Raw genomic sequence first — 72,089 nt, 5'->3', positions numbered from 1 at the left:
GAATGCTATAACACATCCCTCCGCATGGCCACAAAGCCATCGATGCCTATGGCAATGGTTGTGCATGAAGGTGCGAACCCGCACGAGTTAGACTCATGAGTCGCAGAAGAACCCAGAGTTGAACCAGTAGAGGAGTTAGAGGAAGTCACGGTCATGAACGAGCCATTAAGAAATTTGAAGGTAGGAAAAAACCTTATGGGTGACGTGAAGGAGAAGCTAGTAGAATTCATGAAAGCCAACCTCGACGTATTCACCTGGGGTCACGAGGACATGGTAGGGATAGACCCAGCGGTCATGTGCCACCACCTGAACATCGACCCAAAAGCAAGGCTTGTGAGGCAGAAAAGGAAAGTGCTAGACCCAGAGAGATACGCAGCCCTAAAAGAGGAGGTTTACAAGTTGAAGGCAAATGGGTTTATCCGAGAGGCATTTTACCCACTATGGGTATCAAACCTAGTGCTAGTCCCGAAGCCCAACGGAAAGTGGAGGACTTGTGTGGACTTTACTAACCTCAATAAGGCCTGCCCTAAGGACAACTTCCCACTTCCTAGGATAGACCAGTTAGTAGACGCCACAGCAGGGCACGAACTACTTAGCTTCATGGGCGCATATTCTGGGTACAACCAAATACCCATGAACCCGGCTGATGAAGAGCACACTTCGTTCATAACAGAAAAAAGGCTGTATTGCTACAAAGTGATGCCCTTTGGTTTAAAAACGCAGGTGCTATTTATCAAAGGCTGGTGAACAAAATGTTTACAAATCAAATAGGAAGGAATATGGAAGTATACATGGACGATATGCTGGTAAAGACAAAGAAGGCAAGAGAGCTCACCAACGATCTCATGGAAATGTTCGACACCCTTAGAAAGTTTAGAATGAAGCTAAACCCACTCAAATGCACCTTCGAAGTTTCGTTAGGAAAGTTCCTGGGTTTTATGGTGAATTCCTGAGGTATCGAGGCTAACCCTGAAAAACTCAAGGCCTTGCAGGAAATGAGCCCACCGCGGAGCAAGATGGAGGTGCAGTGCTTAACGGGGAGAGTAGCAGCCCTCAATAGGTTCATCTCGAGGTCTAATGACAAATGCCTCCCTTTCTTCAACTTCCTAAAAGGGAACAAAAAGTTTGCTTAGGATAATGAATGCTAGGATGCCTTCACCAAGCTAAAGGAACACCTTGGAAAACCACCCTTTTTGGCCAAGCCAGAAAAAGGGGAGAAGTTGTATTTGTATTAGGCTGTATCAGAGCATGCTATAAGCGCTGCCTTGGTCAAAGGGGAAAAGAAGAACTAGCAACCCGTATATTATGCGAGCAAACGGTTAATAGACGCAGAAGCCCGGTACCAAGAAATAGAGAAGTTAGCATATGCCTTGATAGTGGCTTCTCGAAAGTTGAGGCCCTATTTTCATGCACATGCTATCGAGGTGCTCACAAACATCCCTATGCGTCAAGTCTTGCACAAGCCGGAGACTTCGGGACGGTTTTTAAAATGGTCGATTGAATTAAGTCAATTTGACATCACTTACACCCCAAGGACCTCAATCAACGGGCAAATACTTGCAGACTTTATAGTCGAGTTTGCACACCGACCCCATGAGAAGGAAGAAATAGAAGAGAATGAACTGACGCATGAAGAGGAAAGCACCCTGAAGAATGGAGTCTCCATGTAGATGGAGCATCTAACGAAGGAGGAGCCGGCGCTGGCATAGTAGTGACGGGACCTGAGGGGCACAAGATGTATTGTGCCTTGAGATTTGGATACGAAGCTTCCAACAATGAGGCAGAATATGAGGTGATGTTGGCTGGCCTACGGCTAGCTAAGGAGTTAAAGGTAACCCATTTGCATGTCTTTAGTGACTCACAGCTAGTAGTGTTTCAGGTGAAGGGTGAATACCAAGCTAGAGGTCCAAAAATGGCTGCATATCTCGCGAAGGTGAAGGGATATTTGGATCAGTTCGAAAAATACACCATAGAACAGATCCCTAGGGAGCAGAACACAAATGCCGATGCACTCACGAAACTCGCCTCCCCACGAGATGAAGACACGCTTGAGTCCATCCCGGTCGAATACCTCCCCAAGCCAAGCATAGCAGAAGAAAGGGTCAGCATGGTCAATAGCACTGAGGAGTCATGGTTGGCACCCATTGTGAGGTACTTAAATGACAGGACCCTGCCTTTGGACAAAAAAGATGCCCGTAAACTGACTTACAAAGCCGCTCAGTACACCCTAGTAGATGGAGCCTTATATAAGAGAGGTTTCTCTACCCCGCTCATGCGGTGCGTAGATAAGGGAGAGGCTTTAAATTTTTTACAAGAGATACATGAAAGGGAGTGTGGAAATCATGCTGGGGGGCAGTCCACGGCAAAAAAGGCCCTCCACTAGGGGTATTATTGGCCTTCCATGGAGAAGGACACGAGTGACTTTGCGAGAAGGTGTGACAAGTGCCAGAGACATGCAAATTACCCCCGATAGTCACCAAATGAGCTGGTGAACACGACCAGCCCGTGGCCCTTCGCTGTGTGGGGAATTGACTTGTTTGGAGCGTTGCCAACAGGAAGAGGAGGAGCTAAATACATGGTGGTAGCAGTCGACTATTTCACTAAGTGGGTGGAAGCAAAGCCTTTAGTCAACATAACGGCTAAGCAAATCACCACCTTTGTCAACAAGTATATCGTCTGCAGATTTGGAGTACCCTACAAGATTATCTCTGACAATGGAACGCAGTTTGAAGGAGGAATATTTGAGGAATACTACAAGGAAAAAGGAATCAAGAGGAGTTTCTCCGCAGTAGTACACCCACAAGCCAATGGACAAGTAGAGGCCATCAATAAGATCCTGAAAAGGAACTTGAAAACAAAGTTTGAAAAGTTGAAAGGGGCCTGGGTCGAGGAACTCCCCAATGTACTATGGGCCTATAGGACCACCCCTCGTTCCACCACTGGGGAGAAGCCTTTCGCCTTGGCCTATGGCTGCGAGGCTGTCCTTCCGATGGAAATGAAGATTAACTCCATCCGCACTCAAGCATATGATGACCAGGCTAATATCACAACATTGGTCGGGAATTTGGATCTGCTGGAAGCCAAGAGAGAAAGGGCACAACTGAGGTTAGCCATATATCATCAACGAGTAGCTAGGTACTACAACTCAAGGGTGCGAGAGAGAATGTTCAAGGTAGGATACTTGGTACTGAGAAAAGTACTCCCCAACACGCGAGACCCGGGGGCGGAGGTACTAGGGGTGAACTGGGAAGGACCCTACCAGGTCGCTCAATGCATACCACCAAACACCTACAAACTGGTCCGCATGGATAACACTGTTATACCTCGAGCATGGAATGCTGAACACCTCAAGAAATACTACCAGTGAGACTTCTGCACCCGATGCAAAGAAGACATATGTTTAGTTTGTTCCTTGTTATGTTAACTTAGTAGGTAGGAATCAAAGAGGCTACCTAGGTAACCTCACAATTAGATGTAACACTTTCATATATGTCATTGTAACCCGCACGCTATGAATGAAATTGTTCGCAACTTCACATGTTATTCTTCTTCTCTATAGCATCCACCAAAGTGCCTGCTGAAATAAATTTCACCAAGCACTTGGGGGGGTAGGACAGGAGGCAAAATATACAGCAAAGAAGAGGATCCTAAAAGGACCCCTATATCAGAGGGATCCTAAAAGGACCCCCTTATCAGGAGGACCCTAAAAGGGCCCCTTATCTCGAGATCCTAAACAAGACCATCATATATATATGTATATAAAAAAGGGACCCTTATACCAAAAGGATCCTAAAAGGACCCCTAATATCAAAAGGATCCTAAAAGGACTCCTTATATCAGAGGGGTCCTAAAAAGGATCCCCTATCAGGAGGATCCTAAAAGGACCCCCTTATAAGGAGGACCCTAAAAGGACCCTTTATCTAAGGATCCTAAACGAGACCCTCATATATATATATATATGTATATATACAAAAAAAAGAGAGAGAAAAGGGATAAGGCCAACGTAAGATGCATAAACTCACCCAAGCGGCAGAACGCGCAAGAGTCACCCCGAGCTCTAACATGGAAAAATTCCCAAGACCACTCCAATTAGCCTCAGGAAGATTCGTAGCGACCTAGACATATCATCCCCCATAAGAGGCTGCCATGGGGCCCACCCAGGGCGCCCCTTCCGAGCCAAGGGCGCTTGGCTGGGTAAGGGCTGATGACCCGCTCGCCAAAGGAGGAGAGGTCGCAGGGAGATCGGAAAAATGAACCCCCGATGGACCAGGATCAAGGGAAGCCTGAGGGAAAGCATCGAAGTCCTCAGAATAAGGAGAGACGAAACCCATCGGCATGGCTTACTGATCCTGGGAGTGGAGGCCATGTCATGGTCTGTAGGGGCTAAAGGAGGGCACCCCCTGGGAGACATAGACAGTCGGTGGGGTTGCCCATGTCTAGGGGAGACCCCCTCTGACACACGCTCAGCCTCACCCCCGTCCGAGTGATGTTCAGCCAAAGCAGCCGGGCTCCGAAACTGGGGACAGCTTGTGAAAGTTGAGTTTGTCCACGGTGAAGAGGTGTACAGCCATTTTCTCGGTAGGGTTAGCCTTGAGAAATTTATCCACTCCATTCGCCTCCGACCCAAAAACTTCAGGCGTGGCGAAATGCTCTACACAATCAACACAGTTGTCGACACAAACATAAGTTCCAAAACAGTAAGTTTCAAAACAAAAGGGCTTGAAGTACTTACTAGGGGCTGAGCAAAAGTGCTCACGAACAAAGAGGGGACCCTTCTCAAAGAAAAAAGTCCTGCTTCCAAGACCCTGGGTTGGATACAGAGCCCTATATCAAGGAGACCGAAGTATTGGCTTTTTGCAGGAAATAAAATCCCTTGGATTTAGGAGAGGGCATGGCCGTAGGAGCATGCTCAAAACGATCTATATACGAGATGAAGAGGCAACTCAAGGTCAACCAGCTGTTGGGTGCTAGCTGGAGTGGAGCAAGGTCAAAATAATTGAGAACCATGATGAAAAATGGGTGTAATGGGATTGTGCCACCCGCTTTCAAGATATGCTCGCTCATGGCCACGTAACCCGGATTCGGGCAATCAACCCGACACTTGTTCGAAGGAACGTATAATGTGTATTCTGGGCCAACACGGTAGTTCTCCATTATCTCCAACAATTTATTTTCGGACACATGGGACACTAGAGCGTATGCCAACAGGGGGCCAGTGTCTTGATCATCAGCAATCACCTGTCGTAGCCCTCTCTTCGACATATCTGTAAAACCAAAAGAAAAAGGTGAGGTGGAAACAGGGCACTTTACCCTCCATTTTTTCTTCCTAGCAAGGGTCTTCCATCGAGGCACTCGGTGTGAAAGTGCTAAGCAAGGATAGATCGAGAATAAGGGTTGAGGAGAAGATGGGACGGCCCCATGACAGTCATTAGCGGAAAACGGGGTAGGAGGCTCAGGTGGGAGATTTCCCTCCATAAACTCCAACTCCATCTGAAAATCTAAAAGGGTCACCCTAAGGTTCGCTACATGGTCGTTAAGGTCAAGGGGGAAAGGTACTCCGTCTCCCCTCAAAACCGAGTCTATTTCGCCCTCCACCACCCAAATTTTACGCCTAAGTTCAACCATATGCTCAAGATGACGAATGTGGTCCTACCTTAAGGTGTCGTAGTCATGGTGAGGATTGTCCTCAGGGGACTCCAAGTCTGAAGACAAGTCAACAAACTCGACCCCCGGAGGAGCGTCGAATGGACCTTCACATGCCATGAGACCTCGTCCCGAAAGCAAAAAGGGTTCACGTATAAATGAGAGGATTGCTACAAAACACAAAGGAATGGGCTCAAAACCTCTAGGTAAAAGCGCTCTAAATAACCCACTACGGGGTATGAATAAGGGCATGCAATTAGGTTAACTTATGACAAGCTCAGGCCAAAATACCCCCTCCCGAGTGGTGCTAATTTAGACCCAATAAACATAAGGGAGAAAGAAAGTATACCTCAAGAAAGTAAAATTGGGTGTTGTCGTGGTCAAAAGGAGGTCGGGGGCCGGAAGCACCATCACGTTCAAATAGAGGCAAGTGGTCAAAAGTACGCGTGTGCAAAAACAAAGGGAAAGGGTGTTTTAGTCCTCAAATGCCTGCATGGATATAGACATACAAGAAATAATCTCAAATATATATAAAAAAAAAAGAAAAAGAAAGGAAAAGATAACAAAAGTGAGGTTGTGGGGGATTGAACCCCTCACCTCTTGAAAGGAGCAAGGATCCCAAAACCACTAAGCTGAAGAGGTAAGGTATAAATAATAGGCTAGGCATGAAGGCCTATTTATAAGAATCAAAGAGAAGAGTCTACTAGAGCACGTAAAGGTCCTCTCCTAGACTGGGGGGCAAGTGTGGATGCTCAAAATTCCACGCTTGTGACAGGTCCAAAACACGTGCTAAGGTCCCAAAAATTCTTAAGTATATACCTGTGCCTACGCCCCTAGGTGTGTATTTATAAACCTTGCCGAATGATGCCCCAACAAGTGTGCCACATGGGACCCCCGTCCTGTGTCTTGCGAGCCCAGTAGGTGCGCCACGCGAGGTCCTCATGCACCTCCGCGGGATCGACACCTCCACGCCTTCGCGAGACCAATATGCCCTCACACGCCTCACGTATCCAGCCACCCCGAAGGTCACACGACCCCCTTTGCACATTTGGGTCTTTGCCATGGAAAGGGCCTCGCACAGCTAGGCACATCTTGCCCAGGCCAGCGCCTCGCGCGCCCGTGGCATCCCATATGGCCTCACCTCGGCCGTGCCACCAGGGCCTTGCGAGGGATCACTTCGCCTCGCCTCGGCCGCGCCACCAGGACCTCACGAGGGATGGCATCGGATGCCCATGAACGTCTCGTGCGCCATCGCTCTGCCTCGCCTTGGGCATGCCACCAGGGCCTCGCGAGGGATGGTCCCACCTCGCCTCGGCCGTGCCACCAGGGCCTCGCGAGGGATCACTTTGCCTCTCCTCAGCCGTGCCACCAGGGCCTCGCGAGGGATCACTTCACCTCGCCTCGGCTGTGCCACCAGGGCCTCGCGAGGGATCACTTCACCTCGCCTTGGCTGTGCCACCAGGGGCTTGCGAGGGATCACTTCACCTCGGCCATGCCACCAGGGCCTCACGAGGGATGGCCTCGCCTCGCCTCGGCCGTGCCACCTAGGCCTCACGAGGGATCACTTCGCCTCGCCTCGCCTCGGCCGCACCACCAGGACCTCACGAGGGATGGCCTCGGACGCCCACGAACGTCTAATGTGCCAATAGGCACCTCGCTAGGAGTGGCATCTCGCACGTCTATCAACCACATCTCATGGGTGGCCTTAAGGTGTTTTGGGGCATCTCACAATGAGGGGCCCATCTTGCGCCAAGGGCCCAAGAACCCCGTCTCGCGCTGCGACCCATACATGCATTAGGTATCTTGCGCCCCGCACCTCAAGATGGTGTCTCCTATGAGGACCTACGGAAACTCCAACGTTTACAGTTAAAAGAACAAGTATAATTCGAAAAGATCGTACAAGTACGGAGCTCATATGGGGTACGATCTGTAAGACCCCGTATGTCTGATCCAAATACTCATGCTTGACAAGTACTGGGAGTACTAGGACAGGGCACATGGCATGTATGCTTCTAACCAGATGTCAGAGTCGACACCACCACCAGCACCACTACGCCTGGTGCCACTCCTCTGACATTTGTACAAAATAAGTAGAGGAGACATCCTCACGATATCTGACCACGTACTGGAGCCAACACCGCTACCCCTGAGACCACTCTCCTGATAGTGTACTTGCATACCATCTGGTCCCCTGGACCACAATGTATCAGGGGCCATTAGAGCCCATTATAAAAGGAACCCAACTTCCACATGGAAGGGGGTTGGAAAAAACACTGTAGCTGGACACCAAAGAGAAATACAAGTTCTTTCCTCCATTTTTCTTCTGCAATTATTTTCTAAGTTTCTGTTTAGATTTTTGAAGTTCTTCATTTATAAGCACTATACTTTGATTTTTCTAACTTAACTTCGTTGACGAGTTCTCACCATCAACACATTACAACTTAATTGCTCAAAATACAAGTAAATAGAAAGATGTAGAAGAAGATTATTACAAACTCAAAACAATTTTAATACAAGTAAATAAGATCAACAAGATCAAAAGAATGAAAATAAAACCAATAAAAAGAACAAACTCTCACACAACCAAAGTGTAGAGTAGTGGGGATCACCAACTTGAACAAGGTTCAAAACCTTTGTCCAAAAGTTTATTTCCTCCTATTCTCTAAGCACTAAGGGATCTCTCTAGGGAATAGCTCTCTGGAATTATCAATCCTCTATGGTGTATTTTCCAGCCAAGTTCTTTGTGGATGGAAAATGGTGTGACTTACAAGTGAGCATTAGGCTCCTATTTATAGAGTTTTGAGACACCCTTTGAATTTCAAATTCCACCAACCCCCATGGTCGTTACCAATGATTAATTGGATGTTTGTGGAATTAAAATAGAGATTTGGGAGTTACTTGGCTGTTGGAAACGTTCAAAATTGGATAAAACTGAAGTTTGGAAAATGCTGTCAGTCGCTCAGGCCGCGACCTGAAAAACATGGGCCGCGGCCCACGATGTTTTTATGCCTCTTGGGCCGCAGCCTAAAAACATAGGCAGCAGCCCAAGTCATTTTTTCAGCAACCAATTTTCCAAATTTGCCAAAACGTTCCAAATTCATTCCCACTTGATTTTGTAACTTCCATACACATTATGGGAGTTAAAATCACATCTCTAACAGCCATATCTCTTATGGATTTTGAGAAATTCAAATCAAAATGTGTAATATAAAATCTACACATTATTGGGTAATATTTGAGAGTTACAAGTTTGTTTTTTTGTAACTCCAAAATATGTCACATTTGCCACACACATGTGTCCAATATTTATGACTCTCAATAATATGTTACAAGGTGTGACAAATCACATTATGTCACTTTATTTAATCTAACATTATATTATTTAAAATAATATAGCAGGAAGTGTAGTAATGGTGGAAGGAACAACAAGATAATGGAATGATGAAGGAGATTAGGATTGAGGGAGAATGGTCGATGGAGATACAGTAGATGGTGGTGGAAGTGTGGTAGAATGAGTAATAGTAGACGAAGAGGGGACTACTGAAAGAGTGGGAAGTGAAGTTGAAATAGGTGGAATGGAATGTAAAATTGGTGAAGGATATACAGTAGGAAGGGACACGAAGTGGAGGCTGAAGTAGAGACATAAAAAGGAATGGATGAAGACGATGGAGAAACTGTAGGATACTTGGAAGGATTTGATTATGGAAAAGAAATGCAAGTAGAGTGAGAGGGAGGCATATTATTATCAACACATATTTGAGAAGACGAAGAACATGTAGAGTTACTAGCAAAAGGAAAATAATGCTCATTAAAGATAACATCTCTTGAAATGTAAATGCGATCATTAGATGACAAACATTTGTAACCTTTAGGCTTCATGACATACCCTAAAAAGGTACACTCAATAGAACGAAACTCAAGTTTATGCTTGTTATAAGGCCTAGTATTTGGGTAACATAAGCAACCAAAAACTTTGAGGAAAGTGTAATCAGGTGGTTTAGGAAACAGTAACTGTATAGGGGTGTTATTAGCAATAACAGAATAGGGAAGACAGTTAATGAGGTAAGCCGAAGCTCGAATGGCTTCATCCCATTATTGCAAGGGCATAGAAGCATGGGCAAGTAAGTCAAGGGTAGACTCTACAAGGTGTCGGTAACATCCCAATTTCCATAATAAGGCTTAGTGCCTTGATTAGGGGGTCAGGAGGGCAATAATTGAATATTATGTGCATATTTGTGATTATATGAATTATGTGTGTTATATTATAATATGACTATATTGGCATGTATAGGTGTATTAAGCATGCATGTGGCCCGATTTCTTATTAGAAAGACATTTTTGTAATTTTGGCCCGTTGAGGGCATATTTGATTATATATATATGTGTGTGTGTGTGTGTGTGTGTGTGTGTGTGTGTGTGTGTGTGTGTGTGTGTGTGAATATTGATTGAGACCACATTATTATATGGATATAATTGGATGCTCACTTCTCAGAGTAAATGGAAAAGTGTTATTGAATTGAAAAGCAGGAACATGGAGTTCCAGGTAGGAAGTTGTGTCTTCCTAAGTGAATCACCATGGAAAGGGGGTGATGAGTTAAGGGCAAGTTGAGCCTAGATTAGTATGAAAGTTTGAGTCCTGAATAGGACTGGTCAGATTACCTTTTGTTGGGCCATAGTTTTGGCTCTGACGGCTGTACATTGTGTTATGTATTTCCATGCAGTGGACATGGGTTAAAAGAACTCATGAATTGAGTTATGAGAATCTGGGAACTAATGCTAAGTTTTCCTATAAGGAATAGCCAGTTCAGATTGTAACAGAAGAATAAGGATCTGAGGAACAAAGTATACCTTGATTCAAGGTATGTTGCAGAAATAGTGAGGTCGAGAGAACGACCTGGGAAACTGGAATCAGTTGTGCGGAATTCATATTCCGGGCGGTTCAGATAAATTTCGAGGACGAAATTTCTATAAGGAGGGGATAGTTGTAATGCCCCATATTTCCTAATAAGGTTTAGGACCTTGATTAGGAGGCCGGGAGGGCCATAATTGATTTATTATGCTATTTAATGATAATATGCATGTTTAGGTGTATTAAATATGCATGTGAACCCATTTGTGATTAATTGGGTGATTTTCATATTTTGGCCATTTCGGGCATTTTTGGCATATATGTGAAATGGGTGTGGTGCTTTGTTATTATTTGGTTATGCCAGGGTTACCCAGCATAAGACGATCCTAGGAGGTAAGCTAGTGGGAAAGTCACAATGGGATTTAAGCTTGACTTGGAGTAAGTCAAGGGGTATTTAGAGCATTACCGGGTTATTGGGTAATGAGAATTAATATTTGGTGATAAATTGGGAGTTAGTAAGATCAGGGGGAAATTATGGAAGTTTTGACTATAATATCCCCGGGGGTGTTTTCGGGACCCCGAGCACTAGGTTTTATTGGAAGCTACTTAAGCTTAAAGTAACCTTTTAAGAAAATAAAAAGAACGTTCTGTACGTTCTCTCTCTCCCAAAAAGTTCCCTTTTCGTCTCCCAATCGCGTTTTCGAAGGTATCTGGAGTTTTAGGACTCAGATTCAAGCGAGGATCGAGGCATAGCAATCCTAAGGAGAATTAGAAGCTTATTAGCCGGAGGATTTAGTTGAAAATAACTCAATCAGAGGTAATTCAAGTTTAAGTTTTTAAAAGTTTTTAAGCTTGAATTGGATTTTGTGAATCGTTGAGTTCTTGGTTCGTTTGAGCTTCATGTTTTGGACCATTGGGAAGTTTGGGAACTTTGATTTGATGATTTGGGAAGTTGAAAATCGTGTTTGGGGATGGCCCAAGGTTGGGGGCCGCGGCCCTAGCTCGATGAAGCAGGTGCCCCAGTTTTGTTCTTGCTGGGCGTCGCGGCCCTTGGTGTTGGGTGCCGCGGCGCTTGCTTCAGGTTGTGCTGGGGGCCGCGGCTCAAGGTTCCAGGGCCGTGGCTCAGGCAGGCTTTTGAACCCGTTTGCGTGTTTTGACCCCGGGAACATGGTTTTAAGCCTCGGGATCATTCCTACTACCCGGATTAGTGAGGATTGATGTCTTGGAGGCTAAGTTTTGGTTCAAGGATTGGTTTTAGAACTTGAACTCATTGAATCACCATTTGTGGTTGTGACTAGGTTATCACTAGAGGCTTGGAATCAGGATCGTTCTTATGGCTCGTTTGTTGGTAACCTGTGCTTGGACCCAAGGTAAGAAAACTGCACCCCATATGTGACATGCATGGTTATTCTTGATGCATGTTGGATGTTTAAATGTAAACATTGAAAGCATATTGAATGCTTAGCAATCTTGCTCATTTGCATATGGTTATTATTGAGGCATGTTGGATGATTAAGTGTGATGCATGAGATGCACGAGAAACATGTGATTAGGGCATGCCATGGATATTGACTGTGAGATTAATCAGAGCTTGAGTCTCTGTGTTTGTGCATGATCATAATTATGCTAGCAACTGTTAAGTAAGCATGATGAATGCCCTACGTTTGAGTATTCGACATACATGCATTTGGTGGCAATGCTTACTTGTGCATGGTACTGACTCATTAGTCAGAATTGGCAAAGGTGTTAGTATCAACTGTGAAGTTGTGACTCATTAGTCAGGTTCGGCAGTGGTACTGGGCACTAGTCACACAGTGTGCTGACTCATAAGTCAGGACGGCCTTAGCGTGTTCAACGCAAGCCAACAAAGATTAGATCTAATCGACAATCTGCATTAGATGACTCAAAGAGCATTAATGCCGGACCGACCTCAAGTTCGATGAATATTATAAGCGCTTGTGTGACTTACCCATTAGTCACTCATCTGTTAAGTTAGGGACTTACCCATCAGTCTCTCATCTGTTTAAGGCTGGTGGCTTACCCAGTAGCCACTCTTTTGTTTAAGTTAGTGACTTGCTTGTCAGTCACTCAGTATGGTTTTCTAGAACCTCAAAGTGATAATCACTCATCTGTTCAGAGCTATAAGCTCTGTATGATCATTTTGATCATCATATGCATGGCTTTGGGTGCTGAGCCCCGTGGTGACTTGCTTGTTGGTCACTCAGCATGGTTTACTAGAACCTCAAGTGTTGAAACACTCATCTGATTAGGATTGACTTGATAGTCATCCATTCGAATGGGCAGGATTTCTTATCCTGGATACCCAGCATTGTTTGAACTTATTTGCATGCTTGAATAAAGTTATGTTTGCTAGGCATGCCAGATATGATTTGATTTCATGATATAACTGTTCATGAGCATATGAGTTTTTTTGCTGGGCTTCGGCTCACAGGTGCTATGTGGTGCAGGTAAAGGCAAAAGAAAGCTTGACCATCCTTGAGTTGGAGAGCTTAGGTGACGATGTGTGCATATGCAGCTGCTCGACCGCCACGGCCGAGGTTTGAAGGAAAGGAACTAGGGCTAAACCCTGTTTTGCCGCTTAGATCGGCTGGTTGTAAATATTTTGTTGTAATAGACCTTTAAATTATATTTTTGGGATCCCAATATATACAGTAAATGTTCTAGTGAAACGTTATATCTTAACCAAAAAATTTAATCCCTAAATCGCTAATCATACTTAGTTACACGTTTATGGCCAAATGACTCGATTAGCGAGTTTAGCACTGTTTGCAATGTGCACCGTAACGGTCCCTGGAGTTGGGGCGTTACAATTTTGGTATCATAGCCTATCAAGGTTTATGGGTTCCTGAAGACAAGTTGGGCTTGTATACTCATCACTGAAGATAGCTTCACTCAAGGAATGGTAACTATTTCTGTAATTATGTGTTTAACTGCTTAAATAAATGGTAAATGCTTTACCTGCACATTGTATTAGGGAGCATGAGATTCTAATAGAGCTTGGCTCTTGACTATATGATTATATGCTCCGTGAATATATCTATGAACATGATCATTTGATTACCTGCTCCATGATTACATAATTGTGATATTTGCATGCTGGAGTTGCGGCATGGTGTGAATGTTTGAAGAGCAGGGATTTTTATTGATGTATGAATACCATGGGAATGTTTATAGCACTGCAGTGATTTGTGAATGTGGTGTGGTAAGAATGATCCCGTGGGGGAAAGCTCTTGATATGCTCATCATATTTAATGGGTCAAGTTATTGACTGCAGAGCAGGTTTATAGCCAAGGCAGATATGAGGCCTGGTGGTGGTTATGCAGAGGCTGGTAGTTTTAGCCAAGGGTTGAGTTCTTCATCTGCTCCTATGAATTTTCAACAGATAGTCACAGATTTGCAATCAAGATTGCAGAGGCATGAGGAAGAGATCATGTGTCTGAAGCAACAACGGAGTCTGTTGGGGAGCACTTCTTCCTTGGTTATGCCAAGAGTGGCATCAGTTTTGGCTCAGCCTAGGGTTGAGAGCATATGGGAATTTCTCTGTGGAAGATTCCAGGAATATTACCCTCCAGTCTTCGAGGGAGGCTTAGATCCATTCGGAGCTGAGCAATGGATGGGCATGATCAGTTCCATTCTTGACAGTATGGGGCTGGTAGGTCACGATAGCTTCACCTGAATCCAGATAACAAGAGGAGTCATTAACACAGTCAGTCGTGGCCACACTAGCAATCATCTTGTCAATATTGGCAGCACCAACATCAGGATAATCAGGGTTAAAATGATTATAGCATCTTGAATCAAGGTGACCTGGTTTGGAACATAGCTAGCATGTAGGTCAAGCAGTGGAAGAACTGTCAGAAGAAGAGGAAATAGTAGAAGGAGAACCACGACCAAGGAATGGTGAAGAGTTAGGGGAGCTGCTGCGATTGTTAATAGCATACGGATTCCAAAAGTTGTGAACGATACCAAGAGATGATGAAGGATTACCACCACGACCACCAAAATTAGCAGCAGACGAAAAAGAAGGTATGTTTAGTGTGGATGAAGTTGAAGAAAAAGTCTTTGAGCCACGATTATAAGCAACATTTACAAAAGCTGAATCAAGATCCTTGTTGTCACTACCAGAAATGTAATTATTAGGGGAGGACGCCTTAGAGGCGGACCTGAATCCGCCTCTAATAAGAGAGATATTAGCGACGAACCCGCTAATAAAGTTTTTTATTAGTTTAACAAAAGCATTAACAGCAGACTAGAAACTATCAGCGGCGGAGGGTCCGCCTTTCTTAAAGATGAGGGAAAGTGCGGGAATTTTCCCAGGCTTTTATTTGAATGGGTATTAGCGGCAGATTCACACATTATTAGTGGTGGACTGCCTGCCGCTAATACATAATAGCGGCGGGTCCCACACATTATTAGCGGCGGACTGCCCGCCGCTAATATAAATGTAATTATGACCATTTTTTAATACCGCCGGGCACCCATAATTAGCGGCTGGGGTCCGCTGCTAATAATGGGTAATGTCTGCCACTAAAAATCTCCTATATATAAGACCACCACGTGCCTTTCATCAATTTTCCCATTTCTCCATTTCTACTCTCTTTCTCTCTGTCTTCTCCATCTGAGCCACCATCCTCCGCCCCAGCCACCATTCCCCGCCTACCCTTTTGAACAGCCCCTCCACATCAACGACCCCCTCCCCCCACTGAAGCCCCTCCACACCCACAACGCCCTTCCACCCGAGCCCCTCCACTCCTGGGCCCTCCACGAGTCTACAAATTGTGTATGTGTATTAAATTTTTCATTATATTATTTAATGTTTCTTATTTTTGTATAAATTTCTAACACATTCTATTTTTGTGTCCAAGGTCCATTATCGCTGCTCCGCTACCACTGCCACCACTCCGCTGCCACTGCCACACCTCCGCTTCCATTTTGGTGTCCAAAGTATGTTTTTATGTATATATTATTTTGTGTATTTGTTAGAAAAATTTAATTATGTGTTAGTAATTTTAAATATGTTTGAGTTTTTAAAATTTAAAATAGGAAACAAATTAGAATAATAGAAATTGGTTAATTATAAATATATTATGTTTTATAATAAATGTTCTAGGATTTTCTGAGTGCAGAATTTTAAAAATTTTGAAATGGTCTTATTAAACTGTTATGCTGTCAGATTTTTTGTGAAATTTAATTAAGTAAAGTAGTTTTAATTTTTTTTTGTTATATGTTATGTCAACAAAATGAGAATTGTAATGAATATTATATAATTTAATTAATTAATATTATTATAATTAATTGAAAATTATTAAATAAATAAATTAGTAGTTAATTAGAAATTAATTTATTGTCTCTATCCCGGTATGCTTATGATTGATGGTTGTTGACCACAACCATCAATTATAGGGATATCGGCACAGAAATGATAAGTTTAAAATATTATTAATAAAATAATGAATGAAAAAGATTAATAAAATTTATGTAATTATTTAAAAATAAATAAATTAGTCTAAAGTTAAATAATAATTGATTTGTAAAATTATTATTATTATTATTACAAATTAAAAAATTATGAATAAATAATTAAATAAATAATAGATTATTTTAAGAAAAATTATTTTTTGTTTATTAAATAATATTATCTACTATTAAATAGTTATAAATTAGTTGAATATAGAAATTGATAATTATATTTAATAAAGAATTTTAAAATTAATATTAAATAAATAATAAATTAGTTTAAGAAAAATTATTAATTTGTTTATTAAATAACATTATCTAATGTTAAATAGTAATAAATTATTTGAATATAGAAATTGATAATTTTATTTAATAAAAGTTTTAAAAATTAATAATAATTAAATAAATAATAAATTATTGTAAGAAAAAATGGTAATTTGTTTATTAAATAATATTATCTAATATTAAATAGTTATAAATTAGTTGAATATAGAAATTGATAATTATATTTAATAAAAGTTCACAAACTGAGTCGCGGTTTGACAACCTTTTGCAACGATATTTACCATCACAACCTGAAGGTGGTATATCTTCTCAAAGTCTACCTCCTTGGTCGATGCCACAACAACAACAATATTTTCATCCACCTCAACAGAATTCTCCTAACATGTATGGAAGTACATCACAACAATTTCAGTACATGCATGGACGCTCCTCCTAGTCCCCTCCTCTTTATTACTCCGACGTCCCTGTAGGATCTCAAACGTCACATCCTAGGCATCGTGACTTTGTGGATTCATCGCAACAACAGTAGCAACCACAGCAACATAGACAAGGTCAATTTGTGAGTTCGTCGCAACAGCAGCAGAGGTATGAGAGTTTATTGCATCAATCTCCCTCGGCATGGCCACATACTCGACAATTTGTAGACTCGTTTGGATCATCTTCACAGCAGTCTCCACAAGCTTATTACCCTTCACCACCAGCATCACAGTTTGCTTCACCACCATTGTCGCGCCCTAACATTGGTGAAGATATTGACCTGAATGTTAATGAATATTTCTCGCCTAGTTGGCCCGATCCAAACAATAATAATTAGTTTATGTTTTTTAATTAAATTAAGACAATTGATATTTTATTATGTTTATTTTATGATTAGTTTATATGTAATTAAATTAAGACAATAGATATTTTTATTATGTTTATTTTATGATTAGTTTATATGTAATTTTGTTTGATGAATATTAATTGTGTTATTAATGATTAATTTTAATTTATGTTAAATTTTATTATCTTTAAATAAGTATTATATATTTATTAATTATTAAACACTACAAGAAAAAATGCTTTTAATAACACCAAAAATGTGTTATCAAAACATACCATAACACTTTTTGATGTGTTAAGACCGACTATGTTATCGTAGGTCAGGGTACTTTACATAATATTTTATCATTGTTATACTGATGTGTTATTATACTGTCAACGATAACACACTTTCTGTGTTATTTTAATAAATAGATAAGTGTTTAATTATATTATTTATAGTCGATTATATAACACATTTCAATCCTTATAAATTTGTGTTATACTACACTTTAGTATAACACATTATTTGTGTTATATAATGAAGTTTTCATAACAAAATTCTTTGCATAAAAAGTGTTATTGTAATAGATATTATAACACAATTTTCGTATTATTTTAATATTTAGATAAGTTTAAATTCTCATTATATATTCATTTATATTTTAATTTTTTTTATATAATTAAAATTAGCTTTCTAATATATACTAGCATCATCAAATGAACTTGATTTTCAAATAACAAAAAGTAAAAACATTCAACATTGTATTAACAATCCACAAATTAGTTTAAAACATTCAACACTGTCATCAACAACAAAATGTTCTTTAAGTATTCAAGTAGTCTTAAATATTCAATATTTTGATAGTTACTACTTTCAACACAAAATATTCTATAGCTGCCCAACACAAAGCCTTCAAAATTAAGTATCTTTTTCTATTTTGCTTGTCACATCTGCAAAATAAACAAATAAATATTTTATTGTTATTATCTAGCATCACAAATTACTTCAAGAAAAATGCTATGGAAATTATAGCCAAGAGAGGACACCACATACAAAATAATGAATTCACAACTACACCAAAGCAAACAAGGAAACCAAACACTAAATTATAAGACATTGGTTCTTTTTTGAGTATGAAAATGTACCTCTTGGAATAACTTTTTTAGAAGGTCATGCAACTGTGGAACCAACTGCTTCTTGTATTGTAAGCATCGCATTATTAGGATGAAATAAGTAAGATTCTGGTACAATATCAACATCAACCCATACTCGCATAAAGTCTGGTCCAAGAGGCTTTCCATGTACAATTATCTTTGGATCACTAGAATCCCAATGACCTTCAACAACAATTACATCTGCCCAGTCAAGCAAGTAGCAAGCATTCTTCCCTTCTGTAAAGTTATGTCTTTTTTCTAGTGCAATACTCTACCAAATTGATTTTAAAGACAATATATTAGTTTCTGTATTTGTTCTTCTAAAATGAAAATTTAAAACAATAACAACTTTGATAATTTACCTTAGGGGACTGAATATTGTTTGACTGCGGTACATTGCGAGACTGTCCTTTGCTTGGTGTAACTTTACCACAAACCTAAATATAAAACCAAGATAAGTTTCATTGGAAGAAAATAAAACTAAGGTTTATAAGTGCAAGATAGAATTACCACCAAGTGTTCTTTAAGTATATTCATCATTTCAGTCATTTTGAGCTTCATATTCTATTGCTCTTCTTCTAACTTGGAGATCTTGCTATTACACATATTAACAACAGTTACCTTCGACCTTGTTACGCCTCTTCCGTGTCCGATTAAACGACCAGATTTTGGGTTACCAAACAATTTTGTCAAGGCATCCTCATCAGCGTTGTCTGTAGTTCCAGATTTTGGGTCTTCATGGAGAATCTCATTCAATGAACCCTGCATATAAATTCGTATAACTAATGTATGCATTATGGAAAATAAATATAAATTCACAAAAATTAAATGACTAATACTCACAAAAATATCATATGTCATTGGGTTACAGGTTCACCATTCTTCTTGGTATGGGCTCTCCGAAAAGCATCGATTCTAGATATTTTAACATCTTCATTTTCTTTTTTCTACACAATACAACAATAGAGATTATAAAATAGAGACTACAATAATGGAAGCAAAAATACAAACAGTATAAAACTTAATTATTACCATATCGTCGATTGTTCGAGCATATCCTCTTCGACTTAAGGTGTGTGGAACAGCTTTCTTTCTTCTCTCTTGGTATTTGGCCCTTATATCCTATTTAATAAATAAGTAAAAGAGGCATAACTATATTTAATTTAACACCAACAGAGATAAAAGAGGCTGCAACATCACTTCTTACATCATATTTCTTACCAAATGTTCTTTACTAATTTTTTTGGCAACAAATGCTCTCCATTCTACATCACTTTTTATGCAATCCGGCTTTAAGGCTAGTCGTTCACTCTCATTTTTTGCATTGATAATATCCTTTACAAGTCTAGATTTCCCAGCTCTCCATAGTTCTTCCATCATTTCAAAGCACATCTTTTTTTGCCAATCATCATGTAAGTCATATTGTGCCTACAAGAGAATATAGAATAATATGTTATATGTTTAAGTGTAGAGCTGGATATATAAATAAAAAATACAATCATAAAACTAGTAATTCTACCTGAATAGATGCCCAAAGAACATCTCTCATAATTGGTGAAACTTTCCTCCAATCTGAAATAGTGTAAGGAACAACCTCTCGCACAAGAGCGCCCACAAAAGAAGAAAATTGCACTGAGTTAGTACCAACTGGTTGCCCTTTTTCATTCCAGCTTATTATCCTTAAGTCATAGTTCCTCTTGGTAAGATTTGCCAATAGAGTTTTTCCCCTTGTCTTCTTGGCTAAGTTCATTACATTCGCATCTACATCTTGAGGTATTTCTTCAATCTCAGTTTGATTTGCCTCATCAGTTGTTTTTTGTAATCTAACAGATTTTCTAAGAGGTTGTCAAGTTCTATCTCAGCCACTTCTTCACATTGTGCAGCAGCCCCTTCTTCAAATTCTGCACCAACCCTTTCCTCATCAGCTATCTCTTCATGTTCCTCCCTTACTCCCTTTTCACAAACACTATCAACTACCATATCTACTTCATAATTAAGAGATCTTCTAGTTTTTGAACTTCCAAGTGACATCTCCATGTCTTCTACATCATCATTTGGATCTGGCTCTATATTATAGACCATTTGACGAGTTGCTGCTCTAGTACTAAGAGCAGGTGGTGAGTCAATTACAACTCTAACAGGTGCAGAAAACCTACGAAGAGCACTCTTTTTCTTTAAAACAGGGCTTCCAAGCAACATATCGTCATAATCAGCTTGAGTCTTCAATGATGCTTTTCGCTTTTGGCACAAAATTGCATAAAGCACCTGGGCGAAGGTGTTTTTTTGGAGATCTTCGTAATGTACTCATTTTTCAAGTTGAAATTGCTGCAATATATAAAGAAAGATAACATAAGAATATAAATCAGAAATGCGGATCACCAAAGAGTAATAAACATACACCAAAACCATAAAACCAGAATTATTTCATTCAAATTAAAATAAAATCATAAAGTACACCATAGAGAGTAATAAAACTAGATTTGTTTCATTCAACAAAAGAGTAATAATACACCAAAATTACATACAGAAAGTGTAAGCAGATTTGTTTCATTCAAAGTACATAAGAAACAGCAGGAAACTCAATTTTCTTCATTGGATTCAAGTCCAAAACACCCTCTATTTGAATCCTTTAAAGCTATATACCAATTACTTGACTCATTCTCCCTTGCATAAAAAGCTTTTTTCACTTGTGAAGCTGATACAAATGGATCCCTAATGGATTGGGCTTGTCCTATATTGAAATTTACAAGTGTATAGAACTCCGACTTCTTAACACCCATTCGAATATTTGCCCAATCGCACCAAAACAATCGAGCATAATTATATCCTTGATAACACCAAAATACTCTTCTTTATGATTCAATTGCCCACTGTCATGTGCTTCCAAGTATACACCGCTGTTTTGAGTTGTTTTTTCATCTCCTTTTTTATGGAATTGAATTCCATTAATCATGTACCCTTTATAGGAAGTGACACCGCGACTTGGACCTTCAGCCAATTGAGCTAACATGTCATCTACTTTGTTCAAGTTAGAAATCTGAAAATAAAAATATACTTGTAAGAAATTTGTACACTAAAACAAAACATAAACTTTTATCTTGGCAATAGAATACAACCTTTTCATAAAACCATAGCGGGAACCCTTCAGAATGTCGATTCCACAACAAAGTTTGATTGTTATTCAGATTTGAGTGCCTTTCTTTCAGCTCATCCATATGGACATTGAGAAATGGTTCTGCAATATCTGAGTTAAACAACACATACTGATGCGCTACTGCCAAGTTCAATCGGTTAAGTTCAAAGCACTCTGCTGCTGATAGTGGATTTTCTTCTAGTAATGTACTATCTTGATCATCATTTTTCTTTAAAAATGTTTCACAAAACCGTACACATTCAACAGCAAGATAGCGATTTGCAATACATCCTTATGGTCGTGCATAATTTGCTACAAATCCTTTCAATACTTTCATATATCTCTCAAAATGGTACATCCATAGAAATTGCACCAGACCACAAAGTTTAACTTCTCATGCTAAATGAACAACCAAGTGAATCATTGGATCAAAGAAAGAAGGAGGGAAATATTCTTCTAGTTCATAAAGAATTTCAAAGGCTTCTAGTTCCAATTTCATAATTTCCTCCTTATCAACCACACACTGACACAATCCATGGAAAAACTTAGAGAGCCGAAGAATTGTCTCTCTACAGCCTTCTTCCATTAAACCCCTTATAGAAATAGGCAATAGTTGTTGCATAATCACATGACAATCATGAGACTTAAGTCCTGTCAGCTTCTGTTTCTCCACATCTACACAGTTTCTAATGTTAGAGCTATATCCATAAGGCAATTTCAAGTCAAATAGCCTCTCACAAAGCAACTTCTTATCAGATTTTGATAGAGTGTAAGCTGCAACAGGAAGACAAGTAACACCATTTTCTTCATACGGATGGAGATGATGCATAATGCCCATCTCTGTCAAATCTAATCTCGAGTTGTAGTGATCTTTAGATTTTCCTTTGCAATCGAGCAATGTGTTAAGTATGCTTTCACAAACATTCTTTTCAACATGCATAACATCAAGGTTATGACGAACAACTAATATTTCCCAATAAGGCAACCTAAAAATAATAAACTGCTTCTTCCAGGTTTTTTCTGTGTCTATACCACGACTCCTCTTTTTTCCCTTTCCAAAGTCATTAGTCACTTTGCTTAACTGCTCAGCTACTTCAACACCTGTCAATATAATTGGACATTGTGGTGCTTTTTCCCTTGCCCTAGCTGTTGTATATTTCTTCTTTCTATAACGGTGTTCTTGTGGTAGAAATCGAATATGATTGCAAAAGGACATCTTTTTGCTATGCTTCAACCAAACAACATTTGAGTGCTCGCCAAAAACAGGACAACCATACTTCCCTTTAGTCGTGCATCCAGCTAAGTTTCCATAAGCTGGAAAATCATTTATGGTCCATAGCAACATGGCCCTTAAATTAAAAAACTTCTTTGTAGAAATATCATATGTATAAACACCATTCCATAATTCAAGTAACTCATCTATTAAGGGCTCTAAGTAAACATCTATGTCATTCCCAGGTTATTTAGGTCCAGGAATCAACATAGATAGAAAGGTAAATTCATCCTTCATGCACAACGCAGGTGGAAAATTATATACAACGAGCATTATAGGCCAAAAACTAATGTGGAACTCATATTTTTGTAAGGATTGATCCCATCAGCAGCAAGTCCTAATCGAAGGTTGTTAGGTTCAAGTTGAAAATCTGGCCATCTCTCATAAACTGCATCCCAAGCCTCTGAATCTACCGGGTGCTGCATTTTCCCGTCTCTTCTTTTATTGGTTGAATTCCATATTAAGCTTAAAGTCGTCTCTTCTTTTCTAAACATCCTTTGAAACCTTGGTATAATAGGAAAATATCTCAACAATTTGGCAGGTTGCCCTTGTAGAATCTCTTTTGTTTGTTCATTTTGCTTCCATCTTGGATATTGACAAGTTGGACATACTTGGGCATCAGCATTCTCTTTTGTATACAAACAACAATCGTTGACACAAGCATGGATATGCTTATAGCTCAGATCAAACATCTTTAGAAAATTTTTAACTGCATACATTGATGTCAGTAGGAGATTATCTTTCGGCAACATTTCTTTGATCATCTCCAACATCTCACTAAAGCCAACATCTGAGATTCCATGCTTTGTTTTTAGATTATACAGCCCAACGATAGACGAAATTTTGTATACTTTGAACAACCTTCATAAAATGGAGATTCAACATCTGCTAATAGACTCTGAAAATCAGCATCATTGTTATCGTCACCAAAATCATTGGCGTTACTTGAAAATACTCCCGCTGCCCGAAATAAATCATATTCAAGACTTGTGTTTGTCGTGCTGCTTTGAACTGGATCTTCCCCGTGATGAAACCATGTTTTGTAAGATTGGTCCATGCCCCACAAAACTAAGTGTTCGACAACTTCGTCTGAAAGTTGATGTCTTAGATTGTGACATTTGTTGCATGGACAAAGAATCTTGGCTGGAAATCTGAGATTCGTCATGGCTGTCTTAACAAACTCCCTAGCTTTTTGCTCATATTCCACTGTTTCTCTACAATTTTAGAGCATACTTCAATAATCAAGCACTGACACTTAAACTTATAACCAAAATAAACTATATGATTTTGTTTACTAACCTGTTAAGATGGATCCAACTTTTATCCATCTTCAAGGAATTTGAATTTGATGTTGTTCTCTTGATAAAATCTTGTTTTTCATCTGGGTTTAACAACTGTTAGACAAGACAATCACATTATTTGCGGTTGTAATTTCAGGGTCATGACAAGGTCATTAACACACATGCTTTTAAAAGAAAACATGCCTTGGTTGAATTTCAGGTCATCTTAAAAGAGAATTTCAGGTCTCTCCATTCCATGCCTTGGTGGAATTGAATAAAACAAAGTGAATCGGTCATTGTTTCAAGTGGGCATGTTTGCTCTAAAGTTGGTTTTTATTTTTAACATTGTAAAACTCTATTATATTTATTGAATTTTATGGAATTTGCAGCTTATGCTTTGGATTCAATGATTTTTATGTCTTCATGTTTCATTTTATGTATCTACTATATGTCTTCAAGTGGGCAATGATTGTTTATATGGCATCTTAATTTGTACATTTTGTTCTTTGCTGAAGAATTGATTACTGAATTATTTTGCTTAGTACTCAGTGAGCATCACCCCACCGTAGTTTTAGGATTGGACAGATCTTTTGGTTATCTATATGCATATTATGCTTTTCAAGCTGAAACTCAATTTAGAACACTCATCTAAACATGACTCAGACTATATTATAATTGGCATTGCGAAGAAAATGGTAAGCGGCACCCACAAATAGGTGTAACGTTTTATTTTTTTTATGCTAAACTATATTCTTGTTGGTTAGTGTCTGTGTTCATTGAGGAAAAAGAATTCGAATTTGGGATTTTTTTTAAAAGGTATTATTCTTTTGTGATCACTGGTCTTCTAATTAAGACATTGGTGTGATCCTTAGCAACTTCTAAGTTATTAGTTTGAAAGAAAAATTGTTAGCATTGGTTTATGTTCTATTCACTTATCCCATACCTTAAGCTATAGTGTGTATAATACTAGTTATGGAGTTGGGATTTTTTGTTTTTTCTTTCAAGTGAATCTGTACTGATCATGGGAGTGACTAAATGCTTGGGGTACTCTTAGGCACTGGTAGTGATCGAGATTGGTGAGAATTTTGGGAGACCATTATATATTTTGTCTAGCCTTCCTTTTTATTTTTTTTGTTGCAATTTTATGAATGTACGCCCTGATTTCCCACGGGCTATTAGCGAGCTGAGATATGGCCTAATTATATAAACCATGTGGATACCACATGACCGGAGCTGCTGTCGTCAAGTCCTACCTCTTTAGCTCGAGGTAACCAAAGGTTCACCAAGATTATTTAAGGGTCGAGTCAAGAAGGCGTCCAGCTCGGGGCACGAGCTGGAGGTGGAAGCCGTGACTCCTTATAAAGTCAACCACGCAATGTAAACGTGCATATATCAGACATCACGTGTCTGATATATCCCTGAATTCTCGGACACGCAGCATGAACGTGCGTATTCAGGCACCCACGACTGGGTTGGGCCGTGCGGCCCATTATCCCCCTTACCTGTTGATTAGACCACACTTCATTTATCAGGTTTTAGGAATTAATCATGAATGTCACAGAAGTGACATGATGGGTAAGAAGGTCACGGGATGACCCCCCTTACCAACTCCCAGGTGCCCTCTTCTATAAATATGGAGACCCTGGGAGTTGCAAAGGGTTGGATTCTATTACATAACAAAATACCTTGTAAAAAATACCAGAAATATAGCAATAATAATGGCTAGTGGAGTAGAAGGATTTTAACCTTTGAACCACCTAAAAACGTAGTTGTGTCATCAGTCCATTTTAAGATCATTTATCTGTTTCGGTTCATTATTAAGCACTAATCTCTTTCTCTTATTTTCTTAATTACCTGTTGGCGAAGAACCGCGTCAACAGTTTGGTGATTTCATTGAGAGCTAGTCAGACTGGTGCTATCACAAACATCTAACTATGGTGACCACTCGATCAAGACACGATAACGAGGCGGAACAACATGATGGGCCAGAGGCTCATCATGCCGCCATCTCCGGTGAGCGAAACCTTGAAGTTCAGCAGCGCCCGGGCAAGCAGCCAATAGGCCAGGATGACACTGGAAGTTCGGCACCCCGGCCTCCTAATCCAAACCCGGACTTTTACACGGTGGTAGAGATGGAGAATGCTCAGCTGAGGAGTCAACTGGCGAAAGCTAATCAATAGATTAAGGAGGTGTTGGCCCGACTAGCCTATCTTACAACCGACGCTAATGTCGGAAAGAGGCAAGGCGAGACTCGTAAGTCTCGCCGGGGTAATCGGTCAAGGCCTAGCCGCTCGGTCAGACCTCCGACGTCCAACTCTACTCCCTCATCGCACCGCCGAGAAGCAAACTTCGAAGAAATACCCAGAGCCGAACTATAGTATAGCCGCTTAGTTCGAACTTCAACTCCCAGCTCACTGCAAGCCTCGAGCGTGCCCAGGAGGGCTCAAGGGGATTCTAGAAGGAGATCCGGGGAGGGCTCATAGCACCAGCCCATCCCGGCCAGTCGTCCTGCGCCTCGTCCAGATCGCCAGGCGCAAGGCCCACAAGTTGGCAGGGCCGAAAGGCCCCCACCTAACCTGATCCGCCCTGATGGAACCAGGATTGCATCCCCAGTCAGACATCCTCCATCACCAATAAGATATCCGTCTCCTCCTCAGCCTATCCGAGATATTCCAGCTTATGGAAGCAGCAGGAGAAAACCGCCATCCGCAGGACCTTCCCATCGTAGCAGGGCGCCCAGAGGAAGCCCGGATCCTCACCCCCAGAGGCGGGCTCCGAGCTTCTCTAACGGGAGCTACTGGACCGGAAGTCGCCGGAGTGACCTTTCTGGCGGAGACCTGCGTCAATGCCTAAGCTCAGCGCAAAGTCCTCAAGCCACCCCGAGGGGCGACCTACGAGATCGCCTTACATCTCACAGGGGGGACCTGGTAGGAGGTGGCAGCCATGCTCGCTCAGGGGGAGACCTGTCCGAGGTACATAACGGCGGGAATGTCCCAAATAACCTATCTCAAGATAGGAGGGGCAATAACCCAATAAACGTATACAACGGATCTGGAGCTGTTGAACAGCCCCGGAATAACCAAGGAAATCAGGACAAAACCCTTGAGCGCCTGGCTCAGATGGAGGAGCTGATGAGGAAGCTCCTGTCAGAGAAAGAAAAAAACGAATATGATTCGGGGGACGAGATTGAGCTCTTCGCCCCCAACATAGCAGCAACAGCATACTCGCCCGGTTTCCGTATGCCGCACTTGTCCAAATTCAACGAAGACGGAGATCCGTCGGATCATCTGGGTATGTTCAATACCCTAATGATGGCCCACAACATTGGCCCTGAGCTGAGGTGTCTAATATTTCCCTCCACACTGATTGGGCCAGCCAGACAGTGGTTCAAACAAAGCAAGAAGCAATCAATCAACTCCTGGAAAACTTTCTCTGCTGACTTCAAAAGGGCATTCCGAGCCTCCCAGGATGCCCGCGTCAAGGCCGACTCCCTGGCTAACGTGAGGCAACAACCTGATGAGCCTCTGAAGGCTTACCTGAGCAGGTTCGCGAACATCACTGCTCTGGCCAAGGATGCAGATGACAGCTCCAAGCTCATGGCTTTGAGGACTGGAATCCTCGTCGGAGGGGGACTCTGGAATGAAATACAAAGGAAGGGATTCAGCTCAGTAAACGAACTCCTAAATAGGGCCCAAGGGTGGATCAACTTGGAGGAGGCCCAAGCCTCAGCTGCAGGGACCAGCCAGGTCCCTGAGCAGCCCGCTAGAGTGGGAACGGAGGTTGGGACAGCGACCCAGAACGTTACACAGAATAACCAGTTCAGTGGAGGCAAGAGAAAGGGGAACGACGAAGGCAACCAGCATAGCCCAAAGAAGAATAAATCCGTAGAAAAATTTAAGCCGGTCTACGCGACTTATACAGAGCTCACCCACTCTAGGGAGAACATCTTCCTATCAAACTCTGCTCGCCTCCCCTGAAAGAAGCCGGAGCCGTTAAAGCACCAGAAGGGGAAGAGAGACACCTCCAAGTTTTGCCGTTTCCACAACGACGTTGGCCACAATAACGATGATTGTAGACACTTGAAAGATGAGATCGAGACTCTCATCAGAGCTGGCCCCTTGGCTCAGTATTCGCGGAACAGGGTTCCAACAAGCCGACCTGCTCCGGAAGTCCCGGTCAGTCAGCCCGGATCTCGGGTAGATCAAGACATCCCTCCTCCAGTGATAGGAGGAGAGATATCCACAATCTCAGGAGGTCCGTATTTGGCTGGCACGAGCAGGGGTGCCCAAAAGAGGTACATAAACGAACTCAAGGCTCATAATGGAGTAGAATTTGTCCCCGAGCAGCCTCTGCCAAAGCAGCAGCAATTGAAAAGGCAACCAATCATTTTTACTGAAGAAGATGCTAGCAAATCCAGTTCCCTCATAACGACCCTCTGGTCGTAGCAGTGCAACTCGCTAATCGGAGGGTTAGGAGAGTGCTGATCGATAATGGGAGCTTGGTAAACCTTCTATTCCGATCCACGTTGGAGAAGATGGGTTTGACTGTCACCGAGCTAAAGGCGACCTCCATGATGCTGTATGGTTTTTCGGGAGAAGGATCGGCGGCTATAGGGACGATCGAGCTGGTGATCACCTTAGGAGAGGGACCTCGGACAGTCTCAAAACTCCTCGAGTTCGTGGTCATTGACTGCCCCGCTGCATACAATGCCATTTTGGGCCGACCTACACTTATAGTTTTTGAAGCCATCACCTCCGTTCGCCACCTCGCGCTGAAATTCCCTTCTTCCACGGGGATATGCACGGTCTGTGGCGATTATCTTGCTGCCAGGGAATGCTACAACATTTCCATGAAGGGAAAATCGAAACCCGGGCAGCTAACGATGGCCGTCCAAGGTGGAGGAGAGGAATCTCAGGAGCCTTTGACTAATCCTGAGATTGAAAAACCTCAGAGCGCCGAGGGGGAAAGTATCGTCCTAAGTGAGGATATTGACCCCCGAATAGGCGAGGACAAGTCCGAGCTCCAAGCTATTAAAGAGCTCGAGGAAGTAAACATCGATCCACAAAATCCTTCACGGATGGTCAAGCACGGGAAAAATCTCTGTGGCAAGAGGAAGGCAGAGCTGATCAAATTTCTGCAGGATAACCTAGATGTGTTTGCATGGTCACACGAGGACATGGTGGGAATCAGTCCAAATGTCATCATGCACACCCTTCATTTGGATAAGAGTGTTCCTACAAAGTCCCAGAAGCAGAGGCGCCTGGGAACAACTCGGGCTGAGGCCTTAGAAGAAGAAGTAGCCCGGCTCAAGAAATGCGGCTTTATCCGTGAAGCCAAGTTTTCGGTAACCCCGTGCTGGTCCCGAAGCCCAACGGGAAACGATGGACCTGCATCGACTTCTCCGACCTGAATAAACCCTGCCCCAAAGATTGTTTTCCCTTGCCAAGGATCGACCAATTGGTGGATGCCACGGCGGGGCACGAGCTCATGTCCTTTATGGACGCGTACTCAGGCTATAATCAGATCGCCATGAACCCGGTGGACCAGGAGCACACTAGCTTCTTGACCCTAACTAACGTCTATTGTTACAAGGTCATGCCGTTCGGACTGAAAAACGCCGGTGCTACATACCAGAGACTAATGAATAGAATGTTTGCCAACCAGATTGGGAAGAGCATGGAAGTGTATGTTGATGACATGATGGTCAAATCAAGGACTGCCGATAACCATGTCGCCGACCTGGAAGAATACTTCAAGGTACTAAGAGAATACGGCATGAGGCTTAGCCCTCAGAAGTGCACTTTCGGGGTCGCATCTGGAAAATTCCTAGGTTTCATTGTAAACACTAGAGGAATCGAGGCGAATCCCGATAAGATCAGATCATTGCTCGAGCTTCCCTCACCCAGGTCGCGTAAAGACGTCCAAGGCCTGACAGGAAGGGTGGCATCCCTCAATCGGTTTATTTCAAAATCCACCGACAAGTGCCTGCCATTCTACAACCTGCTCCGAGGAAATAAGAAGTTCGAGTGGACCAAGGAGTGCGAGGGTGCTTTCCTTGACCTGAAGGCACATCTGGCCGAGCCGCCCGTACTGCCCAAACCAAAGGCAGAAGAGCCCTTTTTTCCTCTACCTAGCTGTCATAGAGGGTGCAGCTAGTGCCGTATTGGTCCGTGAAGAAGACCGGGTTCAGAAACCGGTCTACTACATCAGCCAGAGACTTCTCGGGGCCGAATCCCGAAACCCGTTGATGGAAAACTTGGCGCTCTGTATTATCACGGCCTCCCGAAAGATCAGGTCGTATTTCCAGTCCCACTCAATACACGTCATGACCAATCAGCCTTTAAGGCAGGTTTTGCAAAAACCTGAAGCATCGGGACGCCTGTTAAAGTGGGCTTTCGAACTCAGTCAGTTCGAAATTTTGTACACCCCCCGAACTGCCATAAAGAGTCAGGCCTTGGCCGATTTTGTGGCAGAGTGCACAGGATTCAGGGAGGATCCTGTGGAGGAGTCACCCCAAGTCACCTCGCCCCAGGCGTCATGGAAGATCTTTGTGGATTGCTCATCTAATGAGAACGGGTCCGGGGCATAGATTCCACTCGGCGTTGAGATTCGGATTCAAGGCCTCCAACAATGAGGCCGAATACGAAGCTTTGCTTGCTAGACTGAGGGTAGCCCAAGTGCTGAAGGCCAGTTTCGTTCAGTGCTTCAGCGATTCCCAGCTCATGGTAAACCAGGTGCTAGGTGAATATCAAGCACGAGGAGCCAGGATGGCTGCTTACCTAGCCAAGGTAAAAGTCGAGCTGTCTGCATTTGAACGAGGCTCAATCGAGCAGATACCTCGAGAGTAGAACGCTAACGCAGACGCCCTCGCCAAGCTCGCTACCTCTGGGGAGACGGAGATGCTAGGGTTAGTACCGGTGGAATTCCTGGAGAAACCAAGTATAGAAGAGGTCGGGGCAGAGGTCAAAATGATTGACACCAGATCGACCTGGATGACCCCAACCTCGAGTACCTTACCGAAGGAAAGTTACCCGAGGGGCGTAATGACGCACGGCGCGTACTGTACCAGGCCCCAAGGTATACGGTGATAGATGGGATGTTGTACTGACGTGGGCATTCCCTACCCCTCTTGCGATGTGTTTTTCTAGGCGAGGCGAAGGCCATCTTGCAGGAAGTGCACGAGGGTTTTTGCGGGGATCACACTGGGGGGGCAAAGCTTGGCCCTAAAATTCTTAAGGCAAGGGTATTACTGGCCCACTCTATCAAAGGACTCGATCTCGTATGTCAAGAAATGCGACAAGTGCCAGCGATTCGCCATAGTTGCCCGAGCTCCCCCAGTCGAGCTGAAGATGATCTCCTCCCCATGGCCATTTGCAGTCTGGGGAATCGACTTGGTCGGCGCCCTCCCTATTGGAAAGGGCGGGGTCCGCTACGCTGTGGTGGCTATCGACTACTTCACAAAGTGGGCTGAGGCAGAGCCTTTGGCAATGATCACCTCCAAGAAAGTCCTCGACTTTGTAGTCAAGAGCATTATCTGCCAGTTCGGTTGCCGAAAAAAATCGTATCCGATAATGGGACTCAGTTCGACAGTGACCTCTTCACTGAATTTTGTGAAAGGTACGGCATCATGAAAAGCTTCTCCTCTGTGTCCTATCCTCAGGCGAACGGCCAGGTCGAGGCTGTCAATAAGACGCTAAAGGTGAGCCTTAAGAAAAGGCTGGATGAAGCCAAAGGGGTCTGGCCAGAACAGCTCCCTCAGGTACTGTGGGCATACCGGACCTCGCATCGAACCTCTACGGGGCATACTCCTTTTCCCTGGCTTTTGGGAGCGAGGCGGTCCTTCCTGTTGAGTTAAAGGTATATTCTCATAGAGTCCAGGCATATGACTAGGATCGTAATCATGAACTACTTTGCTCATCCCTCGACCTGATTGATGAAAGGCAAGAAAATTCACAACTCCAGCTCGCACATTACCAACAAAAAATTACGCGTTACTTCAACTCAAAGGTTCAAAAACGCTCTTTCGGCATTGGCGACCTGGTCCTCAGGAGAGTCTTCTTAGCCGGCAAGGATCCCAAAGATGGATTACTAGGACCGAACTGGGAAGGGCCTTATCAAATAGTCGAGGTCATAAAGGAAGGAACCTACAAGTTAGCCCGGCTTAATGGAGAAGCGGTCCCATGAGCTTGGAACGCCATCCACTTGAAGAAGTATTATCAACGACACCCTTGTAAGGCTTACTCAGAAAGGCCATTTCTTATGTATTAAGCAATGAGAATTAAATCTTCTTTCATTATTGTGTATATTTGCGAATGTAATCTCAAGTAACCACGAAAGACCCTTTCCTAATTACTTGGGGGGGGGGGGGGGCATATGGTACCTGGCTAATATAACCAGGTCGCCTTAAAGACTTAGAAGTTAATTCAAATTGATTGGTCGATGTTTTTCTTAAAAAACACGACATATTGATAAAGGATTAACACAAACTAAGCCCTATCCTGGATATAACCAGGTCCGAAAACTTAGAAGTTGATTCAAATTGATTAATCAGTGTTTTTCTTAAAAAGCACAAGATATTAGTCAAAGAATTAACGCGAACTAAGTTTTCAAAATAACGTCCTGGACATAACCAGGTCCTAAAACTTAGAAGTTGATTCAAATTGATTAATCAGTGTTTTTCTTAAAAGGCACAAGATATTAGTCAAAGAATTAACGCAAACTAAGTTTTCAAAATAACGTCTTGGACATAACCAGGTCCTAAAACTTAGAAGTTGATCCAAATTGATTAATCAGTGTTTTTCTTAAAAAGCACAAGATATTAGTCAAAGAATTAACGCGAACTAAGTTTTTAAAGCGAGGTCCGGGATTCAACCAAGATTTGTCTTAAAAATTGGATCAAGATTGGTTAATATGTTTTTCCCAGAAAAATATAAGAGTATCAATCATGGAAAAAAACAAACTAAGGTGCATAGAATCAAAAACTGACTAAAACCAATTGTCTCGAGGAGAAAAAACCTCATACAAAGTTACAAATATATATATATATATGTAAAAAGAAAATGAAAGGCCCTAGGCTCCACCGGGCTGCTCCGTTGAGGTCGCCGTCTTGCCCTCCTGCTCGGCCACTGTGGAGGCCTCCCCAGTCTCAGAAGGCACCTCTTGCTGGAGGCGAGCTTTGAACCCTTCCCGGAAGTCCTCCTAGTCCGCTCCTAAAAAGGAGAAGTCACCGTCCGAGTTGAAGACCCAACAATGGTAGAGCATGTCCTCCATGGCGGAGCTGGAAGCTGCCTTCTCCGTTGCTAGGGCGGCCTTAGCCTCCTCGGCTCCATTCTTCGCAGAGTCCAACTCGGCCATCGCGGCAGCAAGGGCGGCCTTGGTAGCCTCGGCCTCTTGAAGCTTAGGACAGGTTGCATCCAGCTCAGCCCGCACGGCCGCCAAGGCATCCTTGGCCTCTTTTTCCTGTTGTTGGGCCGCCTGTAGGGCGGCTAAGGTCGTTTGATGGGCGGCCAAAACCGCCTGGTGCTCGCCCCTCATGTCCTCGAGCCGAGCCTTAGACCTGGATATGCTCCGGTGAAGAGCCAGAGCGCCCTACAAAACAAAGAGGCAACTGCCTTAGAAAAAAAAAAAAGAGAGACAAGGCAAAGCATGGTAACCAAAGTATAAAAGAGCAAAGCCAGCTTACCGTTAGAGCCATTCCCAGTGAAGACTCCATCACACTCTCCAGGCTCCTTGTCTCGATTGCCCGCAGGTCCCTTTCGGTGGCCCCGTAGTAGTGGTCGACGGTGTAGATCGCCTCTCGTACACCGTCCCCCGAAAGACATCAGGAATTTTCTCCAAGGCCTGGGGGTCCACCGGAATGCGCACCTCGATGGCGGCAGCTACCAAAGTCCCGGGCTCCATCTCCATATCTCGAACGAAGGCGGGAGCTCGTGGAGGGGACGGGGGCATCTTCTCCATTGCTGCAGGAGGTGGAGGTACCTTGGCCTGGGCAGCTGGGGTCTGGTCTTTCCCCTTTGCAGGGGACTTGGTTGGTGTCCCAGCGGCCTTCTTTGCCACCCGGAGCTTCTTCACCATGGGCCCGGAGGTCCCGGCGGAGGAGTTCCCTCCGGTGAACCTAGCTTGCAAATCCTTGTTCCCGGGCTGAGACATCTCTTCTGGCAAAACAAAGACAACATTAGTATACAAGTTAGCATTTATGCAAGAACAACAAGGATAAGGAGAAAACAGAATTCAAAAACATATATCATAAGGGATCCTACCCCCCGAGCTAGAAGAGGAATCTATGGTCACGACCATCGCCCCCGGAGCTTCTGCGGGGGAATCTAAGACAATGACTTCGCGGGCTAGCACGGGTTCTGGGTCCGAAACTGGCCCAGGATTAGACTCTTCTACGTACTACCTAAGACCCGGAGCTACGGTACCCTCCTGGAGAAAGGGCCATGACCGAAGGTTGGTCCCATACTCCTCAAATAAGGCCGACCTAAAGGCTAGGGTGTTGTCTACGACTACAGTACCCCTAGGGCGGCTACTTTCGTAATCCAGCACAAGCCAATCGACACAATGGAGCAAGGTTATTTCAAGGTCTGGGTCACTTCGATGGCGTTGGACGAGCTGGTTGGGGTTGAACCTAGATAGCCGGGGGTCTGCGGTGGCCCAATCTAAGCCCCTAAATAGATATGGGTTACCTTGGTCGGAGGGGCCAGCTGCTGCCCCAGACTGGGCCCTCTCCATGTTAGCTTCTCGGGCAACCTCCCGCGCCCTCTTCCGCCTCACAAGGGGCACCTCATCCTCCTCGTCCTCGTCTCCTCCCTCGGCCTCCTCCTCGGGAATGGGCCTCATCTCGCGAGCTGGGGGAGGCCCCCGCGGTCTCCTCAGGTTCAAAGTCTGGCCTGGGGAGATCAGTTTGCATGCCAGCATCGTCTCGTCTGTCACAAGCTGGCAGTAGTCCTTTTCACTAGGGGGCAGACCCGCCAGCGTCTCGTACTGACTTCCGAGGATCACAGACTTGTCTGTCCTCGCGAAAATGGCTGCAGAATTATTCTAAGTCAGAAATGGATAAAGGGGGAGCTAATCAATACTTAACTTATGAGCTAATAATAAAATATACTTACGAGGACGGTTGAAGTAATGAAGTTCACAGTTGCGAAACCCCTTGGACATAAAGAACTGGTCTTTGAAGTCGTTAGGATGGTTGGGCAGCTCGATGACCACAGCCGTGTTTTGGAAGCGGGTCAGGTAGTAGAACCTGTCGCCTCGCCCCCACTGCTCCGGGCTGGCCTTGAGGCAAAAAAAATATAAGATATCTGCCGGAGTGGGGACCTCCCACTCCTGTTTCAAGAACAGATATCTCAACCCCGCCAACAAACGGTAGAAGTTGGGGGGGAGCTGGAAAGGAGACAACTTCACATAGTTGAGGAAGTCGGCGAAATATTGGTCCAGCGGGAGGAAGGCCCCAGCCTTGAAGTGCTCGTCACTCCAAGCCGCATATTCCTCGTTGAGCGGTGCGCAGCTTTGTTCACCTTCTAGGGGAGGTCGGGCGATCAGGGCGCCCCTCCCCAACTCGATGTTGTGGGAGAGGAATATTTTATTCACTCTCCCCTGGTCGTGGATCTTTGAGACGATCCTCTCGGCCTCGAAAAAAGCATCGGGCGCCACCTCGAGCTCCCACTCCACGGCCAGCCCAAAGACGGGGATTGGGGAGTCTGTCATCACCTCCTTTCCTTTGGACTGTTGGGAGGACGAGCTGCCTGCAGTCTTCTTAGGGGCATTCTTCTTGGGTCCCATCTGGTCGCCTAGTGAACAAAAGAAGAAATTTCAGAAAGGGCGACCTAAGCATAAGAAATAATCTGAAGAAGTGTTTCCTTTGCACGGGCTGAGGTAAGCTCAGCCCATGGAGAGTGAGACCACGCGATTCTATGAACACGCACCTGTGCTCCCAACAGATCCCCGATTACTCGGAATTCGTGTGTCAGGAGGGTTAGGATAAAAGTTTTCCTTGGAAGGAAAGTTTCAGTAGGCAAGAGGTGCAAAACCGCCTGTGAAGCGTGTCCCCTAAGCTACCCGGTTTTGCACCCAAAATGCTGGATATTTTGAACAAGCATACCCAAAAATCTACCCAGAAGGTTTCCCCAGAAAACACACCCTATGAGCCATGCTCCTAAATGGTTTTCTTCTACAATCGATGCCCTAACCTAAAAGCCTACACCCTTCATACCCACAAAAAACCAACAAAATCTTGCATGCAGCTACAGGAACTATTTACCTAAGCTACAGTGAAAAGAAAATTTAAGCATGCACAGTCAGAAAACTTACGAAGTGTTTTGATGTGGGGGGGATGAAGGGGTCGTCTGGGTTGGTCCTTGACGGAGTGACTGGTTCCAAAACCTCAAAGGAGCCCTTGCGCCTGATCTTCTAGAATGCTGGGAACGGTAACCGGGAGAAAAAGAGGGTTTTTTGAGGATGAGAAGAGAGAAGAAGATGAGAAATTCAGAAAATTTTCAAATAAACGGGTGGCCCATGCGTATGGTGGCCACCCCTTTTTATATACGTGAAAGGTCATGAGAGGAAGGTCGTTGGATCGCCCTGATGTGGGATCCGAGGCTTTCCACTCGAAAGGTGAAATGACGGCTGAGTATAGGCTAGGCCATTTAATGCGGTTCTAGGAAGACGTACCGTCACCAACCACGATGCTCCACGTATTCAGCGCCTGCATAATAGGTGGAATATGGAGAGTCCATGGAGAAGCCTAAAAGCCCCTACTGTGGCCCCAAACGACGTCGTGTGCCACGAGCAGAGGCTTGGGGGGAAAATGTATGCCCTTATTTCCCACAGGCTATTAGCGAGCTGAGATATGGCCTAATTATATCAGCCATGTGGATACCACATGACCGGAGCTGCTGTCGTTAGGTCCTACCTCTTTAGCTCGAGGTAACCAAAGGTTCACCAAGATTATTTAAGGGCCGAGTCAGGAAAATAAAGACCGCAGGTCAGGAAGGTGTCCAGCTCAAGGCACGAGCTGGAGGTGGAAGCCGTGACTCCTTATAAAGTCAACCATGCAATGTAAACGTGCATATATCAGACATCACGTGTCTGATATATCCCTGAATTCTCGAACACGCAGCATGAACGTGCGTATTCAGGCACCCACGACTGGGTTGGGTCGTGCGGCCCATTATCCCCCTTACATGTTGATTAGACCACACTTCATTTGTCAGGTTTTAGGAATTAATCATGAATGTCACAGAAGTGACATGATGGGTAAGAAGGTCACAGGATGACCCCCCTTACCAACTCCCAGGTGCCCTCTCCTATAAATATGGAGACCCTGGGAGTTGCAAAGGGTTGGATTCTATTACATAACAAAATACCTTGTAAAAAATACCAGAAATATAGCAATAATATTGGCTGGTGGAGTAGAAGGATTTTAACCTTTGAACCACCTAAAAATGTAGTTGTGTCATCAGTCTATTTTAAGATCATTTATCTGTTTCGATTCATTATTAAGCACTAATCTCTTTCTCTTATTTTCTTAATTACCTATTGGCGAAGAACCACGTCAACAATGAACCTCTCCAAAAATTTACATTGCCTAAAATGAAAGCATGATGGTTCTAAAAGTGTTGGCAAAAGCGAGTTTGAAATAAAGAAAGGAGATTGGAGCTGTCCCAAGTAAGTACCCGCTGCCCATAATGGTTTAGTGAAATTAGATACTCATGGATTATATTTCATAGGATTCGTCCCAGAACTTTTTACATTGAGAATATTAGATTAAGTATAATTAAGTTGAAGGATATTACACTTTCATTAAAATTTTAAAGTAAGTTTTATTTTTATTACTGCAAATTTTCCCTAAAAGTGCCCATTAGTATAGCTTTCTATCTACTCTTCTGACCACACCTATCTTTGTTTCTTGTTGCTTCTTTCCATGTGTCCTCTCCACTTCTTCTCACCACTTTCATAAAAAAAAATTAAATAATCTATAGATATCTATGAACTAACTCTTTTTTGTCTTCTATGCCCCATAGATCTCTTTCTTTTTGGCCATGTCTTTTTTTCTTTTCTTAAGTTTTATTTCCAATTTTGTTTTTTTGTCCCAAATTAGGGGTTAGGGCAGCATTGTCTTTAATGATTTATTGTTCATATATTACATGCATTTATAACTTGTAAGAATCATATAGTAGCATACAGTAAAAAATAAATAAATATCATTCCTTGACCATAATATTTTGAATCAATCATCTCACTTTGAATTTAGGGTTCTAGAGAAAATTTGTTTATGAGAAGGACTGTGGCTATATCTCTATGCATCCTTCTCTCTCTGTCCGCCTCTCATCTTCTCTGCCCAACTCCATTTGTTTGCCCTACCATTTTCTATCCATTTAATAGTCTCTAGTTCAATAAACACTTCTCTATTCAAGCCTTTTTAGTAATTATCTTAGTATTTACCTCTCTCTCTTTCTCTATCTCTCTATATATATACATACACACACTCACTCACACACACATAAACACATGTATATTAGGAATCGTTGGCATGGAAAAAGAGGATTGAGGTGAGATCTTTCCAACCCATATTTTTATGTTTTTTTATTTATATTATCTTTGAAAAATAAGTAACAACATTTGTGCTTGAAATGAATATCAAGAGATTCTAGTGTTGTTTTTAATTTAAAAATTAGATTCTAAAATGGTAGCCACTAACTAATTGGGTTTGGATCAAAGACAAGATTTTAGCTTGGGTTATGGCTGAGGTTATCGACTATGGTGGGAAGAGATTTCAAGTTTTCACAATATCACTATGGTGGTGATAAGCCTTTTTTTTTTTGCTGTAATAGAAACAAATTTTTTTCAAAAATATCAAAATGTTGGGTTTAGTTAAACTGTAACCACTAAACTGTGAAGTTGAGGGGAAAACATTTTTATCATTATATTATATGTAATTACTCTCTTCAACTACTACATTGGGAAGTCACATGTCTATGATTATTGTGTCATGAAAACAAAGATTTCCAGAATGCTCAAGTAGATTCATGAGTTAGTAGCGTAAAAAAACTGAGATATATAAGCTGAGATCAGTTCTTATAAAGCTTTGCAGTACATTGATAATATCAAAGGACCATATCAGATTGCATAAAATATTTGCCATCACATTTTTCAGACTGCTAAAGCTAGTGGGTGTCTTTCAAAGGCTTTGGAGTGTGAGAAGTTGGAAGTATCACTGTGAATGTAGACTTGGTTTGCAGTGTTTTCATCAGCTCTCTGAACTGAAATTACATCTAATATGGAAAAAAGAAGTCTTTTGATGAAAAATAAGGATCCCATGTATAGAAAATGCTCCAGTAAAGTATTTGGAACTCGCTATATTAAAGCTCGAACAACAGTTAGACAAATGGATGATTATTAAATACTAGAATAGTGTTGTTGCAGAACTTCCAAACTGGAGACATTGGAAAATCTTTCTTCTTTATTAACATATTATATTCAATCTTTCCCATCTCAGGAGGACTTTTAAATAACTTATCATTGCCTAAATCTTCTGTATCTAATGACATTATTGGTGATTACATGACCAATCTGTTTTAGGTAAAGGAAACATTCACAATTGTTTTGTTTATGCTTAGACTCTTTGGACATAATTCTCTGGTGGTCATCAGTGGATAATGCAAAAATACAAACATATTTGTAGTAGTGTCTTCTTCGATTACCTTTACTTTTGTGAATACTTTAAATTGATGTGATAAAGGTAATAAAATGAAGTCTATTTATATTCAAGTTAGGAAACACAAGTCTTAAGTCACTATCTTACACACAACTCTAAACACAGTTACCACAACTACATCACATGCTAGCACTTTTTTTTTATTTTTATGTTTCACAAACTCACAGGTCTGAATCTAATATTCCTATTACAGATTACATAAATCTATGAATAACACCACAAGGTCTGTTCCAACTTCTAAACATGGATACTCTTCACAATAGATGTATCAGTTCAGTGTTAATTCCCTTACTCATTAAGTAGCTTTGTGGATTTTATTTACTTTTAAATAGTGTCCTTTTATATTTATTTTCTCTGTTTTCACCTAGTTTTTGATCATTTGGAACAAAAAATATGAACTGAGAAGACCATTTTTCTCTTTTGGTTGTTCATTTGGTCTATATTCTGTTTTTCTGAATGTGTGGTGGGATGTTCTATTTTATATCATTGGCATGACTGTTGCAACCATCCTTGCTAAGTTTGAATTATATGTCAAGGTAAACATATATTTATATATTATTAATTGCTTATTTATTTGTGGCAAATAAGTCTACAGTGGCATTTAAGCCTTGATTCTCTTAAAATATAATTTAAAAATTTATGGTAACATCCCACTTAGTTTTGCACTAAGGAATATTTTGGCTGGTTATATATTAGTATAACTTGTTTTTATCTTTGATTATACATATAATTGTTATTTGAGTTATTTTTCATCAATATTTATGGCTGAAAAATCTAATCTATACATATGGAAATAATGAAAATAATATGACTAAATGAAAAATATAATCTATACATATAATGAAAAATATAATCTATACATATAAAACCTTACTTAACCATCTATTAATACCAAGTCAAAAAATTCAAACAACACACAATAAGTTTTCTTCCTTATATCACCGCAGCACACAAACAAATTTTCCAGAACCTACTTCTCTATGGATGAATATTTAAGATATTCAAACTCCTCTAACATTTTTAAGATATTAATGATAAGAGTTAAAAGAACATAATTCCGTACCTCTTGCAAATTAACTTTGCAATGCTCCTTGCCAATTCGATCCACAACCTAAAGAATATAATCAATACCTAAAAGATTAATACAAAATTAAAATTAAATGATACAAAAGAACCATAAAATTCATGAAATTACTTCTTATCAGTTGAAGGTCAAAATAGTTTATTTGGCAGGGTTAAATCATTAGAGCTGAACATAAAGATGTGTGTGAAGCCATTCTACATGGTAGTATCTTATCTTCAAAGTGGCTGGTAATTTCTTAAGATCAGATGAATGAAACTAACCATCGAATTCGATTAAGAAATATACATATATATATACATACACACATGTAAACTAATTAAGTGGCTTTTAATTTCCTATGATCATGTGACAAATTCTATTAATGCTTACAGGTAAACCAGGGATGTTAGACACAGAACTTGAAGCAACACGCCTAAATTTATGTCTTGGAGAATAAAACTTATAGTCTCGAGCAGACACAGCTACTTCATTTCGACCAGTCAATTGTTTAAACCTGCAACATGAGCAATCCAGTGAAGTCAAAAATAAAAGAAAAAAAAAACAAAAAAAAAATTGAGCATTATGGCATTTAAACAATCAAACCACTGAAGGAATTATGGGAACAATACATAATAGCTTAAAACAATAAACATGACGGAGCATTATGAAAACATTAAGTGCAAATAACAATCCTTCCTCTTAACATGAAGATAAACACAAATGGGTTACTGTCACCAGAGAGAAAAAATGGCCCAAAAAGTAATTTGATACTAATATCAAACATCAATATCGATAAATTTACTTGTTTAACTTTCATAATAAGCATTTGATTATGGAAGATCTATAGAAAGACTAAGTATAATAGTCTAATATATTTGCATAAGGAGATTGTGCATATATCATAGAGGAAAATAATGTAAACATCATAGGAAGTAGGTTTACAAAAAAGCATGCAGCAAATTATATTGAGCAGTTTCAAATAAGACAATTTGTTTCTATAAATCTTAAAGCCATATTAGTGGTGGCAGTAAATCTAAACTTTATTCCAAACGTCAAGGTTCGTTTAACCTGTTATGAATTATGCAATCTCATTCTCTCTGGTTTTTCTTCAGATTTCACAAGTGAAAAAATAAGAAGCAGTAGGTGTTGCCAAAAAGCAACCATGAAGTCACATATATGTTTTAAGAAGCCCCAACAAAAGCCTAGGCTTATGACCCCTAACTTGAGGCAGAGGGAAAATCTTGTATGCATTTTCTTAAAGTTGACGAGGAAGCCAAGGGAAAATATTGAAAGTAAGTTTGATTTATCTTTTGTTGTTGTTGTTGTTGGTAATTAATATTTGCTTTACTGCCTGCTGCATATGCAACATAGTTAAAATTTGTCAATAGATATTAAAACAGCCTTTGAAATCCAAAATTTATCTAATTCGATCTTAAAATTTGGAGATAAAATATATACACACATTTACTTTAAAGGCATTTTAAGTATGACTTAGTAAATTTTGACAAAATGGATAAGAGAGTGTACCTATTTCACACAATACAACAGTAAGTTTTGATCGTTTTCTGGATATATGAGATTAAATGGTACTTTTTCCATAATTGAATTTTTTTCTTTCCGGGGATGATTGAGATGTTATTATCCAATAATTTTTTTTCTAGGGGACATTTATACTCTAATAGAAATTACAAAGTATATACTGAATATACTCTGGCTTCTTGTATATTAGACTCGTCTCATGTGTGTGCCATTGAATAACAAAATCGATTGTATTTATTGAAGCTAAAGCTGCAAAGGACATCAGCTGGGATGATTCTTTGCAATTCGACTTCGACACTATAAGGAAGGCAACTGACGAATTTTCTGATGAAAAAAAACTTGGAGAAGGTGGATTTGGAGCTGTTTACAAGGTAAAATCATAACAAAGAAAGTGGTTTTCTATTCATAATAAAAGTTTATATATCAAAAAGATATTTGATCAATATCTTGATTGAGATTTGACTCATTCTCCTTGCATATTATTCCATGTACTGCTTCTTCAGGGTAGGCTATCTAATGGACAATATATAGCAGTAAAAAGGCTCTCCAAGACTGCAGGACAGGGTGACGAAGAGTTTAAAAATGAAGTTAAACTTGTTGCTAAACTTCAACACGGCAATTTAGTTCGACTTCTAGGCTTCTGCTTATTACTGTGAATATATAGTTTACTTTGCTTATTACTGCCCTCATCAAAATAGAATAGGCTATTGAATTTGAATGGTGTTGACCATCTTTTCTCCATATACTTGAATAAATTCATTCAAATGAATTGTGTGTGTGTTCGTTTGGGGTAGGTAGAAGGGAGGAGGTGGGGTTTGAGGCCTATGTAATATCAGGTCATCTTTATTAGTTAGCAGGGGCCAAATATGAATAGAGTTTTTTTTTTTCAGCTGCAATACTCATTCAACACTACAACACTGCAAGTTCATCGACCCAATGCCCAGATTCATTGCAATACAACACTACAACACTCATAGCAATAAATTCAACACTCAAACAATGACCCACAAAGTTGAAAAAACTCAAAATCAAATGAATGCTTCAAATAAAAAGTCTGAAAATATTTCAAATCAGCAAATGCCCAAACTGTACCTGGTGAAAGCTAATGTAGTTGAGGTAACCCAAGTCTTGAACTGGTCGGAGACTGAGTGAGGAAGGGAGGTTCGACTGAGCCAAGATCGAGGGAGTGAGGCCTCGGATTGAAAAATTGCCAACAATCTGCAAAACCCATAATTAATTTTGAAAATGCTGATAACTTTTGAGGTTAATGCTTCCAATAACACCTAAAACTAAATATACTTACTTGGCTTGCCAAGACCGAAGAGAAGGAGTGAAACCGAGAAGCCCAACGACTGGAAACCGATTGACAGAGAGACAGAGAAAGACGAGAGAGAGAGAGAGAGAGAGAGAGGAGATATGAGGGATGGAGGAGACTTGAGCTGAGATTTGAGGGATGGAGGAGATTTGAGCTGAGATTTGAAGCAGGGATGGAGGAAACCGAAGCATGAGTGAGTTCGGAGACGTATTGTGCTTAGCCGAAGAAGAAAATGGGTGAGTCCGAAATTGGAAGGAATTATTCTGAGAAAATGTATAAGTGGCGGGCTCCCAAAAAAATTACCGCCTTTTTCATTAACTTTGCCACATATATAATATTTTGCATAATACTTTTTCATTAGTATTATATTCATGTGTTATGGAAAGGGGTATTTGGTGTAGTGAAATAAAATCAAACAAATTTATATTTTAGTATTTTTTATAAAAAAAATTATTAATTAATTACCAGTAGATTATTAGGGGCGGGACCCGCTAGTATTACATGAGTCAAACATGATGTTATCTATTTTTTACACCGGTGGAACCCCGCCAGTAATGGACATTACCGGCGGAATCCAGTGTTATAACCGGCGGAAGCCTCCACCGGTAATAATGTATTTTGTTGTTATGCGTGTTTATCCATCCGATGTTCAGTAGCGAGGATAAGAGATTCGATTTTAGCCACAATATATGGTTGAGATCTGGAGTTGACCGAGATGACAAATGTGTCATAATCTGGAGGCAGTCCATTGAAGATGGCAGCAACATGTTCTTTGAGAGGGATTTTATGACCAACAGAAACAAGAGTATCTACAATCGACTTCAGCTTAAGCATATATTCATTAATAAACATAGAGCCTTTCTTGAAATTTTGTATTTGATTAGTGAATTGATCAATCTTTGCAGAAGTTTGAGTATCAAAATATACCTGAAGAGTGTCCCAAACTTCAGCACAAGTATCACTGCCAACCACATGAATAAGCATACCCTTAGTCATTGACAAAAGAAGCCAAGAGTACAATAGATTGTCTCGTCTTTCCCAATCAAGATAGGCAGAATTCATTATTCTAAAGATCTGATCAAGCTCATTGAGAAAGCTCTTAGGGATAGGAGTGGAGGAATCGATGTACTTCTGTAGTTGATGACCTTTAATGGCGGATAAAACTTAGGGATGCATAAGAGAAAATTGTTTGGAGAAAGCTTCACAGAAAGCTTGTGCGAAAACACAACAGGAGTAAATAGAGCAGAGGAATTAGAGGATGTCGTTGCAGTAGTCGTCGTCATCGTCATAGCCAGAGCCGAAATAGACGTCGGAGGTTCCACCATGGCTGATCGAAGAGAAAGAAAAAAGGAAAAACTAGGAGCGGAAACGAAGAAAATCCCAACGGATCAAGAAAAGGCTGATACTATGTAAGGAAAATAGGATATTGTGTATATTAATTAATTAGTAAATGAATTGTACAATAGATATATATACAAGCTAATCAACTAACTAAAACAGAATTAGTAACGGAATAAAAGCTACACAATAACAACTATCTAACCCCTTTAACTAACTACTTAACAACTCTCTAACAAAGAGAACCAAACAAAAAAAATTATGTAAATATCATTCAATTCATATAAATATATATTTTGTAATAAATAAATCGTGAATATTAGTATTATAACTTTGTATCCATTTTTGTGATTCTATAATAAATGCAACAAGACTTTAAAAAAATAAGTGAAGAAGGTCAACTAGAAAAATAATGTTATATCCAAATTCATGTCTAGATATGATAACATGAAGTTATGACTGATTAATTCAATACTTTACAAAGTTATGGGGACTCCTATTGAATGAGTGTAGAAGACCGACATACAAGTTAAATGTGTAAGAGACATCCTAACCAAAATATAACTTTGCTATTGTAGCTTTTTTACTTATAAATCAACTTCTGTCTCTTGTTTTGCTTCGAATAAAATAGAACATTTATGTTTGTTGCCCTTCCAAGGACTCAATCAACTACAAATATATATATTTGTAATTATTTTACATATAAAATGATATTAAAAATTTATATAATTTCAATTTAAGTATATTTTACAAATAAATTATAATTAATTATGCGTGTCGTGCCTAATTTTAGTGTATATCACATACCGTGTTTGTGCTCATGTCGGTCAAGGAACTATTATAAATTGTATACTAATTCATGCATGACTATCAATCATACGATGCTATATGTTATGATACAATATTATATTATTACAATAATTATATTTGTATTAATATGGTGTTGAATATCACAAATGTCTTTTAGCATTAATTAAAAATGTTACAGAAACATCATTTATTTTTTTATTCCATATTTATTATTATTACTTAAAATAAATGAAATATACTACTATAATATCAAGTACACCACTTGCTATTATTAATCATAAAAACTATTTTCTACAAAACTATTATCTTTAACCCTAATTTTTAAAATTAATTTATGAAAGGGTTTATACTTTTTTGGACCATGCATTTTGTCTCATTACCTGTTTAGACTCAGTATTTTGACAAATTATTTTTTGGACCCTATATTTTGTAAAATAGTTAAAATAGAACCCTAAACTCGATTTTGGTCAATATTCTTTCAACTAAAATCACAAATAATTTATCAAACTAACAATTCAGTACAAAAATAAAATCATTCTGCTTAAAAACTGTATTATTATTTTCAATTTTTCTTCATCAAAATTGAGTTTAGAGTCCTATTTTAACAATTTTACAAAATATAGGGTCCAAAAATTAATTTATCAAAATACAGGATCCAAACAGGTAATGAGACAAAAATACAGGGTCTAAAAAAGTATAAACCCTTTATGAAACTACACAATGATAAAATTTCATGATTAAATAAATTATCTAAAATCAAAATAAGTAATATTGGTACATTTTTTTTAATGTTATATAGTAGTATAATAAATTATTAATAAAACTAATGAGTCAAACAATCAAATAAGAGTGTAAAAGAATGTTAGAAAAAAAAAAAAAAGAGGAACCTTTAACATTTTTTCTTATAGTATTATTGGTTAGTTTTTATGTTAAGTCATAATAACATCAAAACAAGTAATAATTGTACATTTTTTTTTAAATTTTATATAGTAGTATAATAAATTATTAATAAAACTCATGTGTCAAACAATCAAATTAGAGTGTGAAAGAATGTTAGAAAAAAAAGGAACCTTTAACATTTTTTCTTATAGTATTATTGGTTAGTTTTTCTGTTAAGATATATATATATATATATTTAAAATAACTATATTAAAAAAATTAAGAATTAAAGAGGGTATAATTTCTTTTCAGTATACTCTAACTAAAAAATATGGCCGCGCTTCACTCAATCAATCTTTTGTAATGATTAAAAAATATATATATTTTTTGAGATTGTGTGATAGAAATTCATTTTTACCCTACCCGAACAACATATTCCATATATGGATACATGAGGGCATCTTCACCGTAGTTTTTTTTTTTTTTCATGATAGTGTTTATTCACTATTTTTTAGTTTATAAAATGTTTAAATTATGTATAAAAAAGTTATGTTTTGTGTAAGGGTTATTCTAGCTGATTAGCTGCTTGGATCCTTTATTTAAAAAAAATAATTTTAGACTTCATGTTTTGTTAAAAAGTTAAAAATATGAATAGATAAATCAATTATTTGAACACTATATTTTGGTCGATTACTTGTTTTGACTCTTTATTTTTAAAAATTAACCTATGAACCATGTATTTATTCAAAAGCTTAATATATATTTTTTTTTATAAAAAGTCATTCTTATATATATTTTTATATAATTTATGTTTAATAGCAAGGGTTCACACTATTTTGAACTTTTTATTTTAGCTGATTTCCCATTTGGACCATTTATTTAAAAAATTAACTTGTGAACCTCGTGTTTTGTCAAAATGTTAAAATTAGGAATATATAGATAGATTATTTGAACCACATATATTTTGGTCGATTACCCGTTTGGACATTTTATTATTAAAAACTGACTTTTGCACAAATTATCAAGAGGAAAATTAAGTTGCTCGATGGACGCAAGGAATATGTTGAATAGTAAGGAAGAAGACGTGCTGACATATGCAACCAGATCTGATCGTAGGAACGAAGCTAGAATTCAAATATAATTATGAGTTGGATATTTCTAAGATATTTGACCCTCTTTATATGTAACAATCATTATTTCTGTTATTATTCTAATATGCTTGAAACAAAACTTGAACATGACCCATATGTACATCTTAAAGCTTATAAATAGGATTCATGGGATTCATTGAGTGATACACAATAATTTGTATTCAGAGAGAATAAGTGTTTTTATACACGTCTTTTGTATTCCACTTTGAAGCTTGTGAAACTTAGTAAACCCTAGTTCGTTGATCGCAGGTTTCAGAGTTTATATCAATAAAATCACTAAGTGGACGTAGGTTATTACTAATCTTTGGGACCGAACCACTATAATTTCTTTGAGTCGTTTTAATTCTTGTATTCAACTTATTAATTCTTATCGTTTATAGTGACTTCATGTCGTTGACTAAATCGAAAGTCAACAATAGGCTTTATGAGAAGTATAAGGATAAAAGAATATGTAATTATAGAAATTAACTATACAATAGTCAAGAAAGACACATAAGTAAATACAGAATGAAGTGAAATGTTTCAGTAGTTATATGCAATCCATCAAATGATTCAAATACTTGTATAAAAATATGATACAATGAAATCCAAATAAAAGCCAATGATAACCTTCTTTGCTATATGATGAGTTATAAAAGTTTTGATGAGAATGGCAAAGTTTAATATATATAAATAAAAATAAAAGTTTGGAGGTGTTGATGAGAATGACAAAGTGAGAGGAATTTGGGTTATGCAGTTAGCAGTTATTATATATAGATATTAAGGTAATAAATTTAATATATATTGATATTTTTAATTGATAAGATATTGTAGTTTTGAATTTAAATTAATTTTATTTTTTAGTAATTTTAAATGAAAAACTACATGATAAAACATTATATATAGATATGAAGCTAATAAATTTAATATATATTGATAATTTTAATTGTTAAGATATTTTAGTTTTGAATTTGAATTAATTTAGAATTTGGCTATACGATATGAAGTTAATAAATTTAATATATATTGATATTTTTAATATTGTTAATTTATTTTAGTTTTGAATTTGAATTAATTTTTTTTAGTAATATATAGATATGAAGTTAATAAATTTAATATAAATTGATAATTTTAATTGTTAAGATATTTTAATTTTGAATTTGAATTAATTTGGAATTTGGGCTATACAATATGAAGCTAATAAATTTAATATATATTGATATTTTTAATTGTTAAGATATTTTAGTTTTGAATTTGAATTAATTTTATTTTTTAGTAATTTATAACAATTAAGTAGTTAAGAAGTAATATTAGAATTAATTACTATTATTATAATCTATAAAATGAATAAAAATTAGATTACATGAGAAAATAGATAAAGCGGTTTGGAGAGATTTTAGGGTGCCACATCACCTCCTTGGTGCTCTTCTTTATATAAATATTAGAAATCATAATCGTGTTTTGCCCGGTCTTTTGTAGTCATTAAAAAATATACATATTTTAAAATATTTTTTGGGAGATTGTAGGGTAGGGATTCTTTTTCGCCCTACTCGTACAACATGCTCTTTCTATAGACACGTAAGGGCGTCTTGACTATATATATTTTTTTCATAATGGTGTTCATTGTATAGCAAATTTCTTACAGGTTTTGAAAAATTCTGAATAATTAAAATGCCGAAAACAAAGTTCAAAAATCTTGTTGTACGTGTGTTTTTATTTTTTATTAATATTATCATTATCATACGCTTTGCGTGATTTTGTGTATAAAAAGTCTATATTATGTATAAGAAAATTTATGTTTTGTGTAAGACTTATTTTGGTCGATAACCTGTTTGAACCCTTTATTTTTTAAAATTAACTTGTAGGCCTCGTATTTTGTTAAAAGTTTAAATATAGGAATGGATATATCGATTATTTGAACATTGTATTTTGACCGATTACCCGTTTTGACCCTTTATTTTTATAAATTAACATTTGGGTCATGTATTTATTCAAAATGTTTAAAATTCTTTATAAAAATTAAATTATATATATAATTTATGTTTTCTGTAAGGGTTCACATCATTTTGAACCTCATATTTTAGCCGATTACCCGTTGGGACCTTCGTTTTTAAAAATTAACTTATGGACCTCAAGTTTTGTCAAAAAGTTAAAAATAATAGATCGATTATTTGAACACTACATTTTGGCTGATTACTCATTTTGATTCTTTATTTCTAAAAATTAACCTTTGGACCATGTATTTATTCAAAGTGTTAATTTTTTTTTTTATAAAAAGTAAATTATATAAATATATATAATTTATGTTTCCTATAAATGTTCACACTATTTTGAACTTTGTCTTTTAGCCGATTACCCGTTAGGACCCTTTATTTTTTAAAATTAACTTGTTGACCTTGTGTTTTGTCAAAATGTTAATGACCCGTTTGGATCATTTATTGTTAAAAATTAAAATTTGGATCCCGTGTTTTGTCAAAAGGTTAAAAAATACAAATAGATAGATTATTTATTTATTTATTTATTATTATTAAAATAAAAATGAGAAAATATCAATATATCATTTTGTTACACACTTGATAAAATATCAAATGAGAGAAAAATACAACTATTAATATTGATAATTGATGATAATTATTATAATATTTTGTACAACTATTCAAGTTTGAATAAAAAACATAATTATATTATAATAAGAAAATAGATATATAGAGAACCAAAATTCAAACAATATTAATACCAATACTTGATTAGCTAATTAAATTCAAAGATACACATATACTTTTTTCAGTACATATAGTAAACAATATCATGGCATCATGATCCATGTTCAATTTATTCTCCTTCCAAAAACGTAAGAAAAATACCAAAATCTATAAATCAACCATATATATATAATACGCAATCGACGAGTTCTCAATCAATGGGTTATGTCAGGTGTACAAAACTTACTGGAAAATATTTTTTGAGATATATTAACAGTATCAATATAGTTTGATATTCATGTGTGTGTGGAAATATGCATGATATATATTGAAAGTCATGTATGTGTGTATGATATATGAAAAACTTAAGGAAATGCTCTACACTTGGAAATGATACTCATGAGATATACACAAACCAACAATTTTAGATGCACAATCTTTATATATATACACATGTATTCATGTATATATATAGAGATATTTTTTACCTTTAAACTGAAATTACTGTTTACTACTCTTTTGAAATCCAAGCCATGAAGCTAAATAAATTATGATATACAATAACTTAAGGAAATACTAGTATACTTAGAAATGATACTAATAATATATACACAAACTAACAATTTTAGATATTCATTTTGTATATATACACATATATTCATATATATATATAGAGAGAGAGATTGAATAACTTGAAACTTGAATTTTTTATTATTACTCACTTGTAATTGAGAGCAAGGCCATGAAGCTAAATAAATTTGTAATCAAATTAATATTATGTGTATATATATTGATATTTTTAATTGTTAAGATATTTTGATTTTGAATTTGAATTTTTTTACATTTTAATAACTCTTTAAATAAATTTGTAATCAAATTAATATTATGTATATTTATATATTGATTGTACATATATTGATATTTTTAATTGTTAAGATATTTTGATTTTGAATTTGAATTTTTTTACATTTTAATAACTCTTTAAATAAATTTGTAATCAAATTAATATTATGTATATTTATATATTGATTGTACATATATTGATATTTTTAATTGTTAAGATATTTTAGTTTGGAATTTGAATTTTTTTATCTTTTTGTTTTTTATTTTTTTTAAAAGTTTGATATTTAACTATTAATTAATAGCTATTTACGCTTTTTTTTTTTATCTATAGATAGATGCTATTTTTAAACTACATTTTTTAAAACACATATATCTAAAATAAAACAACATTTACGTAAAATACATTACTACATTAATTTATAAAATATATTTTTTGAATGTATTAATTTATATATAGGCGTAGTTAGTAGTTACATTTTATTTTTATTTTTTTATTATTACTACATTTTTTTAAATATGTAAAATAGATCGAGTAAATAATAATATCTTGTAAATATCTTATTTAAAATGTGTATGGTATATATTTTTTTAAATTACTACATTATTATAATCTATAAAATGAATAAAAACAATTAGATTAAAAGAGAAAATAAATAGAGTGCTTTGGAGCAATTAAACATGTAAAATAGATAGAGTAAATAATATCTTGTAAATATTTTATTTAAATTTGAAAAACATGTAACTATTTATATTTTTTTAAGAATTACTATATTATTATAATATCTAAAATGAATAAAAAAAAAATAGATTCAAGGAGAAAATAGATAAAGAGCTTTGGAGCAATTTTAGTAGTTTAAATGTGTAAAATAGATATAGTAAATAATAATATCTTGTAAATATCTTATTTAAATTAAAAAAATATGTAATTACTTACATTTTTTAAATTATTATATTATTATATTCTATAAAATGAATAAAAAATTAGATTAAAAGAAAAAATATATAGTGTTTTAGAGTGCCACATCATCTCCTTGAAGCTCTCATTTATATAATATATAACATGTAACTAAAATATTTTTTTTTAAAATTATAATCTATAAAATGAATAAAAAAAATTAGATTAAATGAGAAACTATATAAAGTGTTTTGGAGAAATTTTAGTTTTTTAAATATGTAAAATAGAAAGAATAAATAATAATAGAAGACTTCTCAATTGTTATTACCCATGGATGGTTACCATAAATCACTAAATAAGTTTTCGATGATGAATGATTATTGTACGCCCTAATTTTCCACGGGCTATTAGCGAACTTAGATATGGCATAGTTATATCAGCCACGTGGATGCCACGTGGTCGGAGCTGCTGTTATCAGGTCCTACCTCTTTAGCTCGAGGTAGCCAAAAGTTTATTAAGATTACTAAGGAGTCGAGTCAGAGGTATGAAGACTGCGGGTTAAGAAGGCATCCAGCTTGAGTCACGGGCCTGAGTTGGAAGCTGTGACCCTTTATAAAGTCAACCACACAATGTAAACGTGCATATATCAGACATCACGTGTCTGATATATCCCTGAATTCTTGGACACGCAGCATAAACGTACGTGTTTAGGCACCCATGACTGGGTTGGGCCGTGCGGCCCATTATCCCCCTTACCTATTGATTAGACCACACTTCATTTGTCAGGTTTTAGGAATTAATCATGAATGTCACAGAAGTGACATGATGGGTAAGAAGGTCACGGGATGACCCCCCTTTGCCAACCCCCAGGTGTTCTCTCCTATAAATATGGAGACCCTGGGAGTTGCAAGGGGTTGGATTCGATTGTGTAAAGAATACCAGAAATATAGCAATAATATTGGCTGGTGGAGTAGAAGGATTTTAACCTTTGAACCACCTAAAAAAGTATTCGTATCATCAGTTCATTTTAGGATCATTCATCTGTTTCGGTTCATTACTTAGCACTAATCCCATTCTCTTATTTTCTTAATTACCTGTTGGCGAAGAATCGCGTCAACAGTTTGGTGCTTTCATTGAGAGCTTGTCAGATTGGTGCTATCGCAAATACCCAACCATGGTGGTCACTCGCTCAAGACACGGTAACGAGGCGGACCAACATGATGGGCAGTAGGCCCATCATGCCACCATCTCCAATGATCAGAATCCTGAAGTTCAGCAGCGGCCGGGCAAGCAGCCAATAGGCCAAGATGACACTGGAAGTTCGGCACCCCGGCCACCTAATCCGAACCTAGATTTCTACACGGCGGTAGAAATGGAGAATGCTTAGCTGAGGAGTCAGCTGGCGAAAGCTAACCAGCAGATTAAGGAGGTTTTGGCCCGACTACTCCCTCTTACAACCGACTTTACGTCGGAAAGAGGCAAGGCGAGACTCATAAGTCCCGCTGGGGTAATCGTTCCAGGCCTAGCCGGTCGGGCAGACCTCCGACATCAAACCCTACTCCCTCATCGCACCACCGAGAGACCACCTTCGAAGAACTACCTAGGGCCGAGCAACAATATAGTCGATCGGTCCGAACTTCAACTCCCAGCTCACTACCACCCTCGAGTGCATCCAGGAAGGCTCGAGGGAATTCTAGAAGGAGATCCGGGGAGGGCTCACAGCGATAGCCCGTCTTGGCCAACCGTCCTGCGCCCCGCTCAGACCGCCAAGCTCAAGACCCGCAGGTTGGCAGAGCCGAGAGGCCCCCACCTAACCTTATCCGCTCTGACGAGACCAGGATTGCATCCTCGGTTAGACATCCTCCTTCACCGATAAGATATCCGTCTCCTCCTCGACCTGTTCGAGATATTCCAGCTTATGGGAGCAGCAGGAGAAACCCACCTTCCGCAGGACCTTCCCATCGTAGCAGGGCGCCCAGAGAAGTCCCGGATCCTCATCCCCAGAGGTGGGCTCCAAGCTTCTCAAACGGGAGCTTTTGGACTGGAAGTCGCCGTAGTGACCTTTCTGGCGGAGACCTGCGCCAACGCCTAAGCTCGACGCAAAGTCCTCAAGCCACCTCGAGGGGCGTTCTCCGAGATCGTCTTACCTCTCAAAGAGGAGACCCAGCAGGAAATGGCAGCCGTGCTCGCCCAAGGGAAGACCTGTCTGAGGTACGCGACAGCGAGAATGTCCCATATAACCTATCTCAAGATAGGAGGGACAATAACCGCCAAACGTGTACAATGGATCCGAAGCTATTGAACAGCCCCGGAATAACCAAGGAAATCAGGACAAAACCCTTAAGCGCCTGGCCCAGATGGAGGAGCTAATGAGGAAGCTCCTGTCAGAGAAAGAAAAAGACGAATATGATTCAGGGGACGAACTTGAGCTCTTCACCCCAGCATAGCAGCAACGGCATACCCACCCGGTTTCCGTATGCCGCACCTGTCCAAATTCAACGGAGACGAGGATCCGTCAGATCACCTGGGTATGTTCAATACCGTGATGATGGCCCACAACATTGGCCCCGAGCTGAGGTGTTTAATATTTCCCTCCACATTGACTGGGCCGGGCAGACAGTGGTTCAAACAGAATCAAAAACAGTCAATCAGCTCGTGGAAAACTTTCTCTACTGACTTCAAAAGAGCATTCCGAGCTTCCCAGGTTGCCCGCGTCAAAGCCGATTCCCTGGCAAACGTAAGGCAACAACCCGACGAGCCTCTGAAGGCTTACCTGAGCAGGTTCGCGAACATCGCTGCTCGGGCCAGAGACGCAGATGACAGTTCCAAGCTCATGGCTTTGAGAACTGGAATCCTTGTCGGAGGGGGACTCTGGAATGAGATAAAAAGAAAGGGAGTCAGCTCCATAAACGAATTCCTGAATAGGGCCCAGGGGTGGATCAACTTGGAGGAAGCACAAATCTCAGCTGCAGGAACCAACCAGGTCCCTGAGCAGCCCACTGGAGTGGGAACGGAGGTCGTGACAGCGACCCAGAACGTTACACAAAATAACCAGTTTGGCGGAGGCAAGAGAAAGGGGAGCAGCGAGGGCAACCAACACGGCCCAAAGAAGAATAAGTCCGTAGAAAAATTTAAGCTGATCTACGCGACTTATACGGAGCTCACCCACTCTAGGGAGAACATCTTCCTAGCAAACTCTGCTCGCCTCCCTTGGAAGAAGCCGGAGCCGTTAAAGCACCAGAAGGGGAAGCGAGACCCCTCCAAGTTTTTCCGTTTCCACAACGACGTTGGCCACAATACCGATGACTGTAGACACCTGAAGGATGAGATCGAGACTCTCATCCGAGCCGGCCCCTTGGCTCAATACGCACGAAATAGAGTTCCCGCAGCCCCTCCAGCTCCGGAAGTCCCGGTCAATCAGCCCGGGTCTCGGATAGATCAGGACATCCCTCCTCTAGTGATAGGAGGAAAGATCTCCACAATCTCTGGAGGTCCTCATTTGGCTGGCACGAGCAGAGGTGCCCAAAAGAGGTACGTCAACAAACTTAAGGCTCATAATGGAGTAGAGTTCGTCCCCAAGCAGCATCTGCCAAAGCAGCAGCGATTGGAAAGGCAACTAATCATTTTTACTGAAGAAGATGGCAGCCATGTTCAGTTCCCTCATAACGACCCTCTGGTCGTACCAGTGCAGCTCGCTAATCGGAGGGTCAGGAGAGTGCTGGTCGATAATGGGAGCTCGGTAAACCTTCTATTCTGTTCCACGCTGGAGAAGATGGGTTTATCTGTCGCCGAGCTGAAGGCGACCTCCATTATGCTTTACGGTTTCTCTGGAGAAGGATCAGCGGCTATAGGGATGATCGAGCTGATGATCACTTTACGAGAGGGACCTCGAACAATCTCAAAACTCCTTGAGTTTGTGGTCATCGACTGTCCCGCCGCATACAATGCCATTTTTGGTCGACCTACACTTATAGCTTTTGAAGCCATCACCTCCGTCCGCCACCTCGCGCTGAAATTCCCTTCTTCCACAGGGATATGCACAGTCCGTGGCGATCAACTTGCTACCAGGGAATGCTACAGCATTTCCTTGAAGGGAAAATTAAAACCTGGGCAATTAACAATGGCCGTCCAAGGTGGAGAAGAGGAATCTCAGGAACCTTTGCCTAATCCTGAGATTGAAAAACCTCAGAGCGCCGAAGGGGAAAATATCGTTCTAAGTGAGGATATTGACCCCCGAATAGGCGAGGATAAGTCCGAGCTCCAAGCTATCGAAGAGCTCGAGGAAATAAATATCGATCCACAGAATCCCTCACGGATGGTTAAGCTCGGGAAAAACCTCTGTGGCAAGAGGAAGGCAGAGCTGATCAAGTTCCTGCAGGAGAACCTGGATGTGTTCGCATGGTCACACGAGGACATGGTGGGAATCAGTCCAAATGTCATCATGCACACCCTTCATTTGGATAAGAGCGTTCCTGCGAAGTCCCAGAAACAGAGGCGCCTGGGAACAACTCGAGCTGAAGCCCTAGAAGAAGAAGTAGCCCGACTCAAGAAATGCGGCTTTATCCGTGAAACCAAGTTTCTGATTTGGGTCGCCAATCCTATGCTGGTCCCGAAACCCAACGGGAAATGGCGGACCTGCATCGACTTCTCCGATCTGAATAAAGCCTGCCCCAAAGACTGTTTTCCCTTGCCAAGGCTCGACCAATTGGTGGACGCCACGGCAGGGCACGAGCTCATGTCCTTTATGGACGCGTACTCAGGCTATAATCAGATCGCCATGAATCCAGCGGACCAGGAGCACACTAGCTTCATGACCCTAACTAACGTCTATTGTTACAAGGTCATGCCGTTCGGACTGAAGAACGCCGGTGCTACATACCAGAGATTGGTGAACAGGATGTTTGCCAATCAGATCAGGAAAAACATGGAAGTGTACGTTGACGACATGCTGGTCAAATCAAAGACTGCCGATAACACTGTTTCCGACCTGGAGGAATGCTTCAAGATACTAAGAGAATACGACATGAGGCTTAACCCACAGAAGATCACTTTCGGGGTCGCATCTAGAAAATTCCTGGGTTTCATTGTCAACACCAGGGGAATCGAGGTGAACCCCGATAAGATCAGGTCGCTGCTGGAGCTGCCCTCACCACGATTGCGAAAGGACGTTCAGGGCCTGACAGGAAGGGTGGTGGCCCTTAATTGGTTTATTTCTAAATCCATCGACAAGTGCCTGCCAATCTACAACCTGTTCCGGGGAAATAAAAAGTTCGAGTGGATAGAGGAGTGCGAAAGTGCCTTCCTCGACCTGAAAGCACATCTGGCCGAGCCACCCGTATTGTCCAAACCAAGGACAGGGGAGCCTCTTTTCCTTTACTTAGCTGTCACAGAAGATACAGCTAGTGCCGTATTAGTCCGAGAAGAAGACCGGGTTCAAAAACCAGTCTATTACATCAGAAAGAGACTTCTCGGAGCTGAGTCACGATACCCGTTGATGGAGAAGATGGCATTCTGTCTTATCATGGCCTCCCGAAATCTTAGGCCGTACTTCCAATCCCACTCAATACACGTCATGACCGATCAACCTTTAAGGCAAGTTTTGCAGAAACCTGAAGCATCGGGACGCCTGTTGAAGTGGGCTATTGAGCTCAGTCAGTTCGAGATTTTGTACACCCCGCGAACTGCAATAAAAAGCCAAGCCCTGGACGATTTTGTGGCGGAATGCACAGGATTCAGAGAAGATTCTGTGGAAGAGTCACCCCAGGTCACCTCGGACCAGGCGTCATGGAAGATCTTCGTGGACGGTTCGTCTAATGAGAACGGCTCCGGGGCTGGAATCATTTTGATATCCCCAGAGGGGCATAGATTCCACTCGGCGCTAAGATTTGGATTCAAGGCATCCAACAACGAGGCTGAATACGAAGCTTTGCTGGCCGGGCTAAGGGTGGCTCAGGAGCTGAAGGCCAGCTCCGTTCAGTGCTTCAGCAATTCTCAGCTCGTGGTAAACCAGGTGCTAGGTGAATATCAAGCACGAGGAACCAAGATGGCTGCTTACCTGGCCAAGGTGAAAGTCGAGTTGTCCGTATTTGAACGGGGCTCAATCGAGCAGATACCTCGAGAGCAGAACGCTAACGCAGACGCCCTCGCCAAGCTCGCTACCTCCGGGGAGACGGAGGCTTTGGGGTTAGTACCGGTAGAGTTCTTGGAGAAACCAAGTATAGAAGAGGTCGGGGCGGAGCTCGAGATGATCGACGCCAGGCCGACCTGGATGACCCCCATCCTCGAGTATCTCACCGAAGGGAAGTTACCTGAAGGGCGTAATGACGCACATCGGATACTATACCAGGCTCCAAGGTATACGATGGTAGACGGGGTGCTATACCGGCGTGGGCACTCTCTACCCCTCCTACGATGTGTTCTACCAGGCGAGGCAAAGACCATTTTGCAAGAAGTGCACGAGGGGTTTTGCGGGGACCACACTGGGGGGCAGAGCTTGGCCCTGAAGATTTTAAGGCAAGGATATTACTGGCCCACTCTGTCGAAGGATTCGATCTCATACGTCAAGAAATGGGACAAGTGCCAGCGATTTGCCACAATTGCCTGAGCTCCCCCAATCGAGCTGAAGATGATCTCGTCCCCGTGGCCATTCGCGGTCTGGGAAATCGACTTGGTTGGCGCCCTCCCCACTAGAAAGGGAGGGGTCCGTTACGCGGTGGTGGCTATCGACTACTTCACCAAGTGGGCTGAGGCAGAACCTTTGGCAACAATCACTTCCAAAAAATTCATCGACTTCGTGGTCAAAAGCGTTATCTGCCGGTTCGGGCTGCAAAGAAAATCGTATCTGACAACAGGACTCAGTTCGACAGCGACCTCTTCACCGAATTCTGTGAAAGGTACGACATTGTGAAAAGCTTCTCCTCCGTGGCCTACCCCCAGGCAAACGGCCAGGTCGAGGCCGTCAATAAGACACTAAAGGCGAGCCTTAAGAAGAAACTGGACAAAGCCAAGGGAGTCTGGCCAGAACAGCTCCCCCAGGTACTGTGGGCATACCGGACCTCGCATCAAACTCCTACAGGTCATACTCCTTTCTCCCTAGCTTTTGGGAGTGAGGCAGTCCTTCCTGTCGAGATAAAGATATCTTCACATAGAGTCCAGACGTACGACCAGGACCGCAACCACGAGCTGCTTTGCGCGTCCCTTGACCTGATAGATGAAAGACGAGAAGATTTGCAGCTCCAGCTCGCGCATTACCAGCAAAAAATCACTCGTTATTTCAACTCAAAGGTCAGAAAACGTGCCTTTAGCATTGGTGATCTGGTCCTCAGGAGAGTCTTCTTAGCCGGTAAGGATCCCAAAGATGGAGTATTGAGACCGAACTGGGAAGGGCCATATCAAATAACTGAGGTCGTAAGGGAAGGAACCTACAAGTTAGCTCAGCTTAATGGAGAAGCGGTCCCACGAACATGGAACGCCATCCATTTAAAGAAATATTATCAGCAATACCCTTGTAAGGCTTACTCAGAAAGGCCATTTTTTGTGTATTAAGCAATGAGAATTAAATATTCTTTCATTATTGTGTATATTTGTGAATGTAATCTCAAGTAACCACGAAAGACCCTTTCCTAATTACTTGGGGGGCATATGCGCCTTAAAGGCTTAGAAGTTTATTCAAATTGATTGATTGGTGTTTTTCTTAAAATGCACAAGATATTAATCAAGAATAAACGCGAACTAAGTTTTCAAATTAACGTCCTGGATGTAACCAGGTCCTAAAACTTAGAAGTTTATTCAAATTGATTGGTCGGTGTTTTTCTTAAAAAGCACAAGATATTAATCAAGAAAAAACGCGAACTAAGTTTTCAAATTAACGTCCTGGATGTAACCAGATCCTAAAACTTAGAAGTTAATTCAAATTGATTGATCGTTGTTTTTCTTAAAAAGCACGAGATATTAATAAAAAATTAACACGAACTAAGGTATTTTTAAGTAATGTCCAGGATGTAACCAGGACTTATCTTAGAAGTTGGATCAAAAGTGATTATGTTTTTTCCTAGAAAAGCATAAAATGTCAATCGCAGCACCAACAAAAGCTAAGACCATTACCAAAATGCATAAAGGCTGAAGGTTATAAATCAATTAGAAAGCAAAAAATTGATAAAGCCAATTGTCTTGAGGTTAGAAAACCTCATACAAAGTTACAAAAAAAATAAATGTGTTCAAGGGGTGGAAAGAAAAGAAGTCCTAGGCCCCACCAGGCTGCTCCGATGAAGTCACCACCTCGTCCTCCTGCTCGACGGCTGCGGAGGACTCCCCGGTCTCGGAGGGCGCCTCTTGCTGAAGGCAAGCTTTGAACTTCTCCAGGAAGCTGTCCCATGCATTCGCCCCCATATAGGAGAAGTCTCCATCTGGGTTATAGACCTAGCAGTGGTACAGCATGGCCTCTATGGAGGAGCTAGCAGCTGCCCTCTCCATCGCCAGGGCGGCCTTGGCCTCCTCGGCCTCGGCCTTGGCGACGTCCAGTGCGGCCTTGGCCTCCTCGAGCTCAGTCCTCGCGGCGGCCAGAGCAGCCAAGGCAGCCTCGGCCTCCTGCAACTTAGGACGAGATGCGTCCAGCTCGGCCTGCACAGACGCCAGGGCATCCTTGGCATCCTGTTCTTGCTTTTAGGCAGTCTTAAGGGCAGCCAAAGTTTTCTGGTGCTCACCCCTCATGTCCTCGACCCGAGCCCTAGATCGGGATATGCTCCGGTGGAGAGCTAAGGCACCTTGCAAGACAAAAAGATGATGAGGCAACTGCCTTAGAGAAAAAGAAAAACAAACATGTAATGCATAATGAGCATGAGATACAGATGGCAAGGCCAACTTACCGTGAGAGCCATCCCCAATGAAGACTCCATCACGTTCTCTGGGCTCCTCGTCTTGATCGCCCGTAGGTCCCTCTTGGCGGCGTTGTAGTAATGGTCCACGGTGTAGCTCGCCGTCTCGTAGACCGTTCCCCGAAAGACGTCGGGGATCTTCTCCAGAGCCTGGGGGTTCACTGGGACGCGCACCTCGGGGATGGTGGTTGATAAGGTCCTGGTGGGCACCCCTGTTTCTCGAGCAAGGTCGGGAACTCGCGGGGGAGGAGGAGGCATCTTCATTGCAGTAGGTGGCGGAGGTACTTTCTCCTGAGCTGCCAGAGCCTGGTTTTTCCCCTTTGCAGGGGACTTAGAGGCACTCCCGATGGCCTTCTTCGCCAGCCGGAGTTTCTTCACCATGGGCCTAGAGGCCCCCGAGGAAGGGTTCCCTCCAGGGAACATAGCTCGCAGGTTGTTGCTCCTGGGCTGAGACATCTCCTCTGAGAAAGCAAAGGAAAAATGTTAATATACAGATAAAAATATGTGTACAAGACAACAAAAGTTAAAGGGAAAATAGATCTCAAGTATATTGAAAGGGATCCTACCCTTCGAGCCAGAGGAGGAATCTATGGTCACGACCACTGGCCCCAGAGCTGCAGCGGATGAGTCTAGGACAATGACTTCGTGAGCTGAAAGAGGTTCTGGGTCCGAATCTAGCTTGGGACTAGACTCTTCTACATATTGCCTAAGGCCTGGAGCTACTGTACCCTCTCAAAGAGAGGGCCACGACCGAAGATTGGTCTCATACTCCTAAAAAAAGACCGACCTAAAAGCTATGGTGTTATCTACGACTACAGTGCCCCTAGGGCGGCTACTTTCGTAATCCAGCACGAGCTGGTCGACGCACTAGAGTAAGGTTATATCGCGGTCTGGGTCACTTCGATGACGTTGAACGAGCTGGTTGGGATTGAACCTAGCTAACCGGGGGTCTGCGGTGGCCCTATCTAAGTCCCTAAACATATAAGGATTACCTTGCCCAGAGGGACCGGCGACTGCTCCGGACCGGACCCTCTCCTCGTCTGTATCTTGGGCGACCTCCAGCGCTCGCTTCCGCCTCACGAGGGGCACCTCGTCCTCTCCTTCCCCCGTGGCCTCCTCCTTGGGGTTGGGTGCTATCTCGCGGGCTGGAGGGAGGCTCCGAGGTCTCCTCAAGGCCAAAATCTGGCCTGGAGAGATTAGCTTGCACGCCAACATCGTCTCGTCTGACACGAGCTGGCGATAATCCTTTTCCCTGGGGGGCAGCCCCGCCAATGTCTCGTATTGACCCCCGAGGGTCACAGACTTGGCCGTCCTTGCAAAAATGGCTGCACGATTGTTTCTAAGTCAGGAACAAATAAAGGGAGCTATTCAATAGTCAACTCACGAGCTAAGAGTAAAAGATACTTACGAGGACGGTTGAAGTAATGAAGTTCGCAGTTGCGAAACCCCTTGGACATAAAGAACTGGTCTTTGAAGTCATTGGGGTGGCTGGGCAGCTCGATGACCGCAGCCATGTTTGGAAAACGGGACATGTAGTAGAACCCGTTGCCTCGCCCCCGCTGCTCCGGGCTGGCCTTGAGGCAGAAAAAGTATAAGATATCCACCGGGGTGGGGACCTCCCATTCCTGCTTCAGGAATAAATATCTCAACCCCGCTAACAAATGGTACGAGTTAGGGGGGAGCTGGAAAGGGGCCAACTTCACATAATTGAGGAAGTCAGCAAAATATTGGTCCAGCGGGAGGAAGGCCCCAGCCTTGAAGTGCTCATCACTCCAGGTCGCGTATTCTTCATCGAGCGGCGCGCAGCTCCGCTCACCTTCTAGAGGAGGTCGGGCGATCAGGGCGCCCCTCCCAATCTCGATATTGTGGGAAAAGAATATTTTATTCACTTTCCTCTGGTCGGTGATCTTTGAGACGATCCTCTCGGCCTCGAAGAAAGCATCGGGCGCCACCTCGAGCTCCTGCTCCACCGCCAGCCCAAAAACGGGGATTGGAGAGTCCGTCACCACCTCCTTTCCTTTGGATTGTTGAGAAGACGAGCTGCCATAGGTCTTCTTGGGTCCCATCGGGTAGCCTAGCGAACAAAAGAAGAAAATTTTAGAAAAGGCAACCTAAGCATAAGAAATAATCTGAGGCGAAGTGTTTCCTTTGCACGGGCTGAGGTAATCTTAGCCCGTGGAGAGTGAGACCACGTGGTTCTATGAACACGTGCCTGTGCTCCCAACGGATCCACGATTACTCGGAATTCGTGTGTCAGGAGGGTCAGGATAAAAGTTTGCCTTGGAAGGAAAGTTTCAGTAGGCAAACAGTGCAAAAACCGCCTGTGAAGCGTGTCCCCTAAGCTACCCGGTTTTGCACCCAAAAGGCTGGATATTTCAAATAGGCATACTAAAAATCCTACCCAGAAAATTTCCCCAGAAAGCGAACCATATGAGCCATGCTCCTAAATGGTTTTTTCTACGATCGATGCCCTAAAATAAAAACCTACGCCTATCATACCCGCAAAAAACCAACAGAATGTTGCATGCGGCTATAGGAACAATTTACCTAAGCTATAGTGAAGAGGAAATTTAAAGCATGCATAATCAGAAAACTTACAGAGTTTTTGCTGTGGGGAGGGTGAAGGGGTCGTCTGGGTTGGAGCCTCGTCAGAATAGCTAGTGCCAAAGCCTCAAAGGAGCTCTCGCGCCTGAACTTCTGGAACGCTGGGAACAGTAACCGGAAGAAAAATAGGGTTTTTTGAGGAAGAGAAGGAAGAAGAAGATGGGAAAATTAGAAAATTTTCAAATAAACGGGTGGCCCATGCGTAAGGTGGCCACCCCTTTTATATACGTAGCAGGCCAAGTGAGGAGGGCCGTTAGATTGTCCTGATGTGGGATACGAGGCTCTCTCACTACTAGGAGAATAGGCTTTTACTTCTGTTCTTTTTCCATATACACTTCGGTTCTCGTACCAAATAAAAACCGCAGTGTATCCGAGCGAAGTTAAATGTCCGAAAAAAGCGAAGTAGTAAATTAACTTTTAACTTCGATTCTTACGTAATAACCGAAGTGAAAAATAGACTTTCTACTTCGGTTTTTACGTAAAAACCAAAGTTAAAAGTATATATAAATGTCGCTTATTATTTTAAGAACACTTACTACTTCGGTTCTTTGTAAATAACCGAAGTAATATCTGTATAAACACAAAAAAGATTTACATATAAATTACTCAATCCAGATATATTTCTTTCATCCACATATAATTCTTTTCAAAAAAACATTACAATACATTCAAGATCTCAAAATATTACAGATTTTTAAACATTGTTATCTTATTGTGAAATAAAATAATAATCTGTCTTTTTTTTTTCTAGCTCAATCTTATAATTCATACTTCAAAGTTCTTTCATGTCAACATGATCAAGAAAATAAAGTTATTATCATTAATGTGGCTGGCCCATAAAAAGATTACATAGATAAGACAAAGAGAACCCATGAAGTTCTCGGAAAGACCCTCACTTTAATTCTACTAGAATACAACCAAATTTCTTCTAATATTCTCAATGAAAATTAACGAATGACTTCACAACTAAATGACTCTGTTAAGACCAACTTTTATTCTCAAACTCTAACTAAAGACAAAAAAAGAATAATTGAACAGATAAAAAGAAATCCTAAAAACAAAATAGTGGTCAAAGAAAGAAAATAGATCAATTTCTTCAAAAAGATTAGAAAATTGATTAAGCTAGAATCAAATAGCTCACATTCTAAGAAAACACTTTATTGCTTGAGTCCCCATCTTCTTTTATATTTCTTTTTGGTCTGAAATTGCAACAGTGGCTCATGATAACGGTGTGGAAGAGACTCAGACGAGGGAAGTAGTAAGGATGCGACTCTCGTGACAGAGCTTGGCGTCGTGACTCTCCCGACGAAGGAACTTGGCAAGGAGGCGACGGGGATGCATCTCGCGTGATGGCAGCGGCGGCATGTGGCGGAGCATGGATTTGTGACTAGAAGAGCAGAGAGATTTAGATGAGAAATTGAAATTTTTTTTGATAAAATGGGTTTGCTATAAGAGTGGCGGCTAGGAACACATGAACACGAAGGACTACTGTTGACGCGGTTCTTCGGCAACAGCTAATTAAGAGAAGGAGAGAAAGGGATTAGTGCCAAACGTAGAACCGTAACAGATATAAGATCTTAGAGAATGAAATAGGTGACTCAAGACACGGTTTTTAAGTGGTTCAAAGGTTAAAATCCTTATACTCCACTAATCAATATTATTGATATCTTCTGGATATTTGGTTACAAAGTATATATCTTTCCAGGGACTATTTTTTCCAACCCTTATCAACTCCCAAGGTCTCCATATTTATAGGAGAAGGCACCTGGAAGTTGGTAAGGAGGTCATCCCGTGACCTTCTTATTTTTCATATCAACTCTGTGACATTCATGATTAATTCCTAAACCTGACACATAAGTGTGGTCAAATCGATAGGTAAGGAGATAATGGGCCGCACGGCCCAACCCAGCCGTGGGTGTCTGAACACGCACGTTCCTGCTGCGTGTCCGAGAAGTCAGGGAGATATCGGACATGTGATGTCAGATATACGCACGTTTATCTTGCGTGTGTTGACTTTACAAGGGGTCATAGCCTCCATATCTAGCTCGTACCACGAGCTGCGCATTTGACCCGACCTTCGGCCTTCCGATTCCTTGCTCCAGTCTTGGCGAGTCCTTGAGGATTCCTCGAGCTAAGGGGGGTACGACTTCAAGACAGGAGCTCCGGTCTGGGGGATGTTTATGGACTAACCATGATTGGTCCGAAGCTCGGCCTGCTAATCAGCCCATGGGAAAATCAGGGTGTACATCTGCCCCCCAAGCTCCTGCTCGTGGTATATGACGTAGCATATAAGACCACAGTAGGGGCTTTTAGACTTCCCCACAAACTCTTCGCATTCCACTCTTTATGCAGGCGCCTGATACGTGGAACATCGTGGGTGGTGACGGTACGTCTTACGAGAACCGCATTTAATGGCCTAGCATATGCCCAGCCGTCGTTTCGTATTTCGAGTGGAGGGCCTCGGATCCCTCATCAGGGCCATCCAAGAGCCTTCTACATGTGATCCTTCATGCATATAAAAAGGGGGTGGCCACCCTACGCACGGGCCACCATTTCATTCGAAATTTTCCAAACCTCTTTTCCTCCTTCCTCTCCATATTCCCGAAGAACGAAACCCTCGACTCTATTGCTGCCATTTTCATCGTTCAAGAAGCTTAGGCGTACGGATTTCTCCGAAGCTTTGGAAGCTACTACACCGACGAAGCTCCTACCAACGCAACACTCTCGTCTACCTCCTAGCCATACACTGTAAGTTTCCTGACCCTGTGTGCTTTGAAAACATGCTATTGTAGCTTAGGTAAAAAAAATTTACTGTAGCCGCATGCAAGGGTTTTATGGGTTTTGTGGATATGGAGGGTGACAGCCTTTTTAGGTTAGGGTATATTTGTTGTAGGAAATCGCTTTAGAATATGGGTTTCAGGATGCCTTTCCTGGGAAAATTTCTGGGTAGGAGTTTTGGGAATTTTTGGGTGCAAAACCGGGTAGCTTAGGGAACACGCCTCACAAGTGGTTTTGCAATTTTCTGCCTACTGAAACTTTCCCCCCAAGGTAAATTCTATTCTGAACCTCCTGACACATGAATTCCGAGTAATCGGGGATCTGTTGGGAGTATGAGCGCGTGTTCACTGAACCGCGTGGCTCCACTCTCCACGGGCTGGGCTTACCTCAGCTCGTGCAAGTAATAATTGCTTCTTCCTCCTGCTTGGGTCGCCTTTTCTAAAGTGTTTTCTTTTGTTCGTTAGGCGACCAGATGGCTCCAGAAAGGAATCTCCCCCAGAAGAACGTTGGAAGCTCGGCCTCCCAGCAGGAGAAAGGGAAGGCGGTGATGCCTAGCTCCCCGATCCCCCGTTTCGGGCCGGCAGTGGAGAAGGAGGTCGAGGTGGCCCCTGACGCATTCTTTGAGGCAGAGAGAATCATCTCAAAGATAACCGATCAGACGAAGATTAACAAACTCTTCCTCACTCACAACATCGCGCTGGGGAAAGCCTCCGTTATTGCCCGACCTGCCTCGGATGGCGAGCGGAGCTGCGCGCCGCTCGACGAATCGTTCGCGGCCTGGAGCGGTGAACACTTTAAGGCAGGGGCCTTCCTTCCCCTGGATCAGTACTTTGCTGATTTCCTGAACTACGTGGGGTTGGCCCCATTTCAGCTCCCCCCCAACTCCTACCGTCTGCTGGCAGGGTTGAGGTACTTGTTCTAGAAGCAAGAGTGGGAGGTCCCCACTCCTGCGGATATTTTATATTTCTTTTGCCTCAAAGCCAGCTCGGACCAGCGGGGGCGAGGCGACGGGTTTTACTATTTAACCCGTTTTCCCAACACGGCGGAGGTCATCGAGCTGCCCAGCCACCCCAATGATTTCAAGGACCAGTTCTTCATGTCAACTGGATTACGGAACTGCGAGCACCACTACTTCAATTGGCCTCGTAAGTGCTCTCTGACCCCAGCTCGTGTGTTTAAATATCGCTTTAGCTCCTCCTGTACCCCTTTCTGACTTAAACTCATTACGCAGCCATCTTCGCGAGGACAGAGAAATCTGTGACCCTCGGGGCACAGTATGAAACACTGGCGGGCTTGCCCCCCAGTGAGAAGGATTATCGCGTGCTCGTGACGGACAAGACGATGGTGGCTTGCAAGTTGATTTTTCCGAATCAAACCCTGAACCTAAAGAGGCCCAGGGGGCTGCCCCCAGCTCGTGACATCAGACCTATCAACGTGGAGGAGGTCGCGGAAGATGAAGGTGAGGAGGACGAGGGCGATGAAGTTCCGCTCGTGATGAACAGGAAGAGGACCTTGGAGGTCGCCCAGAGGATGGGCGAGGAGAGGATCCAATCCGGAGCAGCCGCGGGTCCTTCTGGCCAAGGTAACCCTTACTTGTTTAGGAGTCTAGATAGGGTCGCTGCAGACCCCCGGCTGGCTAGGTTCAATCCTAGGCAGCTCGTCCATCGTCACAGGAGCGATCCGGACTTGAACACGCTCCTGCTCCATTGTGTCGACCGGCTCGTGCTGGACCACCAGGAGAGCCGGCCTAGGGGTACCATAGTAGTAGATAACACCTTATCCTTTAGGTCAATCTTTTTCCAGGAGTATGGGACAAACCTACGCACATGGCCATCACTCCAGAGGGGTATCTATGCTCCGGGGCTTAGGCAGTACGTAGGAGAATCTAGCCCCGAATCGGACCCGGAGCCAGAACCTGCGCCAGTTCGGGAAATAATCGTCTTAGGTTCTTCCAGCTCGGGGGGTAGGGCTCCCTTAGTATTCGTATATTTTTTAGCTTTAACCTTTTTTCTTTATCTCTGTATGATTGTTAACTTGTAATAACCATGTTTTTTGTTTGACAGAAGAGATGTCTCAGCCCGAGGGGAGCTTGCGAGGCGCAGTCTTTAGGGGAAACCCCACAGCCGGGCCAAGACCGAAAAGGCTCCGGGGGTCCAGGAGCACTGCTGGGACCTCCACCAAGTCCCCAGCAAAGGAGAAGGAGAAAACCCCGTCAGCCCAGGACGCGGGAGCGATTCTTCCTACTGCCGGAGCAGGCCAAATGCCTCCACCACCTCAGCGAACTCCAACCGTCACCCAGGACGCAGGGACGGAGCTCGGGGCTCCGGCTGTGGTGGCCTCCGATGTGCGCATTCCAGTCAACCCTCAGAACCTGGAGAAGATCCCCGAGGCCTTCCGGGGAACGGTGTACGAATCGGCGAACTACGCCGTTGACCATATCAATAAGTTCACCGAGAAGGAGCTCTGGGCTATTGAGACAATGAGCCCGGTTGACGTAATGGAGTCTTCAATGGGCATGACTCTAACGGTAAGCTGCCCCCTCCTTTTTTCTTTGTCTTAGGCTTTTACCATTATACTTTGCCCTACTTTTCCTCTAAGGCAATTTATCTTTCATTTCCCACAGGGCGTCGTCGCTCTTCACCGGAGCATCACCAGGGCCAAAACTCAGCTCGAGGATATGAGGACCAAGCACTAGGCCATCCTTCAGGAGGCCAAGGTGACTAAAGATGCCTTGACGACCTCGAAGGCCGAGTTGGAGAAGACCCGCTTGAAGGTCCAAGAGCTCGAGACCTCCCTTGCCACCTCGCGGAAAGACCACGAGGCTACGAAGACTGAGCTCCAAGTCACCCTGGAGGCCGAACGGGCCACATCGGAGCAGTCCATGCAGGATCTGTTCTATCACTGCTGGGCTTTCAACCCGGACGCTGACTTCTCCTTCATGTCACCGAGCCTTTGGGCGAGCTTGCTGGTGAAGTTTCAAGCTCGCCTTGAGAAAGAGGCGCCGCCTTCGGAAACTGGGGAAGCCTCTGGCGCGGCGGAGCAGGGTGAAACAGCGACCTCCAAAGGGCCAACTGACGGAGCCTAGGGCGCTTTTTCTTTCTTTTTTTTTTTTTTAAGTTTTTTGTATGTAACCTTTGCATGAGGTGTTTTCACCTCGAGACAATTTGCCTTGACGCCTTTAACTTACGTTTTTTTTTCTTATGCTTTTGGCTACAATATATATATCTTTTTGATAAACTTAGTCCTGTGTTAACCGTTATCTATATTTCGAGCTCTTTAAAAAGAACAACGATAAATAGATTTACATCAACTTCTAAGTTTTATGACCCGGTTAAAACCAGGAACTTATTTAGAAAACTTAGTTCGTGTTAACTTTTATCCATATCTCAAGCTCTTTAAGAAGAACAACGAGAAATAGATTTAAATCAACTTCTAAGTTTTATGACCCGGTTAAAACCAGGAACTTATTTAGAAAACTTAGTTCGTGTTAACTTTCATCCATATCTCAAGCTCTTTAAGAAGAACAACGAGAAATAGATTTAAATCAACTTCTAAGTTTTATGACCCGGTTAAAACCAGGAACTTATTTAGAAAACTTAGTTCGTGTTAACTTTTATTCATATCTCAAGCTCTTTAAGAAGAACAACGAGAAATAGATTTAAATCAACTTCTAAGTTTTATGACCCGGTTAAAACCAGGAGCTTATTTAGAAAACTTAGTTCGTGTTAACTCTTATCCATATCTCAAGCTCTTTAAGAAGAACAACGAGAAATAGATTTAAATCAACTTCTAAGTTTTATGACCCGGTTAAAACCAGGATAGGACTTAGTTAGCGTTAACCCTTATCCATATCTCGAGCTCTTTAAGAAGAGCAACGATCCATAGACAAGGATCAACATCTAAGTCGTTAAGGAGACCTGGTTATATCCAGGTACCATATGCCTCCCAAGTAACTGGGAAAGGGTCTTTCGTGGTTACTTTAAGATTACACTTGCAAATATGCGTAAAAAGCTTATTTTTATTAATACATAAAAAGTGGCCTTCCAGGCCTTACAAGTGGATCATTGATAATATTTCTTTAAGTGGATGGCGTTCCAAGTCTGTGGGACGGCCCCTCCATCAAGTCGAGCTAACTTATAAGTTCCCTCCCTGATGACTACGATGACCTGGTAGGGTCCTTCCCAGTTCGGTCCCAAGACTCCATCTTTGGGATCTTTCCCGGCCAGGAAAACTCTCCTTAGGACCAAGTCGCCAACGCTAAAGGCGCGTTTTCTGACTTTGGTGTTAAAGTAGCGAGTGATCTTCTGCTGATAATGGGCGAGCTGGAGTTGCGAATCCTCTCACCTTTCATCAACTAGGTCTAGGGAATGGCATAGGAGCTCATGGTTCCAACCTTGGTCGTAGGACTGGACTCTATGCGACAGAACCTTAACCTCCACGGGGAGGACTGCTTCACTCCCGAAGGTTAGGGAGAAAGGAGTATGACCCGTAGGAGTCTGATGCGAGGTCCGGTATGCCCATAGGACCTGGGGGAGCTGTTCCGGCCAGACCCCCTTCGCTTCATCTAATCTCTTCTTGAGGCTCGCCTTTAGAGTCTTGTTGACAGCCTCGACCTGGCCGTTCGCCTGAGGATAGGCCACGGAGGAGAAGCTTTTCATTATTCTGTGCCTTTCACAAAACTCGGTGAACATGTCGCTGTCAAAGTGAGTGCCGTTATCGGAGACGATCTTCTTGGGCAGGCCAAATCGACAGATGATGCTTTTAATCACGAAGTCAAGCACCTTTTTAGACGTGATCGTGGCCAACGGCTCTGCCTCGGCCCACTTAGTGAAGTAGTCGATGGCGACCACGGCGTAACGGACCCCGCCCTTTCCGGTAGGCAGGGTGCCTACTAAGTCTATCCCACAAACGGCGAACGGCCAAGGGGCCGAGATCATTTTCAGCTCGACTAGAGGAACTCGGGCAACTGCAGCGAATCGCTGGCACTTGTCGCACTTTTTCACATATGAGATCGAGTCTTTGGACAGAGTCGGCCATTAATAACCTTGCTTGAGAACCTTTAAGGCCAAGCTCTGCCCCCCAGTGTGGTCTCCGCAGAATCCTTCATGAATTTCCTGCAGGATGGCCTTCGCTTCACTAGGAAGAACGCATCGGAGGAGAGGTAAGGAGTGCCCACGTCGGTACAACAGTCCATCGACTATCGTATATCTGGGAGCTTGATATAGGACTCACCGCACATCGTTACGTCCCTCAGGCAGCTTGCCCTCGAAGAGATATTCAAGAATGGGGGTCATCCAGGTTGGCCTGGCATCGATCATCTCGACATCTGCTCGATTTCCTTCTATACTTGGTTTTTCCAAGAATTCTATTGGCACCAACCCCAGGGTCTCTGTCTCTCCCGAGGTGGCGAGCTTGGCAAGAGCATCTGTATTGATGTTCTGTTCTCGAGGTATCTGTTCGATCGATCCTCGCTCAAATGCGGACAGCTCGGCTTTTACCTTCGCCAAATAGGCGGCCATCTTGGGTCCCCGCGCCTGATATTCGCCCAGAACCTGGTTTACCACGAGCTGGGAGTCACTAAAGCACTGGACGGAGCTCGCCTTTAACTCATTGGCTACCCTCAGCCCAGCCAACAAAGCTTCGTACTCTGCCTCGTTGTTAGACGCCTTGAACCCGAACCTTAGCGCCGAGTGGAATCTATG

General features: G+C 41.6%; 2 protein-coding genes and 1 long non-coding RNA gene across 4 annotated transcripts; all 3 read right to left on the bottom strand.

The window, feature by feature from the left end:
- Window positions 1–17,822: 17,822 nt before the first annotated feature.
- Window positions 17,823–19,160, bottom strand: LOC133828957 (uncharacterized). The gene is made up of 5 exons (XM_062258975.1): window positions 19,058–19,160; window positions 18,836–18,976; window positions 18,577–18,651; window positions 18,206–18,485; window positions 17,823–18,010 (listed from the first exon to the last, which is right to left on the bottom strand). Exons 1-4 carry the CDS (start codon window positions 19,073–19,075, stop codon window positions 18,231–18,233), a joined length of 489 nt encoding a protein of 162 aa, XP_062114959.1. The 5' UTR covers window positions 19,076–19,160; the 3' UTR covers window positions 17,823–18,010; window positions 18,206–18,230.
- Window positions 19,161–19,440: 280 nt separating this feature from the next.
- Window positions 19,441–20,529, bottom strand: LOC133828956 (uncharacterized). Its single transcript, XM_062258974.1, has 2 exons — window positions 19,734–20,529; window positions 19,441–19,642 (listed from the first exon to the last, which is right to left on the bottom strand). The coding sequence occupies exon 1, from the start codon at window positions 20,411–20,413 to the stop codon at window positions 19,976–19,978; it is 438 nt and encodes a 145-aa protein (XP_062114958.1). The 5' UTR covers window positions 20,414–20,529; the 3' UTR covers window positions 19,441–19,642; window positions 19,734–19,975.
- Window positions 20,530–32,881: 12,352 nt separating this feature from the next.
- On the bottom strand, window positions 32,882–43,435 carry LOC133828955 (uncharacterized). 2 transcript variants are annotated; one of them, XR_009891412.1, is made up of 5 exons: window positions 43,313–43,435; window positions 41,072–41,195; window positions 40,682–40,729; window positions 33,583–34,054; window positions 32,882–33,488 (listed from the first exon to the last, which is right to left on the bottom strand). It is a non-coding gene; the product is annotated as an uncharacterized LOC133828955 (long non-coding RNA). The 2 variants fall into 2 exon arrangements; XR_009891411.1 differs by lacking the exon at window positions 43,313–43,435 and having other exon boundaries at window positions 41,072–41,466.
- Window positions 43,436–72,089: the final 28,654 nt, after the last annotated feature.

The sequence above is a fragment of the Humulus lupulus genome, chromosome 4 (assembly GCF_963169125.1).
Source record: "Humulus lupulus chromosome 4, drHumLupu1.1, whole genome shotgun sequence".
Classification (NCBI taxonomy): Eukaryota; Viridiplantae; Streptophyta; class Magnoliopsida; order Rosales; family Cannabaceae; genus Humulus; species Humulus lupulus.
This window is presented reverse-complemented; position numbering and strand designations above follow the sequence as displayed.

What these genes read in the sequence shown, in the direction of transcription:
- LOC133828956 (XM_062258974.1), bottom strand. Translation starts at nt 20,413, where the DNA reads ATGTTGCTTGGAAGCCCTGTTTTAAAGAAAAAGAGTGCTCTTCGTAGG.
- LOC133828957 (XM_062258975.1), bottom strand. An exon ending in GAGGCGTAACAAGGTCGAAG is followed by an intron (nt 18,652 to 18,835) that starts GTAACTGTTGTT and finishes TTTTATATTTAG; the next exon opens with GTTTGTGGTAAAGTTACACC. An exon ending in ACAATATTCAGTCCCCTAAG is followed by an intron (nt 18,486 to 18,576) that starts GTAAATTATCAA and finishes TCAATTTGGTAG; the next exon opens with AGTATTGCACTAGAAAAAAG.